Source organism: Cupressus sempervirens, chromosome 10 (assembly GCF_028749045.1).
Source record: "Cupressus sempervirens isolate cs-2001-9-10 chromosome 10, ASM2874904v1, whole genome shotgun sequence".
Taxonomy (NCBI): Eukaryota; Viridiplantae; Streptophyta; class Pinopsida; order Cupressales; family Cupressaceae; genus Cupressus; species Cupressus sempervirens.
In genome coordinates this window covers 24,011,828-24,083,916 of record NC_143127.1, presented here as the reverse complement: position 1 = coordinate 24,083,916, position 72,089 = coordinate 24,011,828, and the positions used below count along the sequence as shown (strand labels likewise).

The following is a 72,089-nucleotide window of genomic DNA, read 5'->3' as shown; positions in this document are numbered from 1 at the left end:
AATATCTCGAAATCATTTGATGTAAATTCACCACCTCTATCTGATCTTAGGCATTTCAAGCTTTTTCTAGTTTCCTTTTCAATTCTAGCCACATACCACTTAAACATTTGAAAAGCATCAGATTTTTGTTTTAAGAACATAACAGTCATCATCTTGGAATAGTCATCAACAAATAGCATTATGTATTTATCTCCTCTATAGCTTTGTATTTCCATTGGACCACATAAGTCAATGCGAACTAACTAAAGTATCTCTTTAGATGTATATTTTTCGCTTTTGAAACTTTACTTTGTCATCTTTCCTAGCTGACATTGTTTGCACATGATATTATCAGGCTTCTTCAATTTTGGTAAACCTCTGACTTTCTTCATTTTACTGATGTTGACTAGATTGTCAAAGTTGACATGACATAATCTTCTATGCCATAACCATTCATCATCAAATTTTGCAAATAAACAAGAAACATCATCCATATCAAGGTAAAACAAATTACTCTTTGTTTGATCTCCTTTTCCTATCAGTTTACCATTAGTATCATAGATTTTTGCAGTTTTGTTTCCAAATTCCACTTTGCAACTTATATTGCCTAACTGTGAGACACTCAGTAAATTGTAGTTTAATCCTTCAACATAGTATGCATTGTCACATAAAATTTGTTCTATGAGCTTAATGGAACCTTTTCCTTTGATTTGACATGGAGCATCATTACCAAATCTAACACTATTCTCATCATACTGAATAAAGTTAACAAACTTACTTTTGTCTCCTATCATGTGATGTGAGCATCCACTATCTATGATCCATCTGTCATTCTTGTTTATACATGTTACCAGTGTTGTGGTCTCTTCTTCATCAGATTGGTCCTTCATGGCTACATAAACAACTTCATCATCATTGTCATTGGAATTTTCTTCAACAATATAACACTTTTTACCTTTTTCTTTGTAATCTCTCTTGTCATCATCTCTTCTATTCTTGTATTTGTTGCCTTCCTTGGAATCCTTTTTCTATGGACACCTTGCAGCAATATGACCTACTTCATTGCAATTGAAACAAATGATAGGCATCTTACCTTTGAATTTTCCTTTGCCCCTGTGAAATCTTCTAGCAAGCAATGCTTCCAATTGTTCCACATCTTCCTCATTAGTGCTACTGTCACTGGATACATACTTCATTTTTCTTCCTTTATTTGATTTCACCTATTCGACATCTTTCAGTGATAACTCGGCCTTAAAAGAATATTCAACATTTTTAGGTTTGTAGTTGTCAAAGTTAGATAACTCAAATGCAGTGAGTCTACCTATTATACCTTAAAAACTTAGATTATTTCCTGGTATACATCTTAGCTCTTGTATTGCTGATACTCTAATAGCATAGATAGGGAGCAAGGTTCTTAAGAACTTACTATTAATAGTATCTTCATCTAGTTGACCACTCAAGAATCTTATTGCACTTACCACTTCCTTTATTCTTGCACCATACTGAGTAGCATTCTCATTTTCTTCCATTTTCATGTTATCAAACTTTCCTCTGAGACTTTCTCTTTTTGCTCTTTGTACATTCTGATCTCCTCCATAGATGTCTGATAGGGCTTTCCACATTTTGAATGCAGTGTCACATCCTTTGATATCATCAAATTCAGCATAGCTGAGTGCAGAGGCAATTTCCAGCATTGTCTGATTGTGTTCTTGCTTGTTTTTCATGTCTTCTGTAGTAGGAGCACCTGTTGGATCTACATGTTCAATGATAATTGAATTTTGGGCATAATCTCCTATGGATCCAAGATGTAGCTTCATCAAACTTTTCCATGCAACAAAGTTGTCTTTTTTGAGCTTGGGAACTTCTCTCTTTCGCATTTTGATCTTTTCTTCTTGTAGTCCCTTTAAACTGAATCAGCAGTCTAGCTTTGATACCAATTGTTAGAATTCTTTAGAATAACTGACAGGGGGGGGTGAATCAATTATCCAAGGTCCAAATGCCCTATTAATACCTTTTTACTACCTTTAATGAATCCATACACCTTTTATCCATCCAAACTTAAATCAATCATATAAGTAAGTTACAGTAAATCAATATGCAAAGATAAAACATTCAAGATCAACACATGACACAATGATTTACATGGAAACCCAATTTGGGAAAAACCACCAGTAACATGCTACTTGATTCTCACTCTTCTGAAGTGATGCCCTGTTAAAGGCTTACAACACACTGTTAAATGTGACCTTGTTAAAGGATTTCACCAAACTGTTAGGAATGGGCCTGGTTAAAGGTCTTTAGAACATTCACTAGAAATGTCACCTGGTTAAAGGATTTATCTAATGGCTATTAAACCAACCTAAGTCCATAGGATTTAAACTTACTGTTACAATTGCTAGAAAGTAATGATAATGGTCTTTTGATCTGATATAACTTACAACATACTTTGCAGATTTCAGATCACACTTTCAGTTCAATCCTTATGCTTGGCTTCAACCACTTCAGCTCTGACTGCTTGTCTTCCACTCAAGCTTTGTCTCCTTGAGTCTTCTTACTCATTTTTCCAATGCAATCATCCTTGTGGTCGTCTATCCAAATAGAATTCCTGTGCTTTCTTCACCTTAGCACATTCTTCAGCACTTCATGCTTTTATGCTTGACCACCTCTCTCTCTCTCTCTCTTTTCATTAACTTATGTCTTCTTAAATAGAAGTCTGATTTGCCTTTACCGCTCAATTCTCCCTCTCCAATTTTAGGATTTCAAAATGGATTAGGTAGGATACAATGTATCTACCCCATATCTTGTTTTCTTCTAGAAACTTCACCAGTTGTATCCTTAAAAAAAAATGTTCTACATGGTGTTCTGTGCCACCAACTCATCATTCTTATCTTCCTTTTATTTCACAAATTTCTAGATAACAACCTTGTCGGCTTAGATCTGGCGAATCTTCGATTTCCAAAATAATGCAGCAACTCGACATTATTGAGTTACTGGTGCTCGGCACCTCTATGTTACTCAGCACCTATACCTGCTCGGCACTTGGTTCTACTCGGCACTTGATAAACTCTGTGTCACTCGGCATCTGAAGTTTACTCAGCATCTAGAGTTTACTCGGCATCTGAAGTTTACTCGGCATCTAAACTTTACTCGGCATCTGAAGTTTACTCGACATTAACTAGAAATTTGCTCGGCTCTTACTAGCTTGCTCAGCTCCTTCTCTCTAATGAACTTAGTTTGAGCTTTACAAAAGACTTAGCTAAAACCTTAAATCTTTGATATGTTTCAGTGTGCCCATTCTTTGTATCTTATAGTATGTCATCAAATACACTTTTTCATCAATGGCTTAGCTGATCCTTGTACTTCATTACAAAATCATAACTTCAACCTTTCTCTAGCTGTTCTAGTTACATCTTATTGATTGCCTCCACCTTGACAATCAACTAATTGATAGTATTTGGATCACTAAAGCAATTGTCATTCCTCCAAGTAGCAAGTTTGACATCAATGACAAAACAACGATTGAGGATATTCTTTACCAGTTCCATATATTATTCCAACAACTTTTCTTATGATCATTTCAATCATTTCCAACAATGTTAGTATAGAGTTAGAGCTTTCTTAGAGATTTGCATGTTTATTACTAACCCTTTAGTAGGTGTTAGATTTCTTTCATTTATGCTTGCATATTTCATGATAGCTTATTATTGTTAGTTTACTTCATTTCCATATTCACATCTTTGGAATCCTTTGAGGTTGGCTGACTCGTAGCAATTTCTTGAAGGTATTCAACACTCATCTTAGTTTAGATTCATATTTCATATTGCATTTTCATTTCAATCACTTTGGAATTCATCATAGTTGTGTTTGGGGAGAGCACATCCACATCCCGCATTCTTGAGCACACCAACAAGGTCTCTTATGGGTGCCCTTATTGAGCTTCTTTGAGGTTGCATGAAGATTTGAGTTTCTTGGTTGCATTGTTTTAAAACTCAAGTCTAACATTAGTTTTATTTTGATTAGTCTTGAATCTTTGATATGCACATGTACAACTAAAATTTTCTTGTTTATGCATACTCTCGAAAGGTTATACTTTTTTGCATACATTTTTTGCATGCCCGGTGGGACTCGTGTCCCTCTTCCACTTCCAAAATTCGGTCAAAAACTCAAATTTTTCTATAAAGAGCACACATTGTTGTCTCCATTAGGGCACAGTGTTGTCTATGAAGATGCTTTTTCATCTTAAATGTTTAGCGTCTCCACCTATGACAACTTTTCAAAATCATTTTATACTGCAAACTAAACACATTCTATCATCTTCATCTTATGTTGACGTCTCCATAGTTTTTATTGTTGTTTGCACTATTTTACCTATTTTTTCATCTTGATTGTGGGTGGCCTATTATCAAAAGAATCTTTGACTATCATATTTGAAGTTTAGTAGTAAATTGTTGTTTGCATTGTGGGCAGACTTAAGCCTATCATTTCATTAAACTTTTATATTCACTATCAGAGCTTTGTCATTTATGTTGTGGGCGGTGAAAAGTCAATAATTTTAGCATTTTTTTTGTTTTTGATATTCTAGCAGCTCTGAGTTTTGGTGTCTTCGATACCGTTATGTCATTTGCTACAACAAGGTGTAAGTGAAAAGTATACCATATTGGTTTGTGTTCTATTGTCTTTGTATTTTTCATCTCTGTTGTTTGTCGTCTTTGCCTATATTCTGTCATCTTCAATTATTTGTAGATTGAGTTATGTTTTTTATGTCTAACTCACTATTTACTTGACATATAGGGATTGTTAATATGATTCTTATTGTAGGATACAAACCTTGGAATATTTTTAGTGATTTTAATCACTTGAGAGATTTATAGTGATTTTAATCACTTGTAGGATTTAGATGACAAATGAACTTGTATGAATTAATCATTTATCCTTGGAATGTGTTGGCACTAAAAATTGCATGGTCAATTTTGAGCACCATTAAAAATTTGAGCCCTATTAACGCCTTAAAATGACTGTACCCAGTTGTACCTATGCGGCCCCTGAGGTGTTTAATTTTTATACCCTCCATTCAGCCTGTTTATGTGTTCCATGAAGATCAATTGTCATCCTGAGTCATTTTGTGAAGTTCTATTCCAAGCTAGTTTCAAATCTGCTTTTTTCCCAAGTGTCAAACAATGATAGGAGGTTGTGTTTGCCATTGAATATCTTGCACACAGAAATGTGTCATGACTTGCCACTTTGAGATTATCTAGTGTCCATATCTAAGAACCTATGTTTCAGATTTTGAGTCATTTTGAATCCATTTGTCTAGGTTTTGAATCCCTCTAAGTTGGTCAGTTACTGTTTTCATGATTTTGCAATTTGCACCTAATTTTGGGAGGCCCTATTTGACGTGCTATAACTTTGACCTAGTTGACCAAAATCTTGAATTTCTTTTTGCATTGCATTGTACACATCAGAGACTTGTTATGTTTCATGTTTCAGCTTATGATGAATCTATTTGATCAGTTTTCAAATGCAATTCCAAATGGAATTTCTAACTTTTTACTGGTGTCAGCATTTGCAGATTGATTGGAACCCCTGTTTGTGATGTCATATCTCCTGATTCGTGATAGGTGAGATCAAATGGTTTATTTACCTATGTTCTATACTAAAAATACTCCAAGTGTGCCAGTTTTCAAATCTTGACGAATCCGTTTGGATACTTTTCCAGGGTCATTCCATTTGTAAAACTTGTTATGTTGTCATTGTTTCCTATCCTGCAAATCCAGGTAGCCAACTTTAGATGCTCGCCATTTGCGCCCAGTTATTTGTCATGAGCCCAAATCGCATATTCATACTCACCTCATGACAGAGTTTTAATGCCCCAGTTTTCATTTCCCCATGTGCTCATTTTCCTAGTTTTCCAGGCCAAATTCAAACCCAATTTATTATTTTCTGACAAATTTACTTGCAGGTGATTCTGAGAAGGCAACTTTGACGGTGAATATCTTGCGACTCTAAATTCATTTTAAGATGAGATTCAACAAGGTGAAATTATATAGAACAGAGATTTAGTGTGTCAAGTTTCAGAGCCTGGTCAGTTGTTTGGGTCAGTTTTTAAGGGCAGTCAACGGATCTCTAACACCAGTTTGACAGTTTACAAAATGTTGGTAAAGCGAGTTTTATTTGATGGTTCAGTGTTCGAACTCATTTCCAGTCAATCCGAGAAGGTATTGGGAATTGGGGCATCACTATTAATAGTCTTGAATTATTGAGAGTTTTTAATTAAAGGAGGATCTCCTAATAGGTTTGACACATGAATTGTATGGATGAGGTTATAAGCGAATGTTCCATGTGCTTTGTATAAGGAATATGACATTTTGTTGCAAATGTGGATAAAACTTACGCTGTTTGTTCATGATTTTTTAGAGGAGGCAACTAAGATGTATGAAATGTATGTCTATACAATGGGAGAGCGAGTTTATGCTTTGAAAATGGCAAGGTTTCTTGATCCCACAGGAAACCATTTTTGAACTAGGGTCATCTCATAGGGTGATAGTACACATAGACATTAGAAAGACCTGGATGTCATACTGGAAGCAGAATCTACAGTTGTGATTCCTGATGACATGGAGCAAGTATGGCCAAAGCATAGATCAAATTTTATAGTGATGTAGAGATACCATTTCTTCAACTCAAGTTGCCGGTAATTTAATCAACAAAGCTCCTCTTTGACACATTTAATGAGGGATGAGACAAAGACAGAGGGTGCTCTTGCAAGCATTAAAGTACTCTAAGTCTCAGGGGAATGGCCCACGTCCCATATAGAAGAAGGCGCATCTTTGAAAGGCAAAGAAATTCATGTTTATAAATAGGGGTGGCACCATATATGGAGATGCCAGTGTCTGCAAAAAAGAGATCCCACGGCAGCTAAAATGAAGCAGCAAGCGCATGAAAAGAAACAGGAAGCATTTTTTGAAGAATATGGAACCCACGTTAGCATTAGACAATCTTAATGCCACCAGTAATGAAGACAACGCCCATATGGAGTAGGGGATGGTTTCATAATGAGAAAAAAGCGAACAGAACACTCCACAAATGAAAACCGCAGCCTGCAACATAAAAAGAAAGCCAATCAATGCTAGCTTATAAGCCTCCCATGCACCACAAATGAACAGTCAACAATTTTTTTTTTAAAGAAGTTAACGCAAAGTGAAGAGGAGTTTATGCAGCGGATAGTATGAAAGCAAAGTTTCCAGCTAAAGTTGAGAGAAGATCCCACATCAAATAGCCATAGTGACAAAGGGGAGTCCCCACGTTGAGCGCACAGCCTCCGAGGAGGCGACAAGAAAAATGAAGCCCGCAGACCATAAAATTAGGCCGCAGGTCAAAACAAGTTGAAGTTCAGCATTGAGCAAACCTTACGGTAGTCGCAAAGCAAACTCATGCCTCTGCATGAAAAAGGTCACACATAAAAAGGGGCCATTGATAAATGAACACATACAACTGCCCATGGAGGATGAGATCGAGTAGATGCATGGAGTGTTCTGGGCGCAAAATCCCACATTGGCTAGGAAAAAAAAACTTTAATAGTTTAAATGCTATTCTTTACATATTTCATTGTGTTTATAGGACAAAGGCCTTTTGTAAAGGCAAAAATTGACGGTGGGGGCCCTATACCCGTGGATGATGTCATCAAGACGTGGGGTCTGTGTAACATTTTAAACAAAATATCAATAATGATGACATGGCGAGTTCTAGTGGCAAGGCACGAGATGTCAACACATGGTCAGATTGACGGATTGTGCCAAACCACAATATTAAGTTGCTCACTTGTTAAATAATGCAGGAATGCACCTGGGCACCACGTGGCAGTGGGCCCAGGTCGCAATTGAATAGTGGCAGGTTCAAGCGAGAAGTGACCAAATCGTGACACGTGTCACGATCTGACGGATGGCGCTTCCCCGCAAAAATAAGATGCACGTTCGATAAGTAATGCGAGAATGTGAAATCATGCTATGTGGCACTGGGCCTGAAGTAGGATGGTCATTGTACAGATGGCAATCCAATCAGAATGTGCCATGTGGCATGGGTCAACAGAGGTTTGACCTCAAAATTGAAGGGTTGAAAAAAATAAAATAATTTTAAATTTTCATTTTTAAATTGTTTTCAAGTCTGCACGTTCAAATTCTCTTTAAATCAAAAGAGGTCATTTAATATAAAGTTTCAACTTTAGTTTTTTTTTAATTTTTCAAAAAATTTAAAAAATCAAATGTGCAGACCATGGTTTTCTAGCAGAGGAGTCATTTTCAAAATGACTTTTAGTGGGTTTCTGAGATGCAAAATAGGCGATGTTATATATCGCCGAAATCGGGAGAAGATGAACTATCTGATTTTGAAGTCATTTTTTGACAAGTAGTAGTAGGTTCAAGCTACAGGAGGTTTTCTTTCAGGTTCCCAGATTGCAACCGAATTTAGATGTCAATATTCAAAATTGTTTTCTAGCATGGAAATGACCTGAATATGGTTAAAAGGCAATGAAAATGAGGTTTGAGGTGATTTTAACTATTTTCAAATCAATTGAATCACAATTTCACCAAAATTGCATAAGGTTTCAGATATTTTAGATGCAAAAGGATTTCATCATTAGGCAAATATATTTCAAATAGTTGCAATGTAATGATGAAATAGAAAATCAAATCAGATGGAAGAGAGAGGTTAGAGAGAGTCTTTTTAGTTGCAAGAGATGAAATTCTAAGGGGACACATGTCGATTGTAGGTTCAATCCAAGAATTCATCTTCATCCTATATTATTCTTTCTTTCTTCCATTTGAGGGGTTCCAGTTTTGGTTTTCCAGTTTTGGTTCCAATTTTTGTTACGGTGAGACCATTGTCGGTAGGAAAGTTGCAGTCATTTTGTGAGACCATTTCTTTGGATCTAAAACTGTGATTCCACCTTCATTCTTCAGCATATTTCTCTCATGTGAACAACAAATGTAAAGAATATAGATAGTTCTGATATGTCAAGTTGTTTCATGTTTTGATTTCATGCATTTGGTTGTATTATTTCAAGTAAATAAATACATATGAACAGTAATTTCATTAGTTTCATTCTAGTTCTTGTCTCCTGTCTCAGTAATCTGTAGTCTTATGTGGTCCTGGAACAAAGGGTTGAGATCAATTTGCTTCCCCTTAAGGTTGTATGTCTGATATGTTTTGCTGTTGGAACAAAGTGCCAAGTAAATGCTTAATGTGTTTGATAGGGTTACTGGTTATGTTGAGAAGGATATTTTGTGAGAATGAGATCTGAATGAACATTGATGTCTGAATCACAAGGTGATTAGATAGATCTGATGTCTGGGTATACTGAATATGTCCTGATGTCATAGATGTATGTTTTGGATTCATGAAATTGCCCAATGGATTAGTCATTGATCAGTTATAGGATCATTAGGTTTTGCTGCATGTTTGAGGATTTGTTGAACATCAACATCAATAATCAACATTTTCCCCTTTCATGTTGAAGAGCTATAATAGAATGCCCTCACTCAGCTTCTGAGATTCCTAGATCTGCATTTAGCTACTGTAGATTGATGTTATTTTATGAATTTATCAGGAGAAATAAGGGTTTTATCTGCTTCATATTAGATTCAGTGTATGCTTTGACAACTGGTACCATATAAAGAATCTATAGGTCTACCCACCTAGGTTTTGCAGAGCCTGAAGTAGAAGAAGGGTCATGCCTTATAGTTGGCCCTATGTCTGAAATGATATATTAATAACAAGAGTTAGCTACCCCTAGATGTGTCATGTTCTCATGGGGATAATTGGAAACCGATAGCATTTTCAAACACCAACAGAATGTATGTTGCAACTAATACCAAAATCTAAACAAACTCTTGAATGCATTTAAATGTAACATTACACATACACTCTTGAATTTTTTGAGGAAATTTACACATATTTCATTGAAATGAATGTTGTTCAAACACACTCTTGAATTCTTTAAGGAATGAACAAGATTTTCATTGGAATGGATGTATAGAGTAAAAAAATACAATCTTGAGTACCTTCAGGAATTGACATGTTTTTCATTGGAATGAATGGTTATATAGAAAATACACTCTTGAATGCTTAAGGATCAAAGAAGAATGTGATGAAATATTTTGATTTGGGTTTAAAACATACTCATACAATCTTGAATGCTTAAGGGCAAAGAATCTTCCTATGAAACATTTGGACTTGTTGCTTAAAATAAACACACTCAATCTTGAATGACTTAAGGGAATTTGTTCTACCTTTATCATTTTTCTTACATTGACAACAATCGATTTATTTTTGTTGATGAATCCTCACTTTTTATTATGTTGATGATATTGTCAAGTTGGAAAGAACAATTTATGCTTAAACATGAGTGTCTTCAAGAGTAGATAGAAAATATAAATCTTCATTTGACAAGCACAAGTGTCTCTTAAACCCCGAGGCCACTTACATATTCTCTCCTCTCGCACCTTCGAGTGATCTTGAGTGCACAAGAAATAAGTGGTCTTGTTTTTATTTTTAGGAGGCATGCTTGTGGATTTCATCACCACTTGGGATGACCTCAATTCTAGTGTTCTAGCAGAGTATAAATATTGAGAGGTGAATTGAAAGACACCTCTCTTGGAAGTAAAATTTTGTCACTCTTGACTAAGCCCTAAAGAACTTTATACCTTTGGGAAGTGAACGTGGAGATTTGGGTTACTGTCACCTCTTGAATGTGTGGCACTATTTTCTTTCAACTACAAATTTGTGCCTCACGTACCTTGTGTTTATAAAGGATGACCTCTAGTTGATATTTGTCTATCCTAGTTGTAGCCTTATTAGGATTGTTGATGTGTTTAGCGTGCTTCAGTGTTTAAACATCCAAAACCAATACCAAACATCAAACAGATCTAAAAATAAGTGAAATGGTGAGCTAAACATTCAATGAGAAAAATGGTTGTAAGTGGGTCCTCTTGACCTATGATTATTTCACTAGTACATTTGAGACCATTTTTCGACCATTATTGGTCAAAAATTCGACCCAATTTTCGACCAAACTTCGACCAACCCATTGGTCAGAATTTTTTTGGTCGAAATTTTGACCAACCTTCTAGTTGGTTGAAATTTTGACCAATACGTTGGTCGAAAAACCTCCATAGCCATGGTGCAAGTTCTACCAGGAATTGGTCAAAATTTTGACCAATGAAGGTCAAAAATTTTGACCGATAAAGGTAGAAATTTTGACCAATGAAGGTCAAAAATTTTGACCAATGAAGGTCAAAAATTTCGACCAATAAAGGTAGAAATTTTGACCAATGAAGGTCAAAAATTTTGACCAATGAAGGTAGAAATTTTAACCAATGAACGTCGAAAATTTTGACCAATGAAGGTAGAAATTTCAACTAATGAAGGTAGAAATTTCTACCAACAGGTAGGTGTAAAAATTTTTTCAGGCATTCTATAAAACAATCACATGCCTTGCATATGATATGACATTTTGCATGCATCCTACACTCTCTCATCCGGCTGATGATGGATTACGGAGAGTGATCTAAAACCATGATGCTAAAAAACACACACAATCAAATCCAAAACAAACTTGCATTACAAATGGATTATGGAAATCTGATATTGTTAATTTTGCATGCATGTCTACTAGGACAAATATATGTTTAAGTTGTGATTGTCCTGGTAGACATGCATGCAATTTTACCAATATCAGATTTCCACAATCCATTTGTAGTGCAAGTTCATTTTGGATTTGATTGTGTGTTTTTTAGCATCATGGTTTCAAATCACTCTACGTAATCCATCATTAGCCGGATTTGAGAGAATGCAGGATGCATGCAAAATGTCATATCATACGCAAGGCATGTGAACTGTTTTATAGAATGCCTGAACAACACTGACAGTAACTAATATGAAAAATATATAATGATTGAGACAAATCATGTACCAGTGAGTTGGTCAAAATTTTGACTAGATAAATTTTGACCAATGGGTTGGTCAAATTTGGTCAAAAATTGGGTCAAAAATTTGATCAATGAAGGTCAAAAAATGAACCCAAATGCACTAGTGCAAGTATGCTCACCAAGTTGACTCTTTGAATTCGGTCATCAAGTCACCCCACCAAAGTGCCTCATCAAGGTCAGTCTTTAGGTCTGCTCATCGAGCTTGCTCACCAAGTCAGCTTGCCATGTCATGTCTCTAAGTGGCCTCGCTAAGTCGGCTCACCAACTTGCCCCACCAAGTTGCCACTTTAAGCCCACTCACCATGTTAGATCACCAGGCCAACTCCCCAAGTCAGCTCGCCAAGCTAACAATTGAAGTACACTCACCAAGTTGACTCTCTAATTTCGCTCACCAAGTCTGCCCCCTAAGCCAACTCTCCAGGTCAGCTCACCAAGTCACCCCCACCCAGTCACCTCAACGAGTTGACTCATTAAGTCAGCTCACAAAGTTGACTCTCCCAGTGGTTTTACCACCTTGCCCCAGCAAGTGGGCTCACTCAGTGTGCTTACGAAGTTGCTCCATAGAGTTGCTTCTCTAAGCTCACTCGCCATGTAAACTCACTTGGTCAGCACACCAAACTGACACTTTAAGTTTCTCATCAAGTCACCCAACCAAAGCACCTCATCAAGGTCTAGTCTTTAAGTACACTTAGTAGGTCAGCTCACCAAGTCACTTCGCGAAGTCGCCTCACCAAGTGGTCGCGATAAGTTAGCTCACTAACTTGCACCACCAAGTCACCACTTTAAGTCAACTCGCCATATCAGCTTGCCAGGCCGACTCCCATAGTCAGCTCACCAAGCTGACAATTCAAGAATGCTCACCAAGTCAACTCTTTAAGTTCGCTCACCAAGTCTGCCCCTTAGGTCAACTCTCCAAGTTAGCCCACCAAGTCACCCCCACCAAGTCACCTCAATGTGTTGACTCTTTAAGTCAGCTCACCAAGTCTACTGTTCAAGTACGCATGCCAGGTCAGCTCGCCAAGCCCACCAAGTCATGTCACCAAGTCAATTTTTTGAGTACACTCACAAAGTTGACTCTTTAAGGTTGGCTCGCCAAGCTAGCCCACCAATTCATGTCACCAAGTTGCCTCACCAAGTCGGCTCACCCACATGTCCCACCAAGTCCCCAAGTCTGCTCGCCAAGCTGACAATTCAAGTGCGCTCACCAAGTCGACTCTTTAAGTTTTCTCACCAAGACCATCCCCTAGGTCAACTCTCTAGGTCAACTCACCAAGTCACTCTCACCCAGTCACCTCAATGAGTTGATCGTTTTAGTTAGCTCACCAAGTCTACTGTTCAAGTACGCACGCCAGGTCGGCTCGCCAAGCCAGCCCACCAAGTCATGTGACCAAGTCGATTGTTCGAGTACACTCACAAAGTTGACTCTTTAAGTTCGCTCATCAAGTCACCCCACCAAAGAACCTCATCAAGATCAATCTTTAAGTCCACTCACCAAGTCAGCTTGCCAAGTCGCCGCACCAAGTGGACTCGCTAAGTTGGCTCACCAACTTGCCCACCAAGTCGACTATTCAAGTATGCTCACCAAGTTGACTCTTTGAGTTCGATCATCAAGTCACCCCACCAAAGTACCTCATCATGGTCAGTCTTTAGATCCGCTCATCGAGCTTGCTCACCAAGTCATCTCGCCATGTCGCATCTCTAAGTGGCCTCGCTAAGTCGGCTCACCAACTTGCCCCACCAAGTTGCCACTTTAAGCCCACTCACCATGTTAGATCGCCAGGCTGGCTCGCCAAGTCAGCTCGCCAAGCTGACAATTGAAGTACGCTCACCAAGTCTATTTCTAATTCGTTGTCTACAGCTTAAAACAGGAATACATCTACTAAAAAAAATACAAATCACTCAACAAATTTAAATGTGGTAGAAGAGTGATCAACAACACAGTGAATCGAGTCTATAGGTTTGTGGCATTGATGGCACTTGCTAGTTTGAGAAGAGATTCAAAAGGAGGCATGGTTGAGGATGCATTCCAACAGCAAGCAAGAGTGAAGACATGATGCATGCATCACTCTGATGAAAAGACTGGCAACGAATAACATGCAAACATATGCTTATTTTATAAACTTCAATGAAATCTATTTTCTCTAGATCAGATCAAAAGACTGCAAGACATCACTCAAGGCATTTGCATCATGATCTTAGCCAAATTACAGGAAGTCATTGTAATCAAATTACTTTCTTTCAATATAATGGGAGGAATCTCCTTTCACAGAAATTCACCAAAAACAAAAAACTCAAAACATGTAGAAAACAAAAAGTAGAGAATGCCATTTAGAGAACTTTTTCAGTGTGCTGAAGAAAGTTGGTAGGCAATATGGTACAGAACTAGATTAAACATATACCCACCATTTTAATCTCAAACAAGACATCCACTAAATTGTTATCCTATTTTAAAACAAAACCAAGATTCATGAAACTACCAATTTAAAAGGTTCATAGTACATTCTATCCATTAAGCAAAGTGCAACTTGAGATAAAATTGTTTGAAAAGTAACCTTCCAGAACATGTGTAAAATGAAACGTACACTTTCTGCCAAGTTTGGATCATGGATGTTCTACTTCTAGATGAAGAGGTTCTGCAAGTCTAAAATAAAACTACAGCTCCAAAATCAATGACAATTTTTCTGTTTATAGTGTTACTGCTGCCACAAACATAGGAAAGATACATAAGAATATGCCCACTATTTAGAAACTTCAAACAGTAAGACACGAGATCTTGAAGGGAAAAGAAGAGGAAGTTCATAGAATTAAAATTACAATTAACGAAAAAAAATCATTTTGGCATATATGTGAAAAAGGAAAACTCGGACAGTCTAAGCCAAGGATAAATTCCATTTTAATTTTAGGTTGGGCATAAAATGCATTCACCAAGCACAAATGATTAAATAATATCTGGAGCAAGTCTTGATCTATTTCTCTAAATTTAATAAAATTTGATAAAATTTGATAAAATTTGAACCCATCATCCAAAGAAGAGTCTTGCTTATCAACATGATGTACTTGGAGATTACCATTATCTCTACTTGTCTGATAAAAATATCTGGCAAGCTTCAGACCCAATAAGAAATAATCATCCCAGGCCTCAGGAATTCTACCAAAAAGATCTCTGTGCACACACAACAAAGCCAACAAGACAGAAAAGTTCTTTCGAAACACTTTATGGCATAATGTAATAAGGGAAGGAAAGTTTTCCACTATTTCCTCTGGCATTGCAGATACTATGGAGGATGCAAATGCAGTTGTTGCACCAAATTTCCTCTCACAATCTGTATTCTCTACAAGTGACAGCACTTGGGAAAGAGATTGTTGAACAGTAGGATTGCCTTTTCCCAATAAGTGAGTATCTATTGATTCCAAACTGGATCTCACTTGCTCTTTGGATAATATGCCTTGGGAAAAATGAAGCAAACTTCTCAATGGACTCCATTCACAAAGAAAATCTTCTGAACCATGATCAAATTGCTATACTTGATTGATTTTTGGAAGCAAAGTAGTCACAATTGTGAAAGATACTGACCTTGAATTAGCCTATGAGAGGAAATATCCACTTGTCAACATAAGGATCTGACTTCAAACTCAGAATGAACTATATGAGGAAGAACAGATACACTCCTGAGCCTGCAAAAGAAAGTTAATCACACTAGCCACATAGAATGAAATCATTGTCCGGTGGGCAAGCTTCTGACTTTTGGAACTTGAATCGACAACTTGAAGGCACTTTTGTAAGACACAGATCACAAGAGGGCTAAAATGTGGAGGTGAAAGATCTGCATAATTTTTAATGAGTAAGTTATTAATCAAAAATAAAAGAGTAAATGAACAGACAAGAAACTTTATTATACATGCCCAACTAATAATTTTCACTTTTCAGAATGAAATTGTGGTTGGTGTCAGACATCTGTTTTCCATAATTCATTGTGCATCAGCAACTACTCATCAAAGGCTAAGAAAACCATGTAGTGTTTGGAACTAGGCTGTTATTTTCTTCAAGTCAAAGGGATGAAATCATTTGAAAGAAAAAAATATTTTTTTAATAAAAATATAATTAATGCTACAGTTAAACCCAAGACAGACAAGTCATTCTATGATTCTAGATATTTTCCAATAAAAGAAACGGACAGACATGAAATGGACTGTCCACTCTAATTTGTGGAAGCTCCCCTGACAGTGCATTTGAAATATCTGTAGGTAACTCCAAAATTAAGTTGTGGGATCATATCAATGGTTGTTAGTCAAAATTTTCTCTTGAATAGGGTTGTGAGGATATTTTGTCAGCATTTGGTTCCTAATTTACTCAAGAATTGGGGTTTGATAATATTGTCTTACAAATTGTTTATTTTACAATGGAGTTGTATCTTGTATTTTATTCCTGATTAATAGAAGTTTATCTAACCCTGAGATTATCAAATCCACTTGATAAATGTTAATCTCTCTTTAAGTTTTGCACTATTTTCTATATTAGGAATAAGTCAATTCTTGAACTATCTACAACTATTGATTGCCTTGTGTTTCTTTTTATTCCTGTCAAAGCCTTCATTCAACTCTATCTACCCTACTTGTCATTCCAAAACATAAGGATTTATAATTTTTTCTCTATACACATTATCTGCCATCAAACTAGTATGTTTAATGTCCATTTTCCCATTCTCAATTTTTGTAATCTCCCTTTTTATTGATATTGGTAGAATCATGGTTGAGCCCCATGGTGTTGTTGATATCATATCAAGTGGTTGTGGATTCCCTTCAGGAGTAGTAATTCCATTTATTGGTACCAGAGGTTGTGATGGTAAAAATGGTGCCAAATGCTTCTTTACTCCTATAGGCCCCATACTAGAATGTAGAATGTAGAATGTCTTCTAAAGATTGAGATGGCATACATCCACTCCAATTCAACTCGAGCTAGTTAGTCCAACCTGCACATTCATGTTTGCACCATCCATGTACACTTGACTATCATTGTCATGAATGATTTAACATATCTTATTTAATACCCTCCTCATACACACCATGCATTGAAGGATAGGTAATCATAAGTGCTAAAAGGTTTCCTTATTTTCCTCTACATCCTTCATTTTCTTTAGCAACAATTCAAACAACAAAAATTTTCATTCCACACATTGTAGCACTTGCAGGATTCATTCCATGAGTTGAGACAGTAATGATAGAAGTTTTGATGCCCATCTCCCCTTGCTTAACGATAAGCATATAACCTTTACAATATCAAGGAATGGAGCATCCTCAACATTAATAGTGCCTAATTTCTTTAATCCACTAATAAATGCTCCCGCCAAACCATGTACACATTCTCCATTTTTTTTCAATCCTGCCAGACCATGATAGATTGCATACATAGAAGATATATTGTAATTAATGCCTGTATCATGTAGATATTTCTAGTGGCATTATCTTGCCTGATGTGTTGCTCCCTTGTCTAAATTTCCATCCTTAGCACAGGATTCCTATGGGAATCCACATTAACTCCAATAATCCTACCAGGAATCATTCATTTTTACTCTTAAGATGTAACCAAGAAATATAAATGAGGGGCCCCCATAGTCCAGGGGGACAACAAATCTTTGAGAAGACCCAAAGATGATATCAACCCCAAATTCCTCAGGAGGCTTTAGTATTGTTAGTGTAGAAAAATCAGAGATCATGACAACCTTCACACCATTAGCATGAACATTCTTAACAAAATAAGAGTAATCAATAACTTCCCTCTCTATCCTAGGGTGCTGAATAAGCACCCCACAAACATCCTTGGAACTATAATCAAAGTACTTTAGATCAGATTTCATGACATTCAACCCCAACCAACCTACCCTTATATGGCACACATCAAATGTCTAAGGATGAGAGTTACTAAAAATGATAGAAGTCTTCTTATTATCTTTGGTTATATCATTACATATCACAATAGCCTCAAAACTAGTAGTGGCCTCGTCCAAAAGAAAATCATTTGACACGGGAGCCCAGTAAGATCTAATATCATGTTCTAGTGATTCAAAAAAGATTCTAGTAAATCATGGAAACCATGTTAGGAGGGGACAAGGGATGATGATGGGGCTGAAACCTACGATAAATTATACTCTATTAAAAGTATTAACTTGTTACAAATAGGGATGCACTTGCATTTAGGCACAATGCCTAGAGCTCACTGCTCAATTAAAAAAATGTCTTACTGCCTTACATATATGGACAACAACTCATAGTTCACAAAGTGCTTGATATCATCCTCTTCATGCATATTCAATTTCATTGAAGCTCATTGGATTCCACTCATTCCTGTTTACAAGATCATCGATGTATGGCTTGCATCCACACACACACCACACACACTTCAGTCATAAAAGATTACATTCATTCATATAATTCATCAACCTTGTAAAAGAAAACAAGGAAATGATTAGAAATATGAAAACATCAGGAAAATAAATAAATTATAACATTTATCTAATGGCTTCAATAGAGACTTGAAGAAAGTCATCTCCAAACCAATCTAAGTTCTCTTTATAGAATTCAATTGGGAGACTATCTGCTGCTGGGGTCTTTTCATCATTCAGCTTTTGAATTCCATTTACTGTTTCTTATTCTGATACAATTTAAATATTAATTATTTCTGCAATATCATTTGTAATCTTACTGTGAATTATATTTTTTCTTAGATCTGTTGCACTATGTCCTTGAAATGAGAAAAGTATCTTATAGAATAGTGAAAGTTCTTCTCTATCTCTTTAAGATCAGTTAGCAATTTATTATGAGCTCATATATAGTCAACTTGTTCTTAGACATTCTTAACTTTCATACATCTGAAGATGAGTTTTGAACTCTTATCGCCATTGTTAAGTCAATTATTGTTAACTTCCTATAGATTTGTCCTCCCTACTCTCAACCATGTTAAAGTCATCTCCTACAATCCAACGGATGTATTGAGGCCCATATATCCATTTCCATAGCTCATTTCTCTCATAATGTGCAATGGGAGCATAAATTGAGCCCCGCACAAACTTTTTATTATCTTCTTCAATAACAATCTAGACAACCTTGTTGTAAGGAGAGATTTAATGTCCAATTGCAAATGGTACCCATTTGTTTGATGTTTTCATATTGCAAAGGTGTGAGTGGTGGTGTAGGTAAGATTTGAACCTCATAATTATAATTTACACATTTAAAATCAGCACACTAAAAGAATTTTAAATTAACTACTACCAAAGTAATATACAGATTTTTCAAAGTAAGGTGAAACAAAATGTACCTGATAGGAAGGTCCCTCAGCTTCAGTAAGTGAACCATGTGTAAGTGCTTCTACTAAAAGACATCGATTAACAAAGTGGTAATTTAGGTACGATTCCAACTCATCCAAATTTGTTTCCAAGACACTCGGATAGTTGAAAGAGTGTTGGGATGCAATGTCTACTGATTTGACTTCAATGCCAACTTCCATATTCATCCACTGCATTAACTCAATAGCTGCATTTACACCACCTCCCACCAGATGTGCTCCAATCAGAGCCTCCTAAAAACAAAAGAGAAAGAAACTATGTCAATTTCCATACATAAGAAAAACATGGACACTTGCAGAAACCAAATCAGTATTTGCTTGAAAGATTGAAGGTTGTTCCTCATTAACATGTTCCCCATTTTCTTCAACCAGATCTATTAAAAAAAGTGGTCCTCTCAGATTATACAGGTAAGCAAACAAGCAACAAACTAATTTTGGAGGAAAGCCAACTCAAGCAAAGTTCAACTAGAATGTGGATTAGTTGCACAAATTTGTGTCTACAATATTAATCATATCCACATTTCTGACCACAGTGGAAAAATAAATAAAAGGATTAGGAAGAGGTTGAATACAATTAAGTGCTAAAATCCATTGAATCAAATAGAATGGCACATTTAATGAAATGGCTGAAGGGTGTATAAGAGAAGTTGAAAGAAGTGCTAAGTATGCACTTTTATCCTCTACAACACTACAGTAACCTAGGAAAATGCCTCCAACCAGATAGAAAATAAATCAATGTTTGATAATGGTTGCATGGACCATAGTGGACAACAATCACAAGTGCATGAGCTCATATAGGAAGTTCAAATGGGTCAATCATTGAGTTGGATTGTATCAGGCAGAATGAGTACTCTAGTATGCAGATCAGTGATCAAAGGAGAAATTTTTAGACTTTCCCTTAGCTTCCATGGCTAGTCGTACCTCGTCCAGGGTGGCATCACTCCATTCCAAGGTAGGAATTAGGTTTGGAGGACACATTCAGAATGGATCAGAACTACAGGGTGGAGTAGAATATTTATAATCATTTAGCAATATCATCTTAGGCACATAGAAGTTAATTTGTATGCAGCTTAAATTAAAACTTTGTGAACATGGACAGTCAATGATGTAGATTTTTTTTGCTGTCTCTTTATCCCCTGGGCCTTTTGTGGTGATTCCCGTGGTGGATTCTTTCTAGCATAAGCTCTTCTCTTTGTATTGAACTTTTGTCAAATTAGCCTTTTAACTGTTGAATTGGCCTAGTGGGTCATCATATATTGTAACCTGGTCTTTTAGTAATGTATTTCCATTTTTCCTTGTCTTTTTTTCTACAAAAAAGGCATGAAAGCTTAGTTACAAGACTCGGGCTTGGCACTCAAACTCAAAATATTGATAAAAAAATGAAATAAAAATATTTTATAAGAAATTGAGTCTTTTACTATGCAACCCTCATTTAACCAACTTTAAAGACATAATAAAATAATCAAATAGAAGCTACATTGAATCAGTACCAAAGAAGATTTGAGTTTCGGGAAACAACATTTTCCTATATATACTCTCGCAAGTGTTCAGGTATAAAAGCTTGTGGAGTATAAAATCCATGGAATTAAAACAAAAAGCAGAAGTATCCTTAAATGGCAGATTAGAGTTGTAAAGGTGCCTTTTAGTGTCTTAGCCTTTTGGCTTTAGTTTTTTAATTTTTTTCCTGTCTCCTGCTCATTTTTCCTAGCTGAATCTTACTATCAAGACTCAAAAAGTCTACTCATAACCCAAACTCCAATATAATTGCATCAGAGTTATGATTACCATAATACCTGCTTGGTGTGACACCAGCAATATTTACTCTTCCCTTCAAATGGAAACTTGGATATATTTTTCTGTATGACCTGAGAATGTCACGTACTGCATTAGTTGAATACTTATAGGCTTTGAAATGCCCATTGCTGACTTTGTTAGAGTCCACACGATTATTACAAGGGCTACTGGTGGCCATGTGTATTTAGCTTTTCCCCACTCCTTTAACTTGTCACTGTCGAACACCACCCATGCAATCCAAGTAAAGGAACCTCCCAAAATCAGTGTGAGGAGAGAGGGAAAGAACAATTTCAATCCACAAAGAATTTTTATTCTTAGAGAAATCATTGGCCCAAGCACTGACTGAGGATTCAAGTGTTACACAAAAGAAAACAATCCAGAAGAAAACCCTTACACAGCTCTAGCTCCTTCGCACACTCAATCATCAATGAAATCAAAAATGTTTTTTCATATTGAAGTTAAGCCTATGTTGGTCAAAATTTTGACCAACATGGGCTTAGATTTTTAAAAAGTTGATTTTTTCCTTCTCTAATCCGACCAACGTAAACCTTTTTAATTGATGGTCAAAAATTTTGGTCAAAAAATAAGGTATAATGTAGTAGTGAGCCAAACAAGGAGGGGTTGTCAAACTATTCGTGCAGCTCATCTACTTTGCATTGTGTGGGCTATAGCTCCAATTCTACCTCACATGGCCAAGGATGCATGGCAGCATATGCCATATACACATTTCAAGGAAGATGGCTCAACATCAGAGTTTATTTTTGAAGCACAATGGCCAAGGATTAATGATGAATGGCTAATGCTGATGAAACCTAATGTTGAGTACTGGGAAAAAGTCCTTGAGATGAGAACAGAAGTAAACAAAGTCTTGGAGATGGCCAGAGGTGCAAGGCTAATAGGTGCAAGTTTAGATGCTAAGGTTTATTTATGTAGCTCTAATGTAAACCTGCTTTGAAGATTCCATGAGATGTCTATGCGAGGTGATGACACAGACAAGTTACATAGGATTTTTATAACTTCTCAGGTTGAAGTTCTAGCTTCAATGGAACACGCATCTAGTACTGGTGTAGCTTACACTAGAATCTATTCTTCACCAAGAGTTGGTGAATTGTGGATTGGGGTATCTCATGCAGATGGTGCCAAATGCAAAAGATGTTGGATCTACTCTCATTTAGTTGGCTCATTTGTGGATCATCCCACACTTTTTGAGCGATGTTACAAAGTGATCTCAAATATTGATTCAGCAAGTCCTAAAGTAGCTATGGTAGCCTAACAGTAATTTTATTATCTCAATCATTCATCTTCTGAAAATCTAAATCTTGCAACCATCAGTTTTAATAGCTCTATTTTCATTTTCAGATGTGCTAGCTTTTTATAACATTCATTTTTTCTATACAATCTGCAGCACCTTGCAACCTTCATGTGCTAATCTTGTAGTCTTTTGGCCTTTTTTCTTCTTCAGAAAGGTCTAAAATACTCCACTCTATTGTTGGCTAGGTGGATTCAAATTGATTGGGTTTCTTGATATAGAGAATCTAGAGGGAGGAGCTCAAATTCACCACTTTTGGCTGATACCCACATGTTGACCTGATCTATTCAAAGTGTACAGAGTTGAGAAAACTAAAACTTTGTAGGTAGTCATCAAGATTTATAAGTAGATTTCATGTTTTGTAGAGTTGAGATGTTTGTATTTGTAGGGGTTGGGTTTGGGTTTAAGTGTTGATTAGATATGAGCCTGAATTTGGGGTTAGTGGAATTGGTTTTGATATTAATTTGTAGGATCAGAAACATGGGCATGGAATTATGTAGAAGAAAGATTCAAACTTGTATAATTTTGTGTTTGGGAATTGATTTTAGTTTTTCATCTTCAGGCCACATGGTTGTGTTTCTTTGAGCAGCCAATTTTTGTATAACACATGTTCCAGGGTCTTCATGTTGGCTTGGAAGAGGCTTGTCCTTCTGGGGACTGCTTTAGAACTATAAGCGTATCATGCAATCAAGCTCTATTTGCTTGATGTATCATTCTTTTGTCTTTCTAAAAAGATTGTAGTAGTTTCTTTCCTCTTCCAAGAAGAAAAAATATAGCAGAGTGTAGAGTTTTCTATTGCTATATATATGTATTATGTTACAACATCCTGGTGTGTCTGGTGGTCTACTAGTATGTGAGCTACCTAACTCTTGTAGTAGAGCTGGGTGTAGGCACCACCAAACATAGTAGACCCTAATATGACATTTTTACTATCCATGATAACTTCAATTGGTATATATATTTAGATAATTCCTCGAAATATTTAGGATTTTGGATCATATTTCATGATATTTAGAATATATTTCAATATCTTTTGGATTATATTTCATGATACTTTTGATATCTTGAATTATATTTCAGGATATTTTGTATCATACTCCATCAGACCAAGATAAGCAAGATGAATTTATATTGTTCATTTCAAAATAGTTCTGAGAAAAAAAAAAATTTCATTGTAGGACTTTTGAAAAAAGAACACTAAGTAGTTTGAGAAGATGATATATATGTTCTTCTGCCATTTGAATGGACTTATTGATTCTTCTCTTTTCCTTCTTGGTATTGCTAATTGTTATGACTCTTGGAGGCAAAATAAAGTGTATGATTGATGCACATATGTATGTTTTCTTGTACTACAAGGATGGGTTTATCAACAATGGGCAATCCTCATGCGTACCAATAGGGTTCAGGTTTCATCCAATGAATGAAGAACTTTTACACTATTATTTGAAGAAAAATGTGTCCTATGAGATCATTGACCTTGATGTTGATCTTAACGAGCTTGAACCTTGGGACCTCCATGGTATGGATTGATTTCTTCTTAATAGAATTTTCTTTAAGACTTGTTATCTTTGTGACTTTTTCCCCTAATTGTTATTTTGAAATGAACCAGAGAGATGCAAGATAGGTTCTTCTCCACAAAATGAGTGGTACTTTTTCAGTCATAAAGACAAGAAGTACCCAACAGGCACCTGCACAAATAGAGCAACAACTATAGGGTTTTGGAAGGCAACTGGCCATGATAAGGCCATTTATATGAACTTCAAGAGGATTGGAATGAGAAAGACCTTAGTCTTCTACACTGGGAGAGCCCCTCATGGCCAGAAAGCAGAATGGATTATGCATGAATATCGCCTTGAAGATAATGAGAATACCCAAATAAATGTGTGTTCTACTATTCTCTTCCCTTCATTTATGAAGCTTCTCTAGCTACATACTGAAAAAGATATCATTTTCTGAAGTATCTTAGCATAGTATGATCTACACTCGGTTATCACTTCAATCAACACTTTTCTTATGATTATTGATTCACATTGACTCAAAATTTATGAGGAAGAATTTACACTATGTCTTCTTGATAAGCACATCACTATTCATATTTGCACATAATGTATTGAAACTAAGAAACACTATGATCCAGCTATTGTGACACCTCTCTCAGGCAGCCGATAGAAATTAATCTATTAAGTTATAACTATTTTTTTCCTTAAAAGTTTATACAACGCTATGGTACACAATGCAAAATCACTATGAAACATACACATTAAGCAATGAAAATATAGTTTTGATTACTGAAAGCTTCCTTACTATTCTGGTGGAGGTTGCACTGAAGTTGTCAAATGTTGTTGGCACTAGCAGTAATATGTTGTTGGTACGTAATCTTCAAACCCTTCCTTTGCTAGCACCACAAAATGTAGTAAACGATAAATATTAACCGCACATCCACAGCCTTTCTTCCGGTCGAGTGGCAAGATTAAAATTAGGGCGCGGCAAAGAGCTTTTTTTGGATTTTGACATAGTGTAAGTTCGTGTTGGTCGAAATTTCGACCAACACGGGCTTCTAGTTAAAAAAATTATATACGTTGCCTTCCATAAAATGACCAATTTGACCCCATTCTATTAGATGGTCAAAAATTTTGGTCTAAAAATGGGATCAAATGTACTAGTGTTTTCATAAGTCCTCATACTTGTTCTAGCATTTGAAATTCATTAGGTCTTCTATTCACAACTTTTTTGCAAAGTTCTTGTGCTTAGTCTTGTAATTAGGGTTATTCTATTCTTGGCATGTTTAACAAAGTCAAACTTAAGAAGGTGAAGTTATCCAAACCATTTTCCTACAAGGAAAGGAAAATCCTAACACATAGTGATAAACAATTCCAATATGCAATTAAGGACATCAAGAAGGAAGAAACTAAACAAGATCATTATGACAGAATCTTATACAATGCTAAACTTCAAATTGGTTTATTTTCCCTAGAGTAAACCCAATATTTTTGTTTCCAATGAGATAGGATTACGTTATCCACATATTAACCATATCATCCTTGTTTTCCACATCAACCCATTTTCGAAACTCTTAGTCTTCCATTTTACAAAATTTTCTCTAGAGAGCTTGATCATTTGAACCTTAATCCTTCAGTCTAAGAACATCTTAATTACAAAACTTTTGAGATTACAGCATTAGACCTTTATCCACAAGAAAATGTTTATCATAGTTACACTCACTCATTTAGGATCACAAGTCCATCTCCAAATATTGATTAATATATTTTGTGTCCTATCTTGCCTAAAGATCGCTTGTCCATCTTTGGTAGGAGAAAGATACTTTTATCCTATATCACACTTGGTTTACCAAATCAACAAGGTCTTTTTTTCCCATTTAGGTTGTTTTCCCTTTTATCATATAAGGTTCAATTTCTCTCTCACATCTCCTTCTTCCACAATCTTCCACCCATTAGTTTGGTCACAACTGTATGGTACAAACATGATCCAATAGACTCACATTTAACCCTATGTCTCATTTATTGGAATCACTAAGACAGCAAGAGATGGAGAATCATTTTCCTCCTCGATTAGCCTCATTGGAGAACACATTTCCCCCTAGTATGAACTTGGGTATGCCTATCTCAATACCCACATAGGAACCAAAGAATCCTTTTCGAAACACCACTCTAGGGATTAACACACATGATGAGGAAGAAGTATATCAAGATGAGGACCTCGTTGACAATAATAACATCCCTAGTGATGTTCAAACATTTCTTATAGACCCATACAACTTGGAAATGTTGGAAAAATATATTAGGGCAAACAAGACTGAGATCTCTTAAACCTAGTTAAAGATGGTGTTAATGTCTCTACGAGTTTTGATGAGAGTTTAAACAAATTACCAAAGATGGTGCTCTCGTATTGAAAAATTCCATCATAGCACAAACATCTGGCAAGGGAAAAGAACCTATGGTGAGAACTAGTTCCATACCTACATCAACTTCAACACAACCAACATTCCAATTAAGTGCAGAACACATTTAATAAATCATTAGTGTTATGCCCAACATAACTATACATGCAAGTATTCTACAATCAACCCTGATAGGTCTAGCTATAGGATGCTTAAACATTGGGCAAGTACCTATACAAAAAATGGAAATCCTGACACAACCAATATATTCCTCCTACTTATAAATACCAACAAGTATGATGAAAACATTTGTGCCTATCCCAACAAATGTGTATCAATACATTGGCCAAAGTGGCACACCACGACCTCCACCACCTCATAATACAATTGGGAATCCTTACAACTTTGGAGGTGGGTTCAACCATCACAGATGTAACCCAACCAGGATATATCCCAGCAGTTACATAAACTCTAGAGTTTGGTCCACAACATGAACAACAAAGGGGTGAAAGATTTCTCTTTTGAGGAAATTTGCCCCTTTCCATATGAAAAATCTATCAACAAAATACCATTTCTACCAAACTTTAAGATTCCTAAATTTGACAAATACATGGAAGAAACATGTCTCATCACACATCTCAAAGATTTTTTCATCTTATGTTAAGAAGTGGCATACAGTGAAGATTATCTTAAGAGGCTCTTCACAAGAAGCCTTGGTGGCCCTGCACTTAAATGGCTAATGAACTTTCCTAGAGGTTCCATCACCTCTTTCAATGACTTGACAAGGAAATTCTCAACACAATATTCATAGAACATTGAACATCATGCTTCATTGATTGATTTTTGCAACACAAAACAAAGAACCGGTGAAACATTTGCTAACTTTCTACAATGGTGGTGGCACTTTGCTAATCGCATGCTCTACAAAATTGAAGATTCCCACGTTGTAGACATATTCATCATGAATTTGATCTTGGAGATGTCTTTCCAAATGAAGATGGCTAGTCCTGAGGACTTTGCCACATTAGTCAAGAAAGGCAAGAACATTGAAAATGGACTCTTAGACAAGGGTTCCATTAAACATTATAACTTGTCATCCTCAAAAAATGACATGAACAACAACATCAAAAAAAAAAATGGTCCAAAAATAAAAGTGTTACACATGATGATGTCACTGATGTCGAAAGTGTACAAAACCTTCAAGGTGGAAACAATAACAACAACAACAACTATCGCAACCAAAACAACAAAAATTCAAACTATGACAATCAAAATGAAAGTCAAACAACAATCAGAATAACCAACAATCTTGTAATCAAACACAATTCTTTCCTCGCAATAACAACAATAACAACTACAATCATGATTATGACTGAAATAGAAAGTCACTAGTTTTTGTGAACCCTTAAACATCATATTCCAAAAGCTAGTGGATCACCATTTGATGATTTTTCCCAACACACGACCTTTTGATTAAAATCAACCCAAATCCAAATGGTATAGGGAAAATGAATATTGTAAGTACCACCACATTAAAGCACATGACACTAATAAGTGTATCAATCTCAAAATCTTCATCCAAAATCTTGTCAATGATGGGTAAATTGAGGTTGAAGGAGGAGCACCCCTTAAAAATGCCAAACTAAAGATATTTGAAAAGTCATTCCCCAATCACAACAATGAAAATAACAACAATGTAAACAACAATACAAACAATGACAAACAAGCTTTCACGTCTAACCCACTATATTATGACTATTCTACTAACCAAATATCAGGATTTGACTCCTTGTGTGTTATAATAGAAAAAAATGATATATGTGGCTTTGACTCTATGTGTGGTCACATTGAAGAAGTAAACACTCATGTAAATACCCTGGTCTTACAAGCAATTGATTGTGGTGCAACCACTCAATGGGGAAAAATTACTTTGCAAGTTGTCACTCCCAATCCCACTAATCCATCAATTCCACATGCTCCTGCTATGCCATCCACTTCACAAAGACTAGCTTCTTGCTATGATGTTCTCTCTCAGTTAGGGAAGACTCCTCTACAAATATCCATTCTTGATCTTCTCACTACCTCATCTATCCACAAAGAAATTCTTGAGACTGCTCTTTTAGAGTCTCATCTTCCTAAAAACATTAATGCATCCCAATTCACTACCATGATTGGAAATCTTGCCACCCAAAAACACCTTGTCTTCATAGACAAAGATTCCCAAGGTCCTAATCATCATCACAATTTTTTGCTCTAGATTGAAGTTTTTATACAACAACACAAAATAAAATGAGTCCTTATAGATAATGGATCTAGTTTAAACCTCTGTACATTGAAGATGATCTACTTCTTGGGGTTCTTAGAAGATCTCCTAGAAATAAATAAAAGGATACCATTAAAGCGTATGATGAAAGAGAAAGAGAATCAAAAGGAGTTATCATGCCACCACTAAAGGTTGGGCTGCCTGTAATCAATACTAAATGTCATGTTCTAGATTTGGACTTACCATATAACATCTTGCTTGGTTGACCTTGGGTACATATGCTGAAAGTGGTGCCTTCTACATATCATTAGTGCTTGAAATTTCCCCACTAGGGAAGAGAGGTCCTAATTCTAGATGATCCTTTGCCTTTTCCTTTTTGTAAGAGGTTGGAAGGTGCCCCAGCAAATTTTTGTCCAATCAGTGAGTTTGCTAAGGTTATACCTAGATCCCTCACCATAACAGAAACACCTTCCACAAAAATTCCAGAGTCATCCAGTATTGATTCTAGTTCCTATAAAGGAAAAGAGAATGTTGAAGATATTAAGGCCAATACTACAGTGAAGAAGGTTGCCTTTTCCAATCAAGGAATGGGAGAGTATAAGTTTGAAAATGCCTTGTGTGTTGGACAACTATCATTTTCCCACCCCATCCTTTGGAAAACCTTCCCAAATACCACCTTCTACAAATAAAGATACTATGCATGTCAATAAGACAACCTTTGAACATTGGGGTTCACTTAGTGATGAACACATGGAGTCTATTATCTTAGATTGGCTATATTTTGATAGAAAAGATGATCTTGTGGAATTCCCTAAAGATAATATGTTAAGGCTCCTCCCATCATTGAAAACATGGAATATCATGGCATCGGCCTTGGACCTAAAGAAGATGGAATCAAAAAACCCCTTGAGGCTAATAGCTATCCTAAAGGATGTGGTTTGTGCTCCATTAAACCCATGGTGCCCTTTATTGACAACTATTGTACAGTTGAACCTGATTCTGAGACTGAGGATGAGGAATTCTTTGAAATCTCCTTCCAATATATTGAAGATGACCTAGATAACTACATCCATACCATCACCATATCTGACCTTTCATCCACCAACCTACCCCTCATTAACCTTGACATAAGTGATTGGGACTTGTAAGATGTACCACTAGCTCTCGATAGTTTTAACTCTGATGAAGCAATGATGGCACTCTTTAGCTTTAAGAATCTCAAAGATTATGAACATGAGATCCAATACAATGAGCAAGCCTACTTTGGTAGAAAAGTCAACTCTCTTAGTCACAAAAATAAAAAATAAAACAAAAATTTAAAAAATAGAAGAAACATCCTCTAGTGAAAACTCTTTTGGAGCACTCTTGGATGAAGAAAAAGACAAAATAAAGGATGTATCTTCTGGTGAAACCTCCTAGAGGTTCCAGAAGATCTTTACCATCAGAAAAGTCATCTATATTGAATGAAGACACAATTCCAGTTAATTTGGGTATAGTAGATAATCCACAAATTACCTACATTTTTGCCACCCTAAGTCTCGAAGAACAAAAAGTGATTATTGAGTTCCTACAGAAAGGAAAAATCAATTTTGCATAGAAATACAAAGACATGCCTGGATTATACATAGACATAGTTGTGCATCACTTAGCAGTGGATCCAAAGATTAAACTTGTTAAGAAAATGTTATGTAAGATGCATCCTAAGGTAGTACTTTTGGTCAAAGTATAACTACAGAAAATGTTAGAGGCAAAATACATCCAACCTATTGATTATCCTAAGTGGGTTTCCAAGATTATTCCTATAGGTAAATCCTTTGGAGGCATCTACATCTACTCAAATTTTTGAGATTTAAATCTTGCATGTAGTGGATTTGACTTTCAAAAATGAGATGTTGTCTTTAATGGATGGTTTCTTCAATTACAATCAAATCAAAGTTGTAGAAGAAGGTCAACACAAGATGGCATTCACATCCCCATGGGGAACCTTTTGTTACCAAGTCATGCTTTTTGGCTTGAATAATGTCGGTGCCACCTATCAACATCCAATGACCACAATCTTCCATGATCTTCTACATGTAATAATGGAGGACTATATTGTGACATTATAGGAAAATCTAAGACACATGATTCCCACATTGTTGTTCTTACCACGGTATTTGAGAGATTGGAGAAATAAAAAATGAACCTTAACCTGAAGAAGTGTGTTTTTGGGGTCCAATCAGGAAAATTGTTAGGTTACATAGTGTCAAGAAGAGGCATTGAGGTAGACCCCACCAAAGTGAAAGCCATCATGGAAATGCCTCCACCTACTACACTAAAACAACTCTGTAGATTTCAAGGGCGGTTATAGTTCATCAAATAGTTTGTATCCTAGTTAGCAGATAAAGTTCATCCCTTCCAACACTTGCTTTGGAAAGACATCAAGTTTCAATGGGATTGCCTATTTCAAAAAGCATTTGAACATGTCAATTTTTATTTAGCTAATCCACCAATGCTAGTTCCTCCAATTCTAGGACAACCATTAATTCTCTACATTTATGCTACTATAGTTGCATTGGGTACTCTTTTAGCACAAATAGATGACAATGGCAATGAGCAAGCTCTCTACTATCTTAGATGAACATTAGTTGGCTATGAGTTAAACTACACTACTATTGAGCAAGCTTGTTTGGTGGTAGTCTTTTGTACATAGAAACTTTGCCATTACATGCTTAATCATACTACACACTTCATTTCTAAGATAGATCCCCTCAAGTATTTTCTATCAAAAGCTTTCTTCACTGGTTGTGCTGCAAAATGGGTCTTTATTTTCAGTGAATTTGATATTGTATATAAAGACTGCAATGCCATTAAAGGACAAGTCATTGCCAAACAAATTGCAAAAGTTCCCCTTCAAGAAGACCACCCTATCATCATAGATTTTCTAGATGACTCAATTATGACTATTACCCCTAGTACACAATGGAATCTATATTTTGATGGTTCTTTCACACAAAAAGGATCAAGGGCGAGAATTTTGTTTGTTACACTGCAAGGAGATCTTATTCTTAAGTCTTCTAAAATTTCATTCCCTTGCACAAACAACATAGTTGAGTATGAAGGATTAGTAACAGGGCTATGTCAAGCTATCTGATGGAACATTAAAAGCCTACTTGTCTTTGGATACTTCCAATTGGTCATTACGCAAGTCACATATGAATACCAAACAAAGGATAAAAAGTTGTTGCCATATCGTTGTTTAGTTGAAGATCTTAAACAACACTCCATTGAGATAGTCTTTTAACAGATACCAAGGACTAATAACAAAGTAGTAGATGCCATGGCTCCCATAGCCTCCATGATTGACATGCCTAAATATAGTCCTAAGTGTGAGTTTCTTATTAAGAATCTGCCATGCCTAAATATAGTCCTAAGTGTGAGTTTCTTATTAAGAATCTTTTTCTTCCTGCTTATGAGCACACTAGAATCATAGTTGGTGTGTGAGATTGTTAGTCCTCAGTCTCCACGGTACTCCAACATTTTTGCCTACATTTGTCACAAAACAATCTCCATAGCCCTTTCCACCAACCAAGGAAAAACCTTCATCTATCACACTACTTGATATATTATCCTAGGAGACACACTTTTTTGAAAACACTTCAATGGAACCCTCCTTCGATGTCTCAATTCAGATGAATTTAGTGTTAGTTTGTGATGACTATTTAGGGAAGTACTATACATACTTCATAAATTCTTTTGGGCTAAAAAAAAAGTGGGCTACTATTCACAAATGGCTAATATTTGCCAATTGGTTATTGCTTATATTCACCAATATATGGCTGACATGTCTAGTTCTTACCCTAAAGTGGCAAAAATACTTGTATAAAAGGGCTTAGGGTTAGGGATTGTTTCATAAGGTTTGATGAGAAAATTGGTTCTTGTGAAAGTATTGAGCTATAAGGGATTATGAATTGTAATCAAGTTATAATCACTGGATCGTAATAATTGGACTTGTTATTTTGTGGATGTAGCCTAAGGTTTGGGTGAACCATGTTAAATCTTGGTGTCTTGTGTTCTTTTTTGTCCGATCTATTATTTTCTGATATTGTTTATATTTGCATGTAATTTTTATTTCTATCTGAGGTTTAATCCTAACAACTAGAACGGCATTAGAAGAGGTTCACCAAGAAATTTGGGGTGCCCATTCTAGTGGCCCTATATTATCAAAAAAGATCCTCAAAATGGATTACTATTGGCCTACTATGGAATTTGATGCCTATAATTTTGTGAAATGATGTGTACCTTGTTAGCAACATGGAGATTTGATACACACTCCCACCTAATACTTTCAACTCACCATCACACCATGGCCCTTTTCCTGTTGGGGTTTTGATCTTGTTGGTCAAATATATCCAAATTCTACAAATGGCCACAAGTATATTATTGCCACCACTGAGTATTTCACAAAGGGGGTCAAGGCCATCCCTTTAACCTACACCACCAAAAAATAGGTTTCAAAGTTCATTTTGAACTACATTATCTATCATTTAAATATCCCTCAAGACATAATAACTGATAATCAGACTCCTTTCAAAAATTAGGAGGTCGGAAACTTGTATAGGAAATTTAGAATCACCCAAAATTTCTCCACCAAATACTTCCCTCAAAGCAATGGCCAAGCTAAAGCTACTAATAAAACTATTTTGAAAATCCTAAAGAACATTGTTGATGTTGTTGGCCATGATTGGCACCTCCAAATTGCTCCTACCCTTTGGGCCTACCGCACCTCCATCTGTACCCCCACAAGAGCCACCCCATTTTCTCTTATTTATGGTTCTGAGGATATTCTACCCATCGAAATTGAGCTCTCTTCCCTCAGAATCTCTCTCAAGCTTCTAATGTTTGAAGAAGAATACTGAGTTGCTCACTTGCAAGAGTTGCAACTCCTCAATGAGAGACGCCTCAATGTCCTAAACCGCCACCATGTATGTCAAAATTTCCTTCAACTCCAGTTTCACAAAAAGGTTAGACCTCAAGAATCTAACGTGGGTGACCTAGTTTTGTAGCATAACATGAGAAACCTCCAGAACTATTAAAAGAAAGGAAAATTTGAAGTTAATTGGCTTGGACCATTTATCATTATAGCCAAATGTGGTTTTGGGGAATATTAGATTTCCAATTTAAAGGGAGATCCACTCCCTAAGCCTGTAAATATCTAGCAACTCAAGCAATTCTATGCTTGAGTTTCGCAGTTCCTGTATAGTGTTGTTAAAGTTCTGCAAAAATTCAAAAAAAAAAATAGAAAATTACAAAATTCCAAAAAAATTTGTAAAATGTTCCTGAAGAAAAGACTAAAAAGAGACAAAAGTTCCTGAAAAAAGTTTGTTGGTCCATTATCTATAAGGCTAATCTCAGTTCACTACATTTCCCCCATTTCATCCCATCTTTATGCAAAAGTCCTATCTGACTTGCACTTTTCATGCATCCAAAGAAAGACCTCTTGTCTGTGAGGCATCTATTCACTTTCATCTTTCAAAAGACCTCTAGTTCGTGAGCCACTTTCCCATTGAATGCTTTTCCTAATCCCATTATACTGAGTTGTTTAACACAATAGTGACTGCAACAAAACTTAAAAAAATCACCATTTGTGACTTAAAGATTTGAGAAACTTGTTCTTTTCATAGCTATTTCCAATGAACACTCATGACAACAAATAAGAAAAACTTTTGTAGGATGACTCCTTCCTACACATGGAACTACAACCTTCACTCTTAAACTAGCATTCCTATTAGGAACCATGGGATGAATTACTACTTGGTCATGAGGTCACTTTTGTTTGATTTCATCTTTGTGTGTTAGTAGTGGCCTTTTACAGTGTGCCTTGATCTTCCATATCTTGGTATCGCCTGAATGGTTCCAACTCATTGCACATGTTGTTTGCAGTATCATCTATTTTCATGATTCTTTAGTACATCTATGTCAGTTCCAAGTTATGGTTATGCATTGCTCACTGGGGGAAATGAATTAGCACACTTTCCTCCAAGATCCCAAAAAAGAATTTAGGTGTGTCTAGATCTCTCCAATGCATATATGACATTTATTCCATCATGACTATGAAAACTACATATATTGTCCTAAAGTCTCTATTTTTGAGAGTCTAGTCCATGCAAATGAATCTTGTCATCTATGCTTCTATAGCATTTGGTGCATAACTCCTTTTGCAAAATCAAACTAGGGTGTGCTCTCAAATATGAACACAACTGAATCCCTCAGTATCATGTAGCTAGGATTCATGTAGTATAGGATTTCATTGTGCTCTTCTTGAGACAAATGTTATGTTTATCCCCCCTCCTATGCTAGGTTACTTGATTCCTACAATTTAACATGTTTGACACAATTCCATCATTTAGGTCTCATTCATTTTTGCATTTTTCATTTGCACTTTGTGCCTACATCATTTTATTTTACATTTTAAGCTCATTCATTGATTAGTATGTTAGTGACATTTTCATTTAGGATACTTTCATTGTTCATATTATTACCATTCATCGAACCTACATTATGCAGCTCATTCATTATTTATCATTAGGTAATTTTTTTTTCATTACATTAATCCATTAGATATCATCATTATAATCATTACATTTAGTGACATACACGTCATGATAAATCTCACACAAAGCATATAGTAAATCCATACATGTGAAATAAAAAAAATGCATACATCTCATATATCGCCATAGGACCTACATCATCCACACATTAGTCATCATATATGCATCATAGGAAGTATTACATCACATCACACACATCTTGAATCACCAATGTTAGTAACAACATCATACATCACATATAGTTCTCATAAAACCTCATAAACATAAGCATCGTAAAAATCCATAAATATGATCATGCATATATAGTTAAAATCATTGAATAATCTCATCATTCATATATCAAAAGAATAAGTGTCCATATGCAATCCATGTACAAAAAGAATCATGTATTACATTGTGCATAATGCATCATCAAAAACTTGTTGCATCTGCATATACATCACTGTGTCAAAATTGATCACTCTAGGGATCATGAGCCTGGCTATGAGGGCCCTACCCCTCCTATACCCCCTCATGGAGGTCTACCCTATCCAACTGATGACTCTAATCTCTGTCGACCACCTATGACCCATGAGCTGGATGCTTCCTAAAAATCTCGTTGTCATTGCTTTGCTAGCACAGCCTCAAGATATAAGGACCTATAGTAGGTCGCCTCTCCCATGACTCATGCCTCATGATGGCATGTAGTCAAGGTCACCTACATCACTATAACCATCCCTCTACTCTAAACCATCTGCTTGGTGATGTCTCACTTTTTGCAATACTCATTCACCTAACATTGAAGAGTCTCTTTATTGGCTCAAAGGCAAGCCACATCCCATCAAAAAGTGTCTAACTATGCTATCTCCATCACATCGGCATGCATTGATCCTTGTCTATAGTGCATCCAAGGCCTCCTCTACACTATCTACCCTACCCTACCCTACCTGCACCTCTACTTGTAACAAGGCAATCTCTGCCTCTACACTCATGGCCCAAGCACTCTTGACTACTACCTCCCCCTGTAGATAGGCAACCTTAGTCTAGAAGCTATCTTGCTTATCCCTCATGGTATCTACATCCCCTGCTGAGGTGGCCCCTTTAGTACTTGTACCTATGGCCCATGTACTTTTAGTCCCTACCCTAGTAGTAGCCATGCTAGTGCCAACACTCTTCGCTAAAGAACTTGTTGTTTTTATGGCCCCTATTGTGGTCCCTTTCCTGGTAGTGGCCCTACTACTGCCTCTCCATCATCTCCCCCTCTAGCCCCATCTCCCCCACCTTGTGGATGCTTTGTTGGTGGAGGTGCTCTTAGCACTTTTAGTCTTAATGGCTTATGGGCTAGCCACGACTATGTCTATGTTGGTGTCATACCTGCATCTCCCAGGTCATGTCCATGTACCCATGGCACTGGCTGCATGCCATGCCATGAAGCCCACGCTAGTCTCAAAGTGGTTTTATGTCCCACAATATATCATACTCTAGGGATACCACTGGATACAGGAATCTATCTAGCATAGCATCTTGCATCCACTTGAATTGTTGTTGCACCCTAGAGGGCATATATCACATGACTATATGAATTATTTGGCCTATCAACCAACTATTTGTTTGAGCATACTATAGATAAAGTTGATCCTCAGTGTCATCCTCTCTCCCTACTAGCAATATGACTCCCCATTTCTCACCACTTTCATATGGTGTCCAATAAAATATAATGATCTTGTATAGACATCTCCTCCAAAATCCTACCAACTCAGTAGATGTTTACTAATAGTTGGCCTATATCAACATGCATTTGGCTCACTGAGCTGTCGTATCTCTCATCTTGCAAGAGGCCATGTAACACCTATATGCTCCCATGACCATACCATCAACAGAGTCATCCCTAGACCTATGGTATGTTGTGTCCTATAAGCATACATATGAAGATCATAATACAACTAGGCCAAGATGGTGTGACCCCAGTAGAAAACCACATCATCGTCCTATAAAAGAGTGTTCAGCACTTGCACCCATCCAATCAAAAATCCATGCCCAACATGGTCCAATACCATCCTCCATATGAGTGAGGCCAAGTACAAAGCAAACTCTGGCAACCTCTGGTCCACTGCCTCCCTCCATATTAACCATGATTGCTAAATTGGTAGCCTTTTTTGTCACCGCCCAAAGCACTCTTGCATATAGGGATCTACACCCTCTAGCACATACTCTAAGTATCTACCATAAATCAACAATCTTAGTATCTACCATACATCCAACAAGGTGACTATCACCTCTCCTATAGGTAGATGGAAACTAGAAGTTAGTGTATGTTATCGCTCTATCAATGATGAGAGTTGTGTTGAGTGCATCCTCAGGTCTAGCCACTCATGGACATGCTCAAGTCCACATAGTCACATGTGTCCCCACTCTACCTCTATCAATATCTCTCCCAACGCCATCATTTTTGGATAGTGCTCCCAGAATCAAAATATCACCATTGCCATCTGTAGCATACACATCCAATAGTTAGTTTGCCATTTTTTTCTCACTCTTTTTGCTTACCTAAGCATGAGGCATCATACTCTATCCCCCCAGTAATCCCTAACACCTAAATCCACTAATTCATCCAAATTGGTAGAGATTCCAATTCACACAGATGTATATTTGTAGAGATGACAAATTGTGTAGACGTTGATCTGGCATCTCTGATGGCTACACAGATGCTAGTTTTTCTGTCGGCAATTGTTATATTATCATCTACAGAGATGACAACATAGAGATCGTTGACCTTGACCTCATCTCCACCCTACTCTTTCCCCCTTTTGGTGTCTAGGAAAATGACAGGATGAACCCTATCCTCTTCAAAGATGACAGGACATATCTTGACGTCTTCATAGAGACATTTGCCCTAGTTTGTCATCTACGAAGATGACGGAGTAGAGAAATATCATCTCCACCCTGACCCCATTTTTTTCCTTATTTCCTACATAATAAATAGACATTTCAAAAGTGTAATTAAAAATTTAACAAGCTAGGATAGTCAACTTACTAGTGGTCCCATGTCGGCTAGTCTCTGGTGCTCTCAAATGCACTCTCCAAGTGTAATCTCTTGATCAAATCCATCTTTTTCTCTAGTCCTTTGCTCTTTAGGTGTACAAATAACTTTTCCATGTGCCCCTTGGAGGCTTATATAGGCCTTCAAGGTCCCCTTTTGAGCTCATACCCATTCCTTGGCCATATCTACCCCTATTTATCCTCAAGTCATGCAAAATGTTCATCTATGTCTTTTTCCTACCCTTTCTTTTCTTCTAGGGTCCTTTTCATGAAAATTGCCCAAAATTTATTTTTTGCTCTATTTATGCGAGGGGGCACCTTCCTCCACTATTGTCACTACAACACAACTCCTAGGAGATATATACTCTCCGAGAAAACCTTTATTTTCTTTTCTTTGATATAATGTTGTCCCGACATCATATCAAAGAGAGGCAAAATGTAGACGCTTAAAATCATCCCAAACACAATATTAATTTGTTTAATATTTTATTTGACATTATAATTAATTATTTATTAATTAATTATATTTTTCATATTCTTCTACTTATTTAATTAAATTTATTTAATTAAATAGGTTCATTTCCCTAATGTATTTAAATTTAATTTAAATGCATCCTCTCTAATGTATTAAATTTATTTAATGCATAGTGCTCCATAAATATCCTTTTAAATAAATCTCAATTTATTTAATTCCCTCCACTTTATTAGATTCTACAATCCTATGATTAAGTTAAGTCTTATTTAATTTAATCTTAATCCCACCTAAAACCTAGTCTACACCCATCATTCTCATCCTTCTAAGCTTGCCCATTAACTAATCCCACTTAATTAATCCTAAACACCTTTGTAAACACATTTCAGTCCCTCGGTATTTTCTCACACATGTGTGAGCAACTCAAGATCCAAGAAAGCTTTGATTTTATTATTTCATTCAAAGCTTCTTACAACTCATACACACTTGTCCATCTTTCCTCCAAGGTTTCTCACACCTGTGTGAGCAAACCTTGAGCCATCCCTTTCACCAAAAAGGCATATGTTGGCCTTTACATGGCTTGTCCCCTTAGCCCATGTGTCTTCCTTGTGACACCTATGTGGATGCCACATAGATGCCACATCCCCAAGGCCTCTCTCAACCCTATAAATAGAGCCCTTGTCTCAAGCATTTCTCATCTCCCTCATTTGCATTGTTATCATGCTAGTATAGAGTTAGATCTTTCTTAGAGATATGCAAGCTTATTACTAACCCTTTGGTAGATGTTATATTTCTTGCATTTATGCTTACATATTTCATGATAGCTTAATATTGTTATTTTACTTCATTTTCATATTCACATCTTTAGAATTCTTTAAAGGTTGGCTTACTCATAGCCATTTCTTGAAGGTGTTCTACACTCATCTTAGTTTAGATTCATATTTCATATTGTATTTTCATTTTAATCACTTTGGGATTCATCATAGTTGTGTTTGAGGAGAGAACATCCACATCTCTCATTCTTGAGCACACCAACAAGGCTTCTTATGGGCACCCTTGTTGAGCTTCTTTGAGGTTGCATAAGGATTTTAGTTTTTTGTTTGCATAGATTTAAAACTCAAGTCTAATATTAGTTGTATTTTGATTTGTTTTGAATCTTTGATATGCACATGTACAACTGATGTTTACTTGTTTATGTGTGCTCCCGACAGGTTAGATTTTCTTGCATACAAATCCAACTTTTTATTTTCAATAGTTTTCTCTAGTGTATAGACTTCTATTATCTCTGATCTTTTCTCGAGCTACTAAAATTTTGATATGAGAACCAATACTTTGATACAAATTTTTGGAAATGTAGTATAGACTGGGTGACTTATACTTTAATTCACCAGTTAAACCACCATCACATAATCTAATCTAATTGCATCCATGGAAGAATGAAAGCAGTAAAACATTCATAACACTTGACACAATGTTGGGTAACCTAGAAACCTTCCAAGTAGAAAGTAAAACCAGGGTGGGGATGATACCCATAAGCTTTATTATTGCAGTATAAAGTTATCTTGTTAAAGCTTACAATTGATCACTTCTGATGATATGCCCTATTAGGAGCAATAAGAACAATTAGGTCCACCTTGTGAAAAGGATTTACAACATACAATGAAGTATGCACTTTTTTAGCAGATTTGGAATGAAACTATTAAGTCCACCTTGTTAAAGGATTTGATTGATGCACCTATTAGGGTGAATCAGTGGTTGATCTTTGATTTAGAACTCAATTTGCTAAATGAGATTCCTTTGAATAACAACGATCACCTTGATGTGATAGATAAGTCTCTACTTTTCCTTATATTGCTTGTAGCCTTCTTTAATTCACACTCATCTACTTCTTCTTCTTTTTCACATTGATATTTGGATATGATATAATGTATTACACATATACCAATAAATTCATTACTTTTTGGAGTTGACTACAATACCAAATTCAAACAATCTTCACAAAGTCAACTCATTGTTGTAATGTGAGTTCTAAAGACCACTCAAGTGATGTTTTGACACTCGATAAAAATTGTCAGCACCTGTAAAACTCTGGCACTTGATTGATGTAGATGCTCAGTCCATACTGATCACTTGGGGTAATAGGAACTCAATCAGCATTAGATGTCTTAGCAAATACTGAAGAACTCGGTAGACTTGGTTGACATTGCATGGCTTGGTCAACACTACCTTTGTTCACTTTGTTAACACTACAAGCTTGATAGACACTATAGAGCTTGGTTAACACTATACTCTATCTCAGATGCTTGATAGATACTGTGAAGCTCGACATGAACTTCATTCCGACTAATTGACTTGGTAGCAACTAAAACACTTGGCTTACACTACTAGCATTATGATAAGCTCGGTAGCAATTGTAGAGCTTGGTAGCAATGTAAACAATTGACTAAGTGTTGAGTCACTAATAGACAAATGATTTGACCATAAGGTCAACAAATGAAACTATGATAATTAAGTTATTGATGACTTTACTTCATATCTATCCAATTAGATTATCTGTAATTCAAGAACTGATATGTACACCTGGTAATGATTTGACCTTGGATAGTCTAATTGGTAAACTTAATACATTTGAATTATTAAATTTTAATGATTATTAAATTTTGATAATTATTCATGTAATCACCCAAAAATGGTCATCTAGACTATTAGGCCCCTTTCTAGAATTTTTGCATATTATTAAATCACTTGTTTTGATCAAATCCTCAAAAAAAAATTATTTGATTTTATCCTATTGTTTTACCACTATATCGTATGTAATTATTTAATTAAAAGGAACTTGTCCCCCTTTAATTAAAAGAAATATCCAATTCCCCAATTATCCTAAGTTGTGAACACATAAAGTATTATTCCCTCATTAAAAATAAAATAAAAGCCTTCTTTTGTCTCACATGGGGCACAAAAGTCCACTCTTGATTATCATTGGTGTAAATGCTTGTGCACATGGATCACTCCACTTTCATCCTCCACCCTTGATTAGATCCCTCTCACCTCATGGTCTCTATCATCCTTTTTTATTTAAATGGGAAAGCTCTCTCCTCACCTCTTAATCACTCATTTTTGTACTAACATTATCCTGCAAGAATCTTAGGTACCCTTTGGAGCTCTCAAGAGATTGTGGCATCCTTGCACTACTTCATCTTCATTTGCATTTTAACATAATTTCATATAGTGTATCTTTCCTTTTCATGCATTATAATAGTACATCTAGCTGAAGTAGGGAATTGTAACACTTCTTCTTTTCTAATTTAACCTTGCATTTCTCATTCTCTTAGTTTATCTTCATTTTCATTGCACAACATCTTTGATTCTTGGACATTTTCACTCTTTTTGTTGTTCCTAAATCTCCCATTTCATGGTGCACCTTGCAAAGGGTTGAATTTGTAAGCTCATTTGAGAGAACAAACACTTCATTTGTACCCTTTGCACATCATGATTAGGGAACTCTAGGTTGATATTAAAGCTTCTTATTCCATGAGAGCTCTTGGATAGAAGGACTTAGAGAAGTGTACTCTATTGTGTGTACATTTTTGGTGCCCAGTGTGGGGCTTGAACCAAGTTCCTAACTCTGTTTGCTTGAATTTTAGTTTTATTTCTCATTTTTTCTTTTTTATAGCCCCTTTTTAGTTTAAATCAAGTGGTTTTGCAAGCTTCTTACTTTGGTTTTTAAGGCTAATCCTTGTGCAGATTGATTTGAAGGCCAAAACCCTAGGTTTTGAAAGACTTGATCATATATTCCACAATGCTTCGAGTTCAGATCTGATTATTTTTTGCAAGTTGGGGTTACGTTTGAGATGTCTCAGTCCAATTTTTTAGATTTTTTTGAGTTGATTTGCATTCGTTAAAAAAATTTCTTTATTTTTCGTTAAAAAATCATTTCTCATCACAAATCAGTGATTTGTTCAAAAAAATTTACATTTTTTGAAAGGTCTCTAAGTTCTATAGGGTTTGGTTCTTTGTGTTTTGAATTTACAGGTCATATTATGGATCAATAGCTCGATTTGAAAAAAGTGTTTTATTTTGGGAAAATGGGTCCCTAGGGCACAAATTAAAAGATATTTCAAAATTTTCTTGCATTTTTGGAAATCTCTCTAGTTTTGAGAAGGGCTATCTTCTTTTTATTTCTATTTTTGGAGCCAAAATAATGGAAAAAATATTAGATCTTGTTGACTAGGTCAAAAACAAAAAGTATAAAAGAGAGCATTTGTGATTAGTTTTCCACTTTTTTGCATACAGTTGACTAGAAGACAACTTGGATTTTCAGGCAACCAACCACTTTGTGTTACAAGTCTTATTTAGTTTTGATACCCTAACCTTTTTTTTTTGTAGGGGCTACACACATTTTCACCAAAACAAAACAAAAGAATGTTTGTGAAAGATAAAAGGGCTACTAACATGTTTGCAAGGTTGTCCAAGCAAAACAAACAAACAAGTTTTTGTGTGTCTTCTTTCATTTTCAAGTGTGACATTATATTATTTATTCATTTTCATTAAGAACATGAAAATCATGAGTAGGGGTCCTTTTTTGGTACGAGAGTATGTTTTTCACTCTTTGGGTGAACCAAAAATCTTGACCCTTCATTGGATCAAAGAAAGTGAGTGGGATACTCTGCTTTTTAGTGGTTTTAATTGGTTTTTTGGCATGTTTGAGGGAATCACCAAGGAATATGAGAGTATGGTCTTCACCTTTTAATGTGAATCAGAAATCTTGACCTCTTTGGTCTAGATCCATTTTGTCAATCTCACTAGTGATATTTTTCCTTTAGAGGGCTTGTTATTGGTGGAAAGATACCAATAGGAATAACCCAAAGTGGGAACAAGAAAAACCCAGCTAACTTGACCCACTATAATCACAAAACCCTTGAAAAATACCAAAGTCTTGGGGGGCATAGCACTTGTCTTCATCTAGGGAGAGTACTTGTGGGCTTGTGACTATGAGGAAATCGCTATGTGAGAATGCTTAAGGTACTCTTGTGGCTGCAAGGTCCATTACTTATCATATGATAAGGTGTCATGTTATCACATCCAAGAGGAGTGTTATGAGTGGGACCCTTACTAGACACTTTAGGATTAGAGGCCACCCTATTTTTCCACTCAATGTCTTGGTGCAAGGATCGATCCTAGTCGACTACCCAGATCACCCCAAGATTTGATTCACCATATGTGTTCCTTTAGATGTGGGTAACCCATCTATGAGAAAACCAATATCTATCATGGGCAACCACTTTGTGTAAGGCAAGGGAGAATCAATTTGTGGCTAAGGTATTAAGTAATGTGCCATGTCCTTTAGATATAATGTAGTTGGTGCGTCTTCATTTGTGCTAGACTCATGGAAATCATTTGAACATAAACATATGATGGTTCTAATTTTTTCCTTTTAAGACCTCACATATGCTTGTATCATGCAAGGTTTCTTTGTCCCTTTCTTGATTTCTTGAAGACTACTCCATGTTTCACTATCTTGCTTGGAAAAAACTTGCTTTTAAAAATAAAACTTGTGATGCTATCCACTATTGTCAATCTTTGTCAACCAAGTCAAAACATTAAGTCTAAACATTTTGCTTGTGTTTCTTATTAGGAGTTCTATCATTTGACTTTTCTTTCTATGTCTCTAGTGTTTGAACTTGCTTAAAATGGCTCTTGGTCTTAACATTCTTGGTCTTTTCCACCTTCTTGATCTATGTCCATTTTCTAGGACCCTCTTTTGCTTAAAGTTTACCTTGATCTATTGACTACACTCTTTGATTGGAAATTTTTTCACTTTTCATCTCTCTTGCTTTATCTACTTTACTATTTGGGCTTCTTTCGTAGCTCTTGACTTGAGTCACTAGTGTTGTAAGCTGCTTGGACACTTTTCTTGACAAGTCACTTATTCATTAATACATCTCCTTGACCAGTGAACACTCTACCTCTCTAGTTTGGACATCAAGTTATCTTGTGTCACCTTATTATCTTCCTCTAGTCTTCTTCATGCTTAATTTTCTATCTACCACTATGGGCTTCAAACCTTGTGCTACCAAACCTCAACCAAGTATAGATGATCATGAGTTCTTCTATGTGACTAAAGAGTTTGAAGATCTATATTCTCGATACAAAGAACTAGAAGAAATAGATGATCTTGCTTACCTTCATCTCACTAGGTGCATGATAGAAGTGAACTCAAAAATTCAGAAATTATTTGAGGAAAGAATAGAATCATCATGAGAGCTTACATTAAGCTCTCAATATGCATAGGATTTATCTTCTTCAAGATCATATTCTCCATCTTCTTATAATTCTACACACTTTATCTCTCCAAGATATCAATTGACCTCATTTATTGGATCTAAATGCCTCCTTAGAGAGCAAACAAGCGATAACTCATTTGAGCCTCTGTCAAGCTTTAATGGAAAAACCTATCTTTTATGAATTTATTGATGCATCATATGCACTTGATGAACAACAAGAATATCGTAGGCATACTCTTGAGAGAACTTTTATTCCCTTGAAATATTCTTATGATGTCATCTTACAAACACTTCTTGATAATGAGCTCATCACATTACCAGACAACTCTAGACCTTATGAACCTGAAATCAAACCTCCATGGTGGAGAGATGATCACTTTTAAAATTATCATAGAAACAAAGGTCATAAAATCAAAGATTGCATAGATTTGAAGCACAAAATTCAAGATCTTATTGATGATAGGGTAGTTGGCACTAAAAACTCTATAGATTCATGTGTTGAGGATACTTCTCTTGAGAAAGATTGTATTAATGAACCTATATCTAGTGATGGTCTCCTTGCAACCTCTACTTCTCCCAACACTCATGCATCTCCCAAAAATTTAATTCTTCCCAAAAAGCCTCCATCAAACAAATAGCCTAATGCTTTCTGCACTAGCTAGGTATACCCTCAAGGGCTACCTCTAAAAGAAAGTCAAGCTAACCTTCACTTGGCTGCAAAGCTTTTCCATACTACTAAGACTAAAGATTCTCAACTTTCATGTGATTCTATGGTTACTATGCCTAATATAACTAATCTTTCACTATTTCTTCAAGATCCTTCCATGTAAACCTCACATTCTCTCTTGTCCTTAGAAGTGGCCCCATGTCAAGAGGACTCTCAAAATGATAAAGCTATAAATAAATATCAATATCAAGAACCCTTTAATCTCCTTCATGATTTCACCTTTATGTATCCTATGTATTATCCACCTCCCAAGTATGATGAAGATACCACTTCCAAAACTTCCATTGAGCTTATTGAAGATCAAGATAAAATCACTGCGTCTATGCTATCCAAAGAAACTTGTCAAGATTGAAGTATCTCCTCACCCCCTTGTTCTACTTCTCCATTTCCACTTAAAAACCATGTTCAATATTCAAATGATCCTATCAAATGGGTTTCTCCTATCAAAGTTACTCATGATTTTATATGGTTGCCTTGATCATGTTCCTCACTCCAAAGATGTTGATGCTCCTATCCATTATCCATTTGTATCTTCCACATCTATCCTTGGTCCTTATCCATCTAAGATAAAGCTTCAAACCTTCCTTCCACATTGAGACCTTATGCTCCTCCTTCTCTTAATTCTACTCCTATATCTCATATCCTACCTCAATATCAACAAAGACACTCGTCCTTGAAAAATATTCATTCACCTTTCCATATAAACCCACCATATCAACCTTATCCATCCACAAATTTTAAATCTTTTGGAAGCAATTTGGATAATCAAGATAATAAATATAGGAATCCTTTGAAATATAAATATTAATATTTCCTATTTAATCTACATGTGAATGAAAAGAAAGAAAAAAATATCCAAGAAACCACAAAGTTCCACTAATCAAAAAGTTAAATCAAAGTAAATATGGGTTCCTAAATCTAGTATTGAAGAAATGTGTTCTAAAGAACCCAAAGGAAAAGAAAAATTAAAATCTATATGGATTCCCAAGTCTCTTTTGAAAGACATGAATATTAAAAACAAATCAAAGTTGACATTCAGGCTTCCATTCCTTCTTCTAAACATCTTCCTCAAAAGCTTCCAAAGCATTTTGCTCCATCTTCCTTCAAAATTACTTCTCTATCTCATTCATCTAAGCCTCAAGCTATTTCCTCCATGATTCCTCTATCATCCCACAACCCTCCAAGGTGTGTGTCAATGTTTATTTTTCCCACTTTATCACCTACACTTATGCAATCTTTTCAAACCGACACTTACCTACTATCCATAATCCTTCTAGCTTTCCAAGGTATGAACACTAAATAGGCTTTTTCAACACTTTCCCCATGAAATTGAGTGTTCCTTGAAACTTATTAGATACTTTAGCAATGGTCTAGGATATTATGATAAGTCTCGTTGGCAGATTTGAGTCCTAAAGAGATAGACATGTGACTTCCACACACACACACTTAAACACTAAAACTGATTGAGACTTTTTGGCTTTAATTCTCTGTGCATTTTCTATGAAAATTTCTTTATTGAGTGTTCCCTCCCTAATAGTCTCTCGAGGATTTCTTGGACTAGAGGACTAGGGGCATGGGACATGTTTACTTTATTTTATGTTTGTGGGTGTACTTTGTTGATCTCAGGTGTCTTGAGCATCTTGTTTATCCTACTTGACACTTAGGATCTACAAGGCTATGTCCTTGACTATTATTTCTACAAGTGCATGCTTATGGCCATCTTGAATTTTTGTGTCTTGATGCGAGCATAATCTTGCAACACTAAACCCAAGGAATCGAACTACATTGTCATCTTGGTCTTTATGCATTTGATGCATGGGTTGAGTTCCCACATTTGAATGAAGTATAGATCATATTCATATACTCATAGTTTATGCTATTGATTATTGTATGATCTTCCTATGTCCCTAATAAGGCTCCATGATAAAGACTACAACCTACCTATATATCCCTTTCAATTGCACCTTTGCATACTAGCTATGATTTTAGGGTTCATTTTTAGTTTAGCTTTGCATGTTGAATATTTAGAGAGTCTTCTTTATCTTTTTATGGATGTTTTAGCTAAATACATTCATCCTCTCCCACTTCTTCTCAAACATATCTTTCTCTTCTCTTCAGTCTTATCAACTTAATATTTATTTAATTCCTATCATCAAAGGGGTTAATCTTATCATCACATTTATCTACCCTTTTGGGCCCCTCATATAACCTTTTTCTTATTTTTACCTAATTTTTGAACTCCTTGAATTTGTATGAAAAATACACCCTTAACTAAATTTGATTTCTTGGGTCTATTTTCGGGATCAAAATCAAAATCTGAGTTCATCTTGATAGTCAAATTTGTGTTTTAAAATTCATCCTTCTTTTGCATAGTTGGCTAACCTTTTGAGGTTTAATCTTTGAATCTTATTGGGACAATCATCATTTCTTCCTGTCTTCATCATTTCTAGTCTTTTCCATTCTCTATTTCATTTCATTTCATCTTCCTTATTGCTTTAACCTAATTCTTGGGTTTCACCTTTCTTGGTCAAACTTTGTCAAACTAAGCCATATCTTCACTACTTGGTGGTCACTCTTTGGTATTAATTTCTTATCTATCATCATGGACTTTTCTTTATCATGATTTGATCTAGATCTAGCTTATTTCTGAATCTCCTCTTTCTCATTTTGATTTTGATCCCAAGGGGGTAGGAATACTCTATCATTGCTACAATTTTTGTTGTTATGGCTGATTATTCAGGAGCATATGCTTGACCTTTCTATTTTCTCTTGATTCATCGACTTGATTTTGGCTACTTGTCTTGAAATATTAGTGATCATCTCAGGTATTGATATTGTATGTTTTCTCTTTCTTAGTGCTTAGTTTTGTTTCTAACTAACTGTGCATTTAGGATTTGTTATCTCTTTGTGCTTTGTTTTTTGGATTTAGATCTATATATATACTTCTTTCTTGGCTTCTTCATTCTTTGGCATGATATGTTCCCATATTGATCAGACATTAGTCAAAGAGGGTAAATGTAATCACCCAAAAAAAGTCATCTAGATTATAAGCCCCCTTTCTATCATTTTTGCATAATTTATCCATTGCTTATTCTTGATCAAATCCTAAAAAATCTATTTATTCGATAATAACCTATGGATTGACCATGTTATCCTAAGTCTTTTGTTTAATTTAAATAATATTCTCACTTTTAATTAAATAAAAATTCCCACTTCCTACTTATCCTAAGTGTGCACAAATAAAACATTATTTCAATTTTAAAAATAAGATGAAAAGGCATTTTTGTCTACACATGAATGCACAACTTTCTATGTGAGAGAAATATTTTATTTTTAAAATAACTTTAATTCTCCTAGAAAACTTTTTTTATCTCTTAAAATTAAATTGTTGATTGTAATTGGTGGAGATGCTTGTGCACATGGATCATTCAAGATGCAGATGCATTCTCCTCCCTTGATTATCCCAATTTTGCCTCTTAATCTCAATCATCCATTTTTTTAAATGAGGTCTCTCTCCTTATTCTCTAATCTTAGACTCTCATGCTAATATTATGTTGTAGGTTTTCTTGGTGGCTTTGGAGCTTTGAAGGACTTGGAGCACTCTTGCTTTTGCATTTCATATTTACTTTCTCATTCTTACATTATAAAATTTTAATTTAGATTTCCTTTTGTGCTCTAGAATAGCTCACCTAGTCTAAATAGGGGTTTTTTAATTGGTCATACTTGTCACCTTGCATCAATTTTAGTTTAGTTTTCATCTTTCATTCATACCCATTTGAGGATTCTTGGATGTTGGCACTCATTTGCCTCTACTCTTTGAATCTCTGATTTTATGGTGTACCTTGCAAGGGTTGCATAGCTCTGGTTCATTTGAGAGCCACAATTTCACTTCTTCCACCTTTTCACATCATAGATAGAGATTTATAACCCACCTCTTGAGACTCCTCTTCCACAGGTTTTCTCAAGAATAAAGGTTTATAGAAGTGTGACACATTTTTAGCATCATGTTGGGGCATCATCATGTCTTCATTCCTTTATCATTTCTAATATCTTCCACTCTTCTTATTAATTTTATTTAATTTTAATTTCACCTTTCTTCTTTCTTTGACCTAATTCTAACACTTAATCTTTCTTGGTCAAACTTAGTCAAAATATGGCATATATTCATTGTTCAATGGTCACTATTTGGTCTTAATCACTTACCTATCATCATGGACCTTATTGTATCTCAATTTGATCATATTTGGCTCATTTCTACATCACTTCTATCTCATTTTGATTTTGATCCCTAGGGGGCATGAATATTCTATCATTATTGCAAATTTCTTTTCTATGGCTATCTATTTCTTAGGAGCATATGCTTGACCTTTCCATTTGCTCTTGATCTATCTGCTTGCTTTTCTTGACATATTAGTACTCGTCTTGGGTTCTTATTCTCTCTCTCTCTCTCTCTCTCTCTCTCTCTCTCTCTCTCTCTCTCTCTCTCTCTCTCTCTCTCTCTCTCTCTCTCTCTCTCTCTCTCTCTCTTCTCCCCCTCTCCATCTGTCTGTTCATCTGTTCGTCCCACCTAGTGTTCAATATCACTTATAACAAACTATACATTTAGGATTTGTTATCTCTCTACACTTGATTCTTCAAAGTCAAATCTCTCTATTCGCTTGCTTGACTTCTTCATTCTTTGACATAATGTGTTCCCAGATTGATCATGCATTAATCAAAGAGGGACAACTATAATCACCCAAAAAGGGACATCTAGACTATTAGACCCCTTTGTAGCATTTCTGCATAATGTATTAAATCACTTACTTTGATCAAATCCTCAAAAAATCATTTATTCAATTTTATCTTATAGTTTGACCACTATATCCTAAGTCATTATTTAATTAAAAGGAACTTCTTCCCCTACAATTAAATAAAAGACCCCATTCCCCACTTATCCTAAGTTGTGCACACATAAAGTATTATTCCCACTTTAAAAATAAAATAAAAGCCTTTTTTGTCTCACATGGGGTACAAAAGCCAACTCTTCATTATGATTGGTGGAAATTCTCTTGCATGTTGATCAATCCACTTTCATCCTCCACCCTTGATTAGATCCCTCTTGCTGCATGATCTCCATCGTCTATTTTCTTTAAAAGGGAAAGGTCTCTCCTCATCTCTCAATCCCTCATTTTTGTACTAACATTATGCTATAGGAATCTTAGGCACCCTTTGGAGGTCTTGAGAGAACACGGCATCCTTGCACTACTTCATCTTCATTTACATTTTTTCATTATGGCATATAGTGTAGCTTTCATTTTCATGTATTAGAATAGTACCTCTAGCTTAAGTAGGGGATTGTAACACTTCATATTTTCTACTTAAACCTTGCTTTTCTCATTTTCTTAGTTTAGATTCATTTACAGTACAAAAAATCTTTGATTCTTGGACATTTGTACTCTTGCTCTTGTTCTTGAATATCCCATTTCATGGTGTACCTTGCAAGGGAACTCATTTTTAAGCTCATTTGAGAGCACAAACACTTCATTTGTACCCTTTGCATGTCATGATTAGGGAGCTCTAGGTAGATATTCAAGCTTCTCAATTCATGAGATCCCTTGGATAGAAGGACTTAGAGAAGTGCACTCCTTTGTGTGTATAATTCTCTTGCTAGTGTTGAATTTGCATTTAGAGCAAAACTAACCCATGAAGGATCTAAGAAAAATAAGAAGAGCAATTATATATAAAGTGACAATAGATCTGATGATGAACTAGATGAGATTGAAGCATTGTTGACCAAAAGACTTCCTTGAGGAAAAGAAAAATACAAAGGTAAACTTCCTATTATCTATTTTACATGTAACAAAGTTGATCATATTATTGTTAGATGTCCTAATAGAGATGATAAAGAGGAAAGGAAAGACTTCAAGTAAAAAGGAAGGAGAGATTATAGAGGCAACAAGGACTCACTAGAAATTTGGACCTATTTTTTGACGTGTGCATGATCAAAATTTTGACACTTAATCATCGAAAGTCAATGTCACTAGAATTGTCTCGAAAGTTTCATGCACTCCACGACTGTCAATTTTTTGATGAGCCACTCCATCAAAAATCATCCACATCTATGTCACATGGTAGCATTAGACAACTAATTCAAAACGTCAAACTATTAATGCCAACCAAAGATGATTCAATGGGTTTGTTATACCATCAACGACAAACCCCATCGAACTATCGACGCCAGCTAGAGATTATTCAATAAGTTTTCATACCATTGATGATGAGTCATGTCAAAATATTGATGACAACTAGAGTTTTCAAAAAACAAAAAATAGTCTCATTGTATATTAGGCTAATAACAAGCTAACTAGCACTTTCCCCAAGAATAGGTGCAAGGTATAGCTGATAGCAGTCAATCATTTTAGAAATGTGATAGAGTATGCATCAAAAATTATGTATGAGACATCTACAACAATTTTGGTGTAGAATTTGTGTGTACTGATGATAATTACACTATTTTTTATAGCTCCTATTTCTACTGAAATTCTTATCTATCATGCCCTCTTTTCCCACACCCAATACAAATTCAGGCTTTTTCTCAAGTGGTTGGATTCCCCAATTGGCACATACCCATGTCATATATCACAAGCTCTCAAATACATTGATTTCATTCTTTCTTGATTTTCCTATTGGTGTTCACATTTTCATTGCCTGATAGGGCAATAGTATTCGACTCACTAGCTTCTATCTATGCAAGGGAGAAGACCAAGATTGGTCTGGTTATGGCAGTTATTTTAAACTTGATATGGGCATTTGTGTAGAGGTTTCTTGTATATGGAATGATGAGAAGTAGTGATGGATGGGAACCCCATGATGAGACCAAAATATGGTCTATTTTACAATTTCATTTTTAGTTGAATTTGCAAATTTTCTAAAAAATTTGATGTTTAAGAACATGATGTTTATGATAATTTTAGATAAATTTGTGCATAATTACTTTCCAGGATTAAAATGAATATGCTATGAAATGATATGTCATTTGATTACAAAATAGTGAGAATGATGTTTTTCTTCCTTCGCTAGGTTGGGTAGTTCTCTTGTAGCAATGTGACATAGGGTAAACTAATTTAGATGACATATTTTGAATTAGTCTTGATGTATGTTATTACTTTGGAGGCACTAATATTTTGCAGATTCAAAGGTAAAGTCAACTCAGCTAAGCAAAGTTAGCAGCCTAAGCAAACGGTGGTAAATTTCACTAATGACTTTCCACGTCACCAACCGTTTCATCCATAATAGTTAGTACCCATTTTTAGGAAAGTGTGAGTCAAAGTACGAAATATAGGGGTCATGAGCTCTTAAATTCATGTTCCATTTGGTGCCAAAGTTAATACATCTCTTATAATATTCAATGTTGTCCATTGTTTTGGTAGTTGATGAAGTCTAAAATCTAGGAATTCTATTCCTAGTTTGTGTTTAAATAACTGGAAGTCTGTGTTCCAGAAGGAGGACTTTAATTAGTGGTTTTTAGTAGAAGGAAGAAGTTTTTTAAGTTTTGAGTACTGAATGTAATCTTGTTGTTTATCAGTATGTATGTTTACTATTGTTATAAATAAAAAGATCATTTCAAGTTTCCATCTTTGAGTAGTTCTACTTCACTTCTCTGTGGGGGCCCACATAGGAAGTGAACTAATTAATTAGCATAGGATTTACCTTCAGTTCATAGAACTAGAGTAGACTATGTTGTTCCTGCAGCCATTTATAGCAAAATTAGTGTATTGTTCCTACATCATAGGTAGTTGAAGTAGTTCTCGGTTGTATTGTCATGCTTTGTTAAAATAGATTTAATTCTCAGCTTTAGTGTAGATTTCTTATAGCCTAATCATTTGAATTTCCATAGGATAATTCTTAAGTTGAGAGAAGTTTGAAGCATATACTTTGCAGACACCATTTCAAGTTTATGTCCCTAGTTCATAAATTAAATGAGTCCAAATGAGTTGGGTTAGAAACACTCGAGATGTCCAATCTTGGATTAAATAGTCCATTACTATAATATTTTGATCCCTTTCTTTGGCCAAGAATTTTTGGCGTTGTTTTCGGGGATGGTGTTAATTCAAACCAATCTTTGTAGTTGCACTTTTATTCCCTGTAGAATAGAATTTAGTATTAAAGAAGCATGTTATGCATAGGAGAAGAGACCACCTTGGGAGATTCCTTCTTCATGATAATCAGGAAGAACCATCCAATGGTGTTCATCCTGAACTAGATGAACCCCAAAGAGAGAATGACAAAGATGAACCCTTTGAAAATTTATTTGTTGATATTCAAGTTGAAATACCTTCTTCATCTTCAAAAGAATCACTCCACTTGAATGAACTTTTTGCAAAGCCTGCATATCAAGATAATCCACTAGCCATTTTATATATCAAGCACCACCTCTTCCTCCAGGAATGGCTATGCCTACATTTCCTTTTCCTATTCCACCTCAACAAGGGAATCAAAATTTGAAGAATATACCTATTGCTACCCTTCCAAAATTCTATGGCCTTATTACAAATGATCTTGAAACCTTTCTCTTTGAGTTTTTCATTCTTTGTAGGAGCTATGACTACACAACTTATGCCCATAAGTTGAAATTGTTTCCCTCTACTCTAAAGGAGGCTTCTCTAAGATGGTTCATGGGGTTGGGTGCAAATGTTGTAGCAAACTGGACTCAAATGAGTAATTTATTTCTTCAAAAATATAAAGAATATTGTAGAGGTTAAGATATGAAGGGGGATGACATTTTTAAAATGTCATAGAAGGAGGATGAAACCTTGGAAGACTATGTTTCTAGATTCCTGTTCAATGTGTAGTGGAACACATTGCATAACTTAAATGAAGAATCTAAGAAGTATCTTTTTCGGAGAGGTGTGCAAGAAGAAAGCATAGAAGCCTTGGACCTAATGGCTAGAGGAGATGTTACACAAAGGACTTGGAATGAAATCAAGAAGATATGTCAGAACTATTCAAGAGCTACTGTAAAGAAAGGTGTCAAGAATACAACCTTTCTCTTAATAATGAGAAGTGTTATTTCATAATGGAAGAAGGAGTTTTTATTGGCTGCTACCTTTCCTCTTATGGAATTCAAGTGGACCCTGCAAAGATTGTTGTAATTACTAATCTACCAATGCCAACCAAGCAAATAGATGTCAAAAGCTTTCTTCGACATGCCAATTACTGCAAGAAGTTCATTAAAAAATTTAGTAAGCTTGCTACCCCCTTGTACAACTTACTCAAGAAGATAGCTGAATTTGAGTGGACAGAAGACTGTGAAGTAGCATTCCAACAATTGAAGGATGTTTTGACTACAACACCTATTCTTAGAGGACCTGATTGGAAGCTACCTTTTCACATTCACACTGATGCATCTGATACTTCTTTAGGAGCAGTTCTGGGACAAAAAGAAGGTACTATTGAGTATGTCATTTACTATATTAGTAAGAATTTGTAGGGTGTTGAGCTAAATTGTACTGTCACTGAAAAATAATTGTGTTTTTGTGTATGAACTTGATAAATTTTGGCATTATATCACAAGCTATGAGGTTTTTGTCTACACTAATCACTCTACTATAAAATATTTGATGAACAAACCTGTTATTTCTGGTAGATTAACATGTTGGCTACTCCTCATGTAGGAGTTTAATGTGAAGGTAATAGATAAACCAGGCTGAGCCAATCTAGTAGCAAATTTTCTATGATGGCTTCAAGTGCCTAATGATCTTGTAGCCATAGATGACAACTTCATTGATGAGCATCTATTTTCAATAGAAAGTTATAACCCATGGTTAGTAGATATAGAAAATTACCTTGCTATAGGAAGAACACCACCACACTTTTCACCCAAGCAGCATTGTCTCTTGGTGGAAAAGAGTTTCAACTTCTCATGGATATCTGGGTTGATGTTCTACACTGGACCAGATCAAGTAACTCATCAGTGTGTGAGGGAAGATGAAACCTATGGCATCCTTCAAGCATGTCATGATGAATCATGTGTGGGGTCATTTTGTAGCAAAGAGAACAACCTACAAGATTTTAAAAACTAGATATTATTGGCCTACTGTCCACAAAGATGCAACAAAGTATACAAGGCAATGTGATAGATGCCAATGCATGGGAAGGCCCACTAAATCTGATGGAATGCCTCTACAGCCATAGGTGGTGGTCACACCTTTTGACAAGTGGGGTATTGACTTTGTTGGCCCAATAGAACCCTCTTCTCATGGAAAATCGTACATCTTAGTATGTACTTATTATGCAACTAAATGGATTGAAGCACAAGCTATGACACATGCCAAAGATCACAAATTAGTAGATTTTCTATATGAATGTATATTTACCAAATTTGAAGTACCTAGAGAAATTGTCACAGATCAAGGAGCTCAATTCACATCCAACCTAATTGCAGAACTCATGAAGACGTACATGATCCATCATGGTACATCTTCCCCATACCATCCTCAAGCTAATGGTCAGGTAGAAACCAGAAATAGAGAGATAGAAGCAATCCTCACCATGATAGTTGCTATTCACAAATGGGACTAGGTTACCTAGCTTCCTAAAGTAATTTTGGCTTACAGGACTACGTGGAAGAGCACCACTAGATTTACCCCATTTGAATTACTTTATGGTAAATCTACTTCCATGCTTATAGAATTTGAACACAAGACTTTAAAAACTACTTTAGAATTGGATGTTGATCTTTCAAAGGCTCAAGAAGATAGATTACTATAACTGAATGCCCTTGATGAATATTGCAAATCTATCCTACATAATACTGAAATAATTCAATAATAGCAAAAGAAATGGCATGATAAGTTCATATGTGACAAGATGTTTTCTATTGGCGACTGGGCCATGCTATATGATTCCCATTATTAGAAAACTCTAGGAAAATTCCAAACCTGTTGGCTTGGACCGTATGAAATCATTTTAGTGTTTGAGGATGGTGTAGTGCAGCTCTCTACCATTGATCATGTTTGCTTTAAACTGCTTGTTAATGGGCACCACTTAAAACTCTACCATAAGTTAGCTAGTTGTGAAGAGTTTCTACAACAATTTCAACCATCTATTGATCCTACAATTTCTATAGCAACTATAGATGATTTTCTCACTCATTTGTTGTCCTCTCTCTAAGAACATTTCACTCATCATAATAAACTACTTTCTTTATGAAAGTATTTTCTCTGTAATATTTCCACCTCACTCCACTTTTTCTCATCTTCCACCTCACCACATCCTTCATCAACTTGCATGACGGTATCATCTAACAACATGAATTACAATGTTTGTACACATACTCAAGTTCAAACATTTTCTTAATGTGTTGTTCTATTTTTAGTTACCTTTGTCACTAGCAATTGCAGGGGCTATTGCCTAATTTAGTTGGGGGGAGGGGTCTTATATTTCATTCTTTTTTTTTATGATCATTAAATGTTCATGTTATTCTATATGCCACCACATGATAAAAAGAATGATGTGATGTGATACTTACCTTTATGTCACACATTTTTGCAAACTGGTAAGTACAAGTTCCAACTGAGGTACTTAATGTAGAATTAAGTGATCTTAAATGCTAAAAATGTCAGTTGCTTAAAAAAAGTACTATTACTTGTCTTCTCATCTTGTTCAAAGTTTTTCCATTTTTTAAATTACTAGTATAATCACTATGGAGGAACAATGGGGGGTGATTTGAAAAGAAGAGAATCAGCTGACCATAAAACATTGTTGGGAGACCCAGTTTGCCGACCTATATTTCAAGCCAAGGGGCAGACGAATTACATGTTTAAACTGTCTGCTTCGGATGAGGAGCTTACCTTAGAATTTTTGCAGACACTGAAGGATGGTTTTTCCATGGTCAAAGGAATAAGGGTTTCATTTTCACCCAAAATTGTAGCTGAGATAATGGAATTGCCTCTGGTAGGGGAGGAATTCTCAAATGCATTGGATGCAGTGTCGATTGGAGCCCAATTTATAGTGCACACAAACCCATGGCTTCAGATAGACTAGAAACAAGGTACAATCTGCATATCTTTACCAAAATTATTTAACCAATGTGCTATCTATATTATGAGATATTTTACTTGTGAGGGGAGACATTCATATTTGCATACCACGTATTTCAAATTTTTGAGCTGCCTAAGACATGATGACTGCCCTTTGAATGTTTCTCATTTTATGTATCATATTTTGCTAAAAAGACTTGATGTAGTGCAAAAAAGAACCCCAAAAGATGTTTCCCACCACTATTTTATTAAGCTCATCATAGAAAAATCCCTTAGGGAACAACATGGGATATCTTGGGATGATTTTGTTTCAAACAATGTGCAAAACCCTATTAGGCAACCTACAGAGCAATTTGAAGAGGAAAGAGAACCTCAGGAAAATCTTGTAAACCCAACACTAGGATCTTCCTCATCCAAACCCAAGAGGTCATAAAGAACCCCAATTTCCACTCCTGTAGCTTCTACCTTTGAGTTAGGTTCAACATTTGATAAGGGTAAAAGGAAAATTAAATTTTTCCCAAATACTAGCTCTCTTGTAGTTCCTAGGGTTTATAAGAAGAAGAAAGGGAATGTACAGGAAACATCTTCAAAACTTCCTATAGCTTTAAAGGCAGCAGAAGTGCCCCTCAGGCATAGAACTCGAAGGAGCCAATCATCTGTGAAACCTGATGAGGGTGTGTCTTTTCAATCCCCTATGTCCGAAAATATAACTATTGAAAAAGAGGAATCCTCTTCTTCTTATAAGGATAAGGCCATCATTGAAGATGGTTCAAAAGAGGAAAGTGTAGAATGTGTACCTACAACAATAGGAACATCCTCTATCGAACCACCCATCATTTCCATAGATTCAGACAATGATGACAGTGTATCTATCAGAGTTGCGGACTCTCCTCCTATTCTTCATAGGAGAGAATTTCATGAAAAAGATATTGAAATAAATCTGGAAATAGTTAATACTATTGTGGAATAGATTCTTTTGTAAGGACTTGATGTTTTATCCTTTGTAGCCCAGCAAGCTATTCCTCTTATTCCTTCACCTGTGTTACATGTTACTTACCATCCTAATTCCACTATTTCATTATTAAGTATTATTTCATACTTATCTAATCAGTTGATTCAGGAGAACGAAGAATGGAAAATAGAGAGAGCGCTTAGACAAAACCATCTTCAATAAAACTCGAGAATTGATTGAACAATTAAGTGAAAAACTTACAAAAGTCACTACCATGATTCCTAAATTGATGTCTTGTCGCTCTCCTTCTCCTATTTATGCTCTCTTTTTTAAAGAAAAAATTGTCAATTATCAGATGACCTGTGTAATGCAAGGTAAAATTTTAACATTGAATACTCCTCAGGAATTCTTCCAAGCTTTTCATATGACCCTTGTAGCCATCAAAAATTTACTCTGTGAACTCTTTTTACATAATTTAGAAGTCCTTGACAACAGAGATTGGAACCCTTTGCTTTATGTGGGTGATATTCAACTCAGGGCATTGATGTCTTAGATGCAAAAGAAGTTAGCAAAGAAAATCAGGCCTACCAGTATAGAGAATTAGATTATAAGATTCCACTTTTTCTTAGGCCTGAAGCCAAAGATGCCAAAATAATGTACTATGATTGGTTGAAAATTTCTCAATCAAAATTCAAAAAATGGATTATTTCTCCTTTAAGGGAGGTAGCCTACCAAGAATATAAAGCTATGGCAAAAATAGATCTTCCTATAGCAAAGCAGGGAAATCAATGGTGATGGATAGGATTGAGTGAAGACCTGCAGAAGAAGGAACCTCATACTCCATTGAATCTTATCATGGCTACTTAGCAAGCACCCTGGTACATTAAGCTAGGGGAAGAAAGGAAAAGTGATTGGATCCATTTAACTTTTTAGCGTCCACTGCTATTATCCCCATTGCTTGCTAATAAGCAAGATTTAGAGAAATTTGATATGACAGAAGAGCTCCACGTATGGGAAGGGTATAGGAAGAGTAAAGGCTTTTATTGGAACTATGCTACAAGAGGTAAAGGATAGGGTGTTCTCTCAAATTTTAGGATGGCTGCGAGGGTCAAAAATTTAATGTTTCCTTGAGGACAAGTCAAATTTTTGGTTAGGGGGAATGATGAGACCAAAATATGGTCTATTTTATCATTTCATTTTCAGTTGAATTTGAAAACTTTCTTAAAAAATTGATGTTTGAGAACATGATGTTTATGATAATTTCATATAAATGTGTGCATAATTACTTTCCAAGATTAAAATGTATCTGCTATGAAATGATATTTCATTTGATTACAAAATAGTGAGAATGATTTTTTTCTTCCTTAGCTAGGTTGGGTAGTTCTCCTGCAGCAATGTGACATAGGGTAAACTAATTTAGATGACATATTTTAAATTAGTCTTAATGTATGTTTTGATTAAGTAAAAATAGGTTTTAAAGGACCCAAAAAAATTTACAAAATAACGAGAGTCAAGAAAGAAAAGCCCAAAGCTAGCAACAGAGTTTAAAGCAAAGATCAGAATAAAACAGATCTCCTAATAGAGTATAGAGAAACATACAAATAGGAGGCCAACCAAAAAAAAATCTAAAAAGAATAGTAAAAAGACAACAAAAGACCAACACCTAAACAACTATATAGTCTTTATCAGGTCAGCAACCTAGTCTGCCAGAATGTGCATATTCAGGGCAGTGGCCTTCACCTCTTCCATCTTGTTCATATCCTCATTCTTCATGGAATGAGCCTGAGTTCATTTGATAGGACCCTAGTTGTCAACCACAGAAGGGGAATCCTTTCCTTTTTATTGCTCAAGCTTTTTCAAGAGATAGATCATATTATTTGCCATGGTTTTTAAGGAATTGCTATTATTATCTGCCATTTTCTTGATCATCTTTTCAATATTGTTCAGCTCGGTCTCCAATCTAGTCACCTTTTTTTTATTATCACTATTGCCCTTCTCTAGCACCCTGTTATTAGCTTCAATTTGTGGAATCTTGCTCATAATTTTTTTAACCTCTTTAGCATTACCAATTACCTCAGAAAGCTGGTCAATATGTTGACCCAAAGTGTGCTCCCCTCTGGCTAGTTTGCTTACTTGCTCAACCTCCTTCCCAATTAACTACATTTGTTGTTTCAAAATGTCAATCTCCTTCAAAATGGACCTAGGATTTTCTAACAAGCCTTTGGTAGAGCCAATCTCTCCCTTGGCCTTGTTAAAATCTAGATTTTTCTCCTGATCCCCATAGTCCTCTACTTCTAGTGCCACATTCTTCATAGTATTATGGGTCTTCTCCTCTTGCAATCTCATAGATTTTCTCTTCCTCTCCATTCTCTGCTCCTCTTCTTCTTATAATCTCTCACCATTTCCTCAACAAAATCACTTTCATAGTCAAAGTCACTCCCTACAACAATCTTCTTCATCTTTTGAAGACTACTCCCAATACCCCCTTTTGTATTCTTATTACCCCCCCTCTGCATCATCTTCAGTGTCTAAATCATAACCTTTCTCTGGGAGACTACCCTCCATTTCATACTCCACCACCTTCAAATTGTCCCTAGGTTTATCAGGCTTTTTTTATTTCAAAACATTCATTATGAGAACCATAAGACCCTCATGACACACATGTTCCCCATTCAAATCATTTTGTATAGCTTGGATAGAGAAACTCAAAGATTGCCTCAAGTAAAAGGGAAAATTGATCCTAACATCATGCCTAAAGTGATTAACTAATATAAAATGATAACCATAGAGCTTTTTAAATCAGCCATCCAGAGTAAGGTATTCCATTATAACAAACAATACAAATCTCCAAGGTTGAGAAACAGAGGCAAGGTTGTAATATGAGTTACTAATTTTCACCAGTCGGCTTCGCTCTTTTTCTGACTCCATGAATTTGTCAATAGTCTTGTTTGACAGCTTCCTATCATGATAGGATTTAATGCCATCCATATCCAACCCCATGGCTTCCATAATTACCTCTTCAGTCACCTCTATTCTCTGGCTTCCAATCAAAATAGAGTCATCCTGCCAACTTTTGATGAATTGTTGTGTTATGATAGGATTGTTACCTTTAAGCCTTTCCATAAATCCAGTAAAATTTATGCGCCTTAAAATGTCCCAGACCTCCTCTTTCTTCATCCATTCCTTGTAGCTTGCAAGTTCCACTCTCTTCCTTTTACCCCCCATATATTTCCCATATTCACCAAAATGAAATCTGCATTCGAAGGAAATTTTGGAAATAACAACCCATAATCCATGTGAAATAAAACTTGACATTCAAAAAATATCACCCACCATAACCCAATTGTGATCAACACATAATTACAAATCTCTGACATAATCATTATTAAAACATTTTTGCCTACACCTCAATTTATCATAATCGATAAACTGGCGACCATTAGCAGGTAATGGATCATTATTATCCCAAATAACTTTTTACTCACTTAAGCATGCCATGTTAGCAGCCCAATTAGCAACATGGTTAGCTTCCCTAAAGTTATGGGTAACAATACATATATCAAATTATTTAATAATATTACTAGCCTAGAGAATAATATTTTTAATAGTCCATGAAGGTTCAGTAATATTATTAAGATAGTTAATGATATTGAGAGAATCTCCTTCCACCCAAACCTTCCTCAAATTTAGACTCTTAGCATAAATAAGACCATGAAGTGAAGCACAAGCTTTAGCCACATGATTAGTTTGACACCCAATAGGAATATCCATACATCCCACTTTCTCACCATGAGAGTTCCTAATAAAAACTCTACAGCCAGCAATGCTCGGGTTCCCTTTAGAGGCCCCATCAAAATTTACCTTGAACCAATCCACTAACGGGCTATCCCATCCAGCATTATCCCTCAGATTAGGTCTTGCATGTCCTGACATAAGCTTCCAAGGTTCCAATTTTGGATCACCCTATCTTCCCAATCCTTGCGAGGTTGTTGTCTAGAACCAATAGCTTTGATATTCTCTATGATTAGAGCCTTTATTTTGCCAAAAACTTGATCTGCACTGGATTCCACACCTCTAAAGACCCTGTCATTGCACTCCTTCCAAATGCCCCAAAAAAGATGGTGAAGAATAAAATCCCACAGTCTTAAAATCAAAAAAAAATTGGAAGGGGGTTTCCAGCTAGAAAAGAACATTTGAATAGTGGCTGGAAAGACCCAAACAATATTTAGCAAGTTACACACCTTATCCCATAGCATTTTGGTAAAACCACAGTGCAAAGTAATATGGTTGATAGATTCACAATCATTCTTGCAGAGAACACACCTATTAATAATGATGAATCCTTTCTTTTGTAAATTGCCTAAAGTCAAGATCTTATCCTACAAAATATTAATATTAGGAGTTAAACCTTTCGCCCAAGCCTTAGCCCAACAAGGTAGTTGATGCATATCAAAAGAGTTAGCATAGGCTAAGGAAATAGAGAACATTCCACTAGGATCAGGCTTCCATATTAGTTCATCCTCCTTTTGACTTAAAAAGATAGCATTCAAACTCTTATTAAGGTCAACCAAGTTTTCATTCACCCTGTTGAGGTCCACCCACATCTCATTTCTCCAATAATCCACCACAGAAATACCAAAAAGATTCTTGCACTACTCCATATTATTCCATCTTGGATCCTCACAAAGTGGGTGATCCAAAAAATAACTATTCTTCCATTGCCGACCTTCCATATGACCCCTTTCCTTATTATGTGTTTGAATTTCTAAGCATTTTTCCAAATCTTGGAACCCCCTTGCCCCAAATCATTATGAAGGAATTGATTAAAATCAATGTTAACCCTGTTGTATTTTCAACCCAAATATTCTTCCATTCTCCTTCCTCTTTGTGTCATCTCCATAAAAGTTTGGCCAACAAAAATTCATTCATAGTTGTAACTCTTCTCAAACCAAGCCCACCCTTATTAAGGGGCATACAAACTTTCTCCCAAGCAATCAAAAGTAACCTTTTTTAAATCTTTGTACCTATCCATAAAAAGATCTTCTAAATTTTTTGAATATATAGAGAAAACTTTTTTGGAATTTTGAAAACACTCAAAGCATAAAGCGAGACACTCTAGAGGATAGATTTTAGAACAATAACCTTTCCAGCCTGGCCAAGGAGGGAGCATTTCTAGCCAACAAGTTTCATATGAATTTTTTCAATCAACGAACTCCAAAAGCTATCAAGTGTGTCTAGACCTAGAGATTACCCCAAATAGGAACTAGGGACAGAGCCAATCTCATAGCCAATAATCTTTTTAATTTTATTTTGCCTAGGCTCATTGACATTAATAAAGTATATCACACTTTTGCTCTAGTTAATAGTTTGTCCAGAAGCTTTTCCATAATCCTCCAAGGCTTTTATGAGATTTCTTGCACTTCTAACCGAGGCTTCTCCCATAACAATAGAGTCATCAACAAATTGCTAGTGAGAGCACATCAAACTTGAGGAGGAAGGACTTAAGCCCAAAAAGTCCCCCTTCATCACCATTTTTTCCACAAATCTCCTCGAGCATTCAGCCAAAATTATAAAAAGAATAGGAGTCCCCCTATCTAAGACCTCTTGAAGCTTTAAAGAAAGGGGTATGAGATTCATTAACAAGGACGAAAAAAGTAGCAGAAGAAACCAGCATGAAAATCAAATCCCAAAATCTCTTATTAAACCCAAATGCTTCAAGAAACAGAGAAGGAAATTCCAACCCACTCTATCATAAGCTTTGGAAAGGTCCAATTTAAGAAGAAACCCTTCTTTCTTAGACATCGAAAGAGAGTGAATATTTGCATGCACAGTAATAATGGAGTGTAGAATCTATCTACAAGGAGCAAACTTGTTTTGTTGTCTAGAAATGAAAAAAGGAAGGAGAAGCATAATTCTGAGAGTCGACACTTTAGAGATAATCTTATAAAAAGAATAACAAAGGCTGATAGGCCAAAACTGATCCATATTATCCGCTCCCAACTTATTTGGAATAAGAATAATGAAGGTACCATTTACTTCTTTAAATATATTCCTAGATCCAAAGAATTCCTTAACCCCATTACAAACATCAGTGCCAATGATATGCCAAAACTTATGAAAGAACAAAAAAGGAAACCCATCAGGTCCTAGGGCTTTATCTCCTTCAAAAGAGAAAACAGCCTTAGCAATCTCATCAGTAGAAGGGATGGAGGTAAGAGAATTATTCTGATCATTATAAATATAATTTGGGATACATTCAAGAAACAAGTCTTGCTTAGCCATATCTAAGTTGGGTACACCTTGAAGCATGTTACTAAAAAACTCCACAACTTCCCTTTTAATAGTCTCCTCATTCTCAGTAACCCCCTCTTTCGTATTAAGCTTAGAAATTCTATTAGCCATTTTATGCTTCAAAGTAGTCATATGAAAATACTTAGTACATTTGTCTCCTTCCTTCAAAAAAATCTTTCTTGACTGTTGCCTCCAAAACATCTCCTCCTTGGAAATGATACTGTGAATCTCAACTAGTTTTACACTTTACTCCTCCCTAGAGATAGCCTCATAACCATCTTTCTGAATCTTATCATGCATTTCTTTTATTTTTTCCAAAATCTTATGTTTATTCTTAAAAATATTGCCAAAGGTTTCTTTGTTCCATTTTTTTATGTTTTTCTTGACATTTTTTAGTTTGGCTGCAACTTTAAACATAATTGTACCTTCCACAGTAATACCTCACCACTCTATAATGAGGTTCTCCAGGTTTGGATGAAGAGTCCACATTTTTTCAAACCTAAAGGGGAAATTTCTATGATAATTAAGCTTATCAGCCACAAGGAAAATTGGATAATGATCTGAACCCAAATGAACTTGAGTAGCAAGAGAGCATTTGTAATTAAGGAACACATCATTACTTACAAGAGCACTATCCAACCTGACCTAAATGAGATAATTTCCAATTCTTCTATTAGTCCAGGGGTACTTAACCCCATACAAGTCAAGATCATGAAGAAAATGGTTATTGTTGGTGTAAATAAGTATTTACTTATTACACTTACTTAAGTTTTACTTAGGTTAATGCATTATTTAATTATTTTGCATTATTTTATTATTATTTTAGGTGAGACACTTAGGAGTTTGTGTACTCTCATTGAGTTACGCAACTCAAATTATGCACATGGTGTCTACAACACAGGAGTATGCATCATTCACTAAGTTGTCATGTTGACAACATAGTTATATGCACTCATCATTTAGAAAATGTTGTCTACACCACTGATTTGCATGCTACACCATTATAGGCTTATCCTCACATCATTGCACTTAATCCTGTGCTTAATGGAGGATAACCCATATCTGGTAAACATGTACCTAGTTGTATGACATATCATGATGTTGACTTCTATGCATTCTAGAAGCTCTCATGAGGCCTTTATATTCAAGCACTCCTAGTGTACTCTCAACCAGTTATTGAATGAATATCGTCATTCTGATCATACTCTATCTATTTTGGTCTACTGTGTGCTTGTTTTGAGTTCTTTAGTTCTTGGGTGAATTCTGGCATAAGACAAATTCTTACATGGTATCAAAGCTGAGGGAGATTCTTTATACATAGCCATTCGAGACCGTTCATGCTTCAGTACCTCAACACAAATCCGAAAGATCCACAGGAATTGAGAGCGTCTAGAGCCAAATCTGACCTCACCGTTGTGTTTGGAGCATTGATTCGATGAAGATCGACTATAAATTTTCCTATATTGGGTGAAAGTTGATCATGAGGCAAAAAAATTTTGCAAATCAAAACCTAGAGGCCCTGATTTGCAATTCGAGTATGGTCAATTATTTGATCCAATTTTTTATATTTTCAAATCTGCATGCATTATTTTTATCTATGTAATTTTGGATATTATTTCAAAATACTATTTTCAAAATTAATTTCACTTTCCTATTAGAGAAAAAAATTTGCAGACCCGGGCTGTCACCTCCTGGCTCTACAATTTCGTAGTATTTATTTATTGCAAGGTTTATTGAATAAATCTATGGGCATGACTGCATTAAATCAAGTCATATTGTACTATGCATCACCAATTCTGACAAACCCCTGCAAGTGATCAAATCCGGCCTAGATCCCAACCAAATATTGGTCATAGCCAAGTCAACATCCTGACCGAGCACCTCTTAGTTTTGGCAGCTCAAACTTTATTTCTTGCTTGCGAGTAGTTTCTTGTAAAAAGCATAGACCCCAGCCACCCACTGAATGTGGGATTAATCTGTGAAGATCTGGCATGGGAATACAGTCAGCATTTTTTAAAAAAATTCTGGCAATGCATTTGTTAATCCGAGACTCGACAACCACTTAGCACATAGTCCTTTGGACACGCGAAAAAATCTACTATTTCCCACGTCTGTGCTGTCAGTCCAATCAGCCCTGTAGTGACAGTTGCCACATCGACAGTAGCCTGGGTGCCACAATAGTATCTAAGTCAACGCCAACATGTGGTCCACATCCCTGCCAGCAGAGGCCCCGTCAGCAACCCATGTAGCACCTAGTCAGCATCTGGCTCATCTGTACCAGTGACCAGACTGCCACATCATCGGTGACTAGATAGACACGTCACCTTGCCATGTCAATTTTTTTGGACAAATCCGTACAGTACGGATTCCACATTGACTGTCGCGTCATCCAGTGGGCCTGATTTTCGCTAACATCACCTGTCTATGAGATTAAATTTGATGCCCATTTGGATGTCATGATAGGGCTATTCTAATCTACTGCGATGGTCATATGACTATCAAATTTAATCGATTAATTCGTTGATGCAACCCCTCTCCAGATTGATTTTGGTTTTTGTAGTCCAACTTCAAGAGGTCATAACTCAGACATCCGGACTCCAAATCAGGTGCAATTTTTTTTGAAATTGGGTAGAATTTTCTAAATTTTTTAGTGGTGCAGCTATTTTCTATTTTTGGTGTGTGGATTGTTCAAAAATTGCATTTTTTGGTGACTATATCTGGATAATCCTGCATTTTGCAACTTCAAATGCTCCGTATGGGCACATCTGGAGTCGAAAATAGGTTTCATTTTTTTTGAAAGTGCATTGTTTTTTGTCTATTTTCAAGTTCTGGCATTAGATTGTAGTGTTGTGTGGACAAAAGTGTCACTTTCAGAAATAGGGTGTTTCTTTGCTTTGTAATGCTTCAGAATTGTAGCACATTGTAAAGTTCCAGATTTGTATATCATATAGAGGTTGTAACAAGAAAAATCAAAAGTCCACAAAGGCCAAAATTGGAAAGTGGCCCATTATAATTGCACTACTAATAAAGTTCCCAAAGAATCTATTTTGTGGGGGTTTCTTGATTTAGTGAAAAGGGGGGGTGTTCTTGGTGTTGTGTTCTCTCTTTTCTGCACTTTTCTTTCATTTTTTGCATTATGAGAAATTTTAAGTTTCCTTAATTAACTCCTCATAACTATGCTTCATGGTCAATCAAAATGTGGTATCACTTAATGCATAATGGAGTTTCACAATATGTAGATGGTACTCTTCCTAAACCAATAGGTGATAATGTATCAACAAGTGAAATTTTTGACTGGGTAGCAATGGATAGAAAATCCCTAGGTGATATATGTTTGGGGGTAGATGATAAAATTATGTATCAAATCAAGAAGTGTACTACATCTAAGGAAGCTTGGGATACCCTTGAAAGCCTTTACGGTAAAGTGTCTGAAGGGGATGTGTTCAAAATTGAAGATGAGCTTGTTTCCTTAAATCCTAAGTCATATGACTCAATATAGGATTTCATCATCAAGGTGAATGAACTAAGAACAAAGCTTACTGATTGTGGGAGTTCTATCAAAGATGACAGACTAATCTATCTCATTCATAACAAGCTGCCATCAAAATATTCCACATTTGTATCTTCTTTTAACACCTCAAAGACTACCTTAGGGTCTGCCTACAAGAAAGTAACTTTTGATGAATATGCTAAACTATTGGATGATGAAGAAAAAAATTTGAAATCAATGGGGATTCTCAAATCACCTCAGTCCAAAGCATTGGTGGCCAATGAGGGTTCTCAACATTCAGCTGCACAATCTTCAAGTAAAGGGAAGGGTAAAAAGAAGTGGAAGTAAGACAAATCAGAGGATGCAGAAAAGACAACACCACAATCCAATCATGAAGGTAAGTCCTTGAATTCCAACAAGAAAGGGGACAACAATAAGGAGAAGAAGAAGTGCGCTTATTGTAAGAAATTGGTTCATGAAGAGCATGAGTGTTCTCTTAAAAAGATTGATGAATTGACCAACATCATGAAGAAACATAATGTTCCATTGCCTAATGCTTATAAGGATAAAGGGTCATCTTTAGATTCAAAGGGCAAAGGGCAAGCATTCATGGCAAATGAAAACTCTTCAAAAGAATGGATATTTGACTCAGGTGCCTCATATCACATGGGTTCTTCAAGAGAGGATTTTTCTTCATTGAATCACTCAAAGGTACCGCACATCTTCATGGGGAATGATAGTAAAATGGAAGTTGAAGGAAAAGGAAACATGGAAATGGACAATGGAGAGTTTCAAGAGGTTCTCTATGTTCCAAACCTAAGTTCAAATATCCTTTCAATCTACCAAATCACTCACCTGGGAGATGGACATAGAGTTGAGTTCCTTCCAAACTTAGTAAAGGTGCACAATCTTAAAGATGATTCCTTGGTTGTAGTAGGGAAAGTAAATGTTCACAAGAGATTGTACTCTTTCTCACCTTTTGTGCCCAAGTCTTCTTCAAAAGCCTTGTTAACTCAATCAAATTCAAACATGCAATTATGGCATGAGTGGTATGGTCATCTTGACTATCGCTATCTTTAGCAACTTTGCACATACCACATGGTGAAAGGTCTACCTCAAATAAACTTTTCTAAGGGTGAGTGTTCAACAGATTCACTGGATATGCATCCAAAGGGGAAGATACAAAGAGAGAAGTCTTCAAGAGCAACTGGTGTTCTACAAATGGTTCACATGGTATTAGTAGGTCCTTTTGCATTCAGCTAGGGTCGTTACATACTCACCTTTTTTTATGACTTTTCAAGGTTATCTTGGGTCTACTTGCTACATAACAAGAATGAAGTGTTGGAAAGGTTTCTCGACTTCAAGGTTCATGTAGAATAGAAATCCAAGAAAGCCATCAAAGTACTCCGCATGGACAAAGGAAACATGGATGTGAATAAAAGACTTATGGACTATTGCAGACATAAGGGAATTGATCTTCAGAATCTGCCAACATGCAGTCTACATAAGATAGATGTTGCAGCACTGAGGATCAGAACTCTAAAGTCTATGGCAAGTTGCATGATTCATGCCAAGTCTCTCGATCCATCATTAGAAGTCAAAGCAATCTCTAGTACCACTCATATTCTTAATCGTTCTCCTCATCCATCCTTAGATGGAAAAACTCCTTTTGAGGCATGGTGTGGTAGAAAACCTATTGTGACACACTTTAGAGTCTTCGATTGTCCTGCACGGGAAAAGAGATCTTCTAGGGGATGCAAGGCATAGTCATCTCAGCCTTGTACCTTCATTGGTTATGAAGACAGTGTGAAGGCATATAGACTTCTAGATTCTGAGACACGTCAAATATTTGTGGAGAAGGATGTACATTTTGAGGAAAGTTCACCCAGCTTGTCCTCTACTCCTCTTCGCACAACATATAGTGTGGCTACTGATAGTGACACCAATGATAGTGCTTCAACAGATTCAGACATGTGGGGTTCTATCGACAATTATAGTGAGAGGTCACTTCATCAGTTCAGTCCACATGCATACATCACCATAGTGATAGGTCCAGAATAGTAGGGTACTTCCAGTCTTCTAGATATAGGTTCAGTGACAGATTTGGGAGATAGTATTGATGATCTGCCTCTTCTTCTTGATGTAGAATTACCTTCTTTAGCTGTCACGAGGGTTCCAGACTCTCTTGTTCATTCTCTACATGATCAATTGTCATAGGTTGAAGTGATTGTGGATACTTATGATCAAGAGTTGCAGCAAGGTTCTTCATCAGTTGCAGAGACAGACAATTCTTTGGGACACATTCTTTAGCCAGTTGAGCAGGTTTTAGAGACATCACTTATTGATGGGATTCTTTACACACACAGTAGAAGCATCTCATTTGTACCCTTGGCATTATTTCTTCCTAAGGGGAGGAATGACATTCTGTAGTCTTGGATCAGCTTCTTCATCAGAGTAGTCATTGTTCGGCATTCTTCTTTGGTGGGGGGGGGGGGGGGGGGGGGGGGGGGAGCCTATCCTATCTCTCTACCTCTTCTTATCATTCTCTTATGTATATACTGGATGTATGTCATAATGGGGGGGGTCTTGATTACTCCATCCATCCATGCATCCCTATTTATCTCTCTTTTTAGGGGAGGGTTTTTCCCATGAGGTTTTCCCTCTTTTCCCACTTTATGGGAGATTGCATATCATTATGTACATGGGTACCTAACATGGCCTAGTAGCCGGGACCCATATTGCATATCATCCTAGATTTTGTAAGCTTAAGGGCATTCCCCTAAGTTGTACTTAAGGGGGGGTGTTGGTGTAAATAAGTATTTACTTATTACACTTACTTAAGTTTTACTTAGGTTAATGCATTATTTAATTATTTTGCATTATTTTATTATTATTTTAGGTGAGACACTTAGGAGTTTGTGTACTCTCATTGAGTTATGCAACTCTAATTATGCACATGGTGTCTACAACACAGGAGTATGCATCATTCACTAAGTTGTCATGTTGACAACATAGTTATTCGCACTCCTCATTTAGCAGATGTTGTCTACACCACTGATTTGCATGCTACACCATTGTAGGCTTATCATCACATCATCACGCTTAATCCCATGCTTAATGGAGGATAACCCATATTTGGTGGACATGTGCCTAGTTGTATGACATATCATGATGTTGACTTCTATGCATTCTAGAAGCTCTCATGAGGCCTTTATATTTAGGTACTCCTAGTGTACTCTCAACTAGTTATTGAATGAATGTCATCATTCTGATCATACTTTGTCTATTTTGGTCTATTGTGTGCTTGTGTTGAGTTCTTTAGTTCTTGGGTTAATTCTGGCCTAAGCCAAATTCTTATAGTTATCAATAAAGTCCATAAGGTCTAATCTATTATCGAGATTCATCTGACTACCTCCCCATTTTTTAGCTTCTTTTAGAGGGGTGTTGAAGTCCCCCATAACAATCCAGTTCTCACTATCAAAAAGCTTTCTCTGGTTAGAAATTTCTTCCCAAAGAGCCTTTCTTCCCCGCTTTGAATTGGGAGCATAGACATTATTAAGAACTGAAGTGAAGCCATCCTTGGAGTTAGTAAATCTAACATTATCATGTTTCTATTCTGAGAGATAAGATCTCCTTGAATCCACCTATTAATCCAAAAAACTGCCATACCTCCTAA

At 35.9% G+C, this 72,089-nt stretch overlaps 2 pseudogenes; both read right to left on the bottom strand.

Moving 5' to 3' along the window:
• Positions 1–16,576: 16,576 nt before the first annotated feature.
• LOC149532379 (glycine dehydrogenase (decarboxylating), mitochondrial pseudogene) lies at positions 16,577–17,205 on the bottom strand (annotated as a pseudogene).
• Position 17,206: 1 nt separating this feature from the next.
• Positions 17,207–57,184, bottom strand: LOC149532378 (glycine dehydrogenase (decarboxylating), mitochondrial pseudogene; annotated as a pseudogene).
• Between the last annotated feature and the right edge of the window lie 14,905 nt (positions 57,185–72,089).